This window comes from Rattus rattus, chromosome 8 (genome assembly GCF_011064425.1).
Source record: "Rattus rattus isolate New Zealand chromosome 8, Rrattus_CSIRO_v1, whole genome shotgun sequence".
In the NCBI taxonomy this organism is placed as follows: Eukaryota; Metazoa; Chordata; class Mammalia; order Rodentia; family Muridae; genus Rattus; species Rattus rattus.
Window position 1 is genome coordinate 11,322,273 of NC_046161.1, and position 72,089 is coordinate 11,394,361.

The window sequence follows — 72,089 nt, forward strand, 5'->3', positions numbered from 1 at the left end:
GCTGCTGATGCTGGGCTTCCCCATGGCGGGCATGGACGAGAACAGCCTTTTCTCCAGTGAGCTCTCCTATCGGGCACTTTATCACAGTGACTTACCTTGTGGTCTCTATCATGACGCCACACACTGTCTGTCAGACTGCTGCTCTCCACTTTCTGCACAGGATTCTGTGAGGTGCTCACAGTATCGTTGTCTTTGCTGTAAGTAGGCCTGTGCTTGGTAATTCTGCTCAGCTGCAGGATAAGGTAAGTGTGAGCATGTGTAAGAGAGGTGTGGCTAAGCGTGCATGGTTGGAAGGCTAAGCCTATCGCCTGCATTGTCACCTTGGGCGATCTTGAACTTCCGGAGAGTCAGGATATAACTACCATGTTTAACAAATTGAGGGACAGCTGAACTGTCATCTTGAAACTAGGCACACTCCTCTTTTGTGACTTCATAGTTTTCAGTTTTTAAAGATCCTATCATTTCTTTACCTTTCTATTTAATCTTTAGAATGATCTTGCTCCTGTCGACAAGAACTCTTGCTGGGATTTTGAGAGAAATTGTGTTGATATATTATCAATTTGGGGAAATTGAACCCTTTGCTCAGTCTTTTGCTGTGCCGTCTTCCAATCCATACTGCGGCTCCTGCCACTCTTCCTGTCAAAAAAGAAAAATTCTCCATTTCTGTGATCTCAGCTTTCAACCGTTTTATTGAATGCAACGTCTGTTGTAAAATTAAATTCAGGCTGTCTTTTACCCCCTCTAGGTCCGGCACCACAGTGCCCCGAGATATCTGCTAGATATCTTAGTTTCAGTCAGCAAAGCGTCTCACCAGCTCTGCTCCATCCCATATCACACTGCTGATGGCTTCTCTCTGAGCCTGGCAGCCATCTCTACCCACCTGGTTCCCAAGGCAGGTTTCCAGGCCAGAAACACACGTCCCAACTCCGTGGCGTCCCACAAACTCTCCCAAATTCAATTCTCCACAAGAAAGAACACACAACACAATAACCTCTGATCCAATTGATAAGATATAATTGCCCACCTAAACATACGAAGCCCTGTACACATCCATCCCTTATGTTATCATTCATAACAACCTGTAAATACACAGAGTGGAATCTTAACGTCAGCCTCCATGTTCTCCCCCGGCGGCAACTTCTCTGCCGTCTCCCCCTCTCTTCTGTTCCTTTCTCCTCCTCTTCCTTCAAATGTTTCTCCCACCCATCCTTCCTTCTCGTCCAATGACAGGCCTCATTCTATCCTGTACCTGCCTCACCTGTATGATGATGTCATCCCATAAACGTCTACACGTATTTGTTAGAATTCTAGTAGGCCCTCACTGGTGTGACCGAAAGAGGAATGTTTTTATGTCACTATACACATTCATTATGGCTATATAAAGAAACAGTCAAGTTTTGTGTGGTCATCTTGTATCCTGAAGGCTTACCCCAAGGACTTATTAGTACTAAGATTTCAAAAATAGACCCCTTGTGACTTCCTATTAGGAAATCATACAATCTCAGATAGGAAGAGTTTCATTTTCTTTCTTTCTGTCTGTCACACTCCCCTCTTATATGACTTTTTAAAAAATAACCCACTGGGTTTGATTAGGGTTGCTCCCCTGTGCTCGAGCATGGGGTTACTTACTGTAATGGGCCACTGATCAGTGGCTACACTCCTCCCCCAGCTGCCATTAACTGACACAAGTATGTCACCTCAGAATGGGACCTTGCACACCTCTCCCCCACCAGGCTGTAGGTCTCACTTGTGTAGATAGCCACAACCACTGCAAGCTGAATACACCAGGCCAGCCAACACCAGGAAGCCAGTGTTTCACAGAACTCCTTTTCTTTCTAGCATGTCTCCTGGGATATCCTCGAGCCTGTGGAGGGTAGGCAGCATGTCCCATTTAAGGATGAGCCCTCAGCAGTCGCTCGCTCTCAGCACTTTGACCAGTCTGAGCATTTGCATTAACGCTGCCCATGCAGGAAGAGGCTACTCTGACTCATAGAGCAGCACTGACCTATGGGTATGAACCAGCAATTCTCAACCTGTGGGCTGTGACCTTCTAGGGTCACTGTGGTGGCCAAAGGCCATGTGCATAACAGATTTATATTACGATTCTTGGAAGTAGTCAAATTTCAGTTATGAAATAGCAAAGAAAATAATTTTATGGTTGGGGGTCACCACAAAGTGAGGAACTGTACTAAGGGGTTGCAGCATGAGGAAGGTTGAGAACCACTGGTATAAACATACATATTTTAGAAGCAGTTTGACAATATGTCCATACAGCAAAATAACAACGGTAGCCTCCTCTCTAGAGCCTAGGGTCTTCTCCAACCATGAGCTTTAGGCCCCGTTTATAGTACCAGGCATGAATTGAGCAGGATCGAAATCTACTTATAACATTGTTGGTTATCTTTTTAATAGCTGTGCCACTGTTGGACCAGTGGGCACATCTTGCCTGCTTGTCAGTATTGTAGCATGTGGAGTCCACTGCTGAGTAAGGCCATTGATGACTTTTCTCTCAGTGTATAGGACACCTGATGGCACAGTGGGAGCTAGCCAGCATGGATGGAATTTTCAGGTCAATTCTAGGCTGATTGATTCTGGTCTTGCAACCCAAGTGTGTGATATCTTCAGGCCTTACCACCTAGTTGGGGTGGCCACATGAATAAGGGCAGTGGCCTATATTGTTTTGAGGCCCTCTGGAGCCTCCCTGAGCGGCAGATGTGAGGGAAGACACAATGGGGTCTTCACCTAATACCAAGAGAGTCTAGGAGCAGCGGCATCTGCCCACGGAGAGGACCTCTGTTCAAACCTCCATTCAGACTCCCCCCTTTTAAAAGTTATATTTCTAATTAGCTTACAAAGTGTGAGTTTCTGAAAGGCTTTTCTTACTGATTTATGTTTTTGCTTTAAGGACAGCGTGGTACATTTCACGTTGGTTTTCTGATAACAATTGTGTCTGTAGCTGCACTGTTCTCGTGTTGGTAATTTATACCTGTCTTCTTTCTTCTTCTTTTTTGTTGCCTTGCTATAGATGAGTCAATTTTATTGATTTATTTTTCAGAGACAGCTTTCTGATTTTTCTCTACATTCTTGACTCATTGTTCCTACAAGTTTGGCAGCTCTCCTCCTCCTCCTCCTCCTCCTCCTCCTCCTCCTCCTCCTCCCCCCCTCCTCCTCCTCCTCCCCCTCCTCCTCCTCCTCCGACTTTATGCTCCTAGATCCTGGAGAGATTTGACTATTTTCCTATTTGCTAATGCATTTAGTTACCAAGTTTCCCTCTTAGCCCTGCTTAAGCCTGCTTTTGAAGAAGTCCTTAGTGCTGAGCCGAGCTGTATGTCCTGACTCTTCATCGTGGATGGCCTATCAAAGCCTCAGCTGCTGTGATTTCTGCCTGGATTAGTGTTTTCTTCTTTTCCTGGAGAGAGAGTGATTTTGCCTAGGCTTTTTGGTTTGCTACTTTGACTGCTTTTCCAGATCTTGATATGGGAGGGCCTTTAGTTGCTGGAACCATCCTAACAGCGTCTCACAGAGCGGTGGCTCAGACAGCTGGAATACACTGTGCTGTGGGTCTGGAGGCTGAAAGTCTGAAATCAAGGTGTTGACCGGGCTCCTACTGCGTGGTGTGAAGAAGAGTCTGGGGTCTGGCGTCCTTCCTAGTGGCCTGTGGTTTGCTGTCAATCTTTGGCATTCCTTGCTGAGAAACAGAACCTTATCTCTCCCCTCAACTCCTCCTAACAGTCCCCCAGCGCCTCTGTGCCTCTAGGGCTGTGAACAGCAGACTACTGTTTACAAGTCATCTGAGCTGAGGTATTTTGCTACAGTGGCATAAATAGACTAAGACAGCAGGTCCTCACACTTGAAAATACCACAAATTGACTGGAGGAGTGAGAAGCTTAATTTTTTTTTTAAAGAAGTATCTCTTGTCTGTGTGTGCATACAGGTTTGCACATGTCACAGCTTGCCTGTGGAGGTCAGAGGACGCCATCGTGGAGTCTGCTCGCTCCATCCACCTTCTGTGGTTCGAGGAATTAAATTCTGGCTGTCAGACTTGTGCAGAAAATACTCTAACTGCTGAGCCATCTTGCCAGCCCCATCAATTATTTTATTACCTTTTTTCCTCTTCCTAAGAAAAAGCAACAAACTGGAAACTGAAAGCTGATATCAGGTGGAGTGCTGAAGGGGCAACTTAAAGCAAGTCTGCTCATGAATTGATAAGCTCGTCCATGAAGGCAGCTGGTCCTTAGGACACACTCTTCCCTGTCCTTCCTCTAAGGTCTAAGAATGCTGTATCCTAGGACCTTGATCTCGGCCAACAAGGTTCATCTATGAGGACCCTTGTAGAGACTCAAGTAGTCCAGGGCTTAGGAAACAGTGAATTCTAACCATTTCTATTGGTTTTGGGATGTATGTACAAGGTGTAGATGAGATCTGACAGGTTTGGGGTGGTCTAGCCATAGGCCACATTGCTAAAGAAACACTTTCTTCCATCTTCTAAGGGAAACACAAGCTTTTTTCTCTATTTGCTTGGGATTTCAGCCTTTCTTTTTTAAAATGTATTTATTTACTTATATGAGTGCTCTATTTGCATGTGCCTGCTTGATATAAGAGGGCATCATAAGCCACCACATGGTTGCTGGGGATTTAGCTCAGGACCTTTGGAAGGGCAGCCAGTGCTCTTAAGTCCTGAGTCCTCTCTCCAGTCGTCGGAGTTTCAGTCTTTTCTATTTTCATGCTGCAGTGCAGTGTTGCTGTAGTTAAGTAATCCACTGTACTCTCCCTGGCAGCGTGCATGTTCCTTGTTACCCACCCCAGTGCTCTGGATTCTTAATCACACACACACACACACACACACACACACACACACACACACACACACGCACACACAGAGCCTTCTATTTTTAACACAAACAACTCAATGGCTGGTCTTCTCTCAAACTTCCACATTGCTAGCACCTCTCCTATGGTATTCCTGAATTACTAAAATCTGTATTCCATTTTTGCTACCTTGGATCTAGGCCTATAGCCTTCCTGGGCTCTGAGCCCTGACTCTTATGGGTTGGCAGTCTCTCTGTCTCCCTGGCCTACACTTCTTAGGCCTGGAAGCCCCCACCCCCACTTACCCACCACCAACCCCATGCATGGTGCCTTCCTCCTCCTCCTCTGTTTCTTGCCTGGGAATCCTAAAAGTCCTGCCTCTGTCTACTGCCCAGCCATTGGCTGCCAGCAACTTTATTTACCAATCAAAGCCCAACTGGGGACAATGACCCTCAGCATCCGGCAGGCAGACATGTGAATTTCCGTGTAATTTCAGAAACCTAATTAACATAATACAAGCAGTAAAACAAATTCACCGCAGTGCAGGATCAACCTCAAGGCTTCAAGTGGGCTTTTATTTTCATTGTTTCCCTCCTAGAAACTAGTCCACAGCATAAGATACCACAAAGTCCTATGGTTTTCCTCACAAGGGGCTTTTGTGGGGACATCGGCAACATGGAATTCTTCTGATGGTTTGAATATACCTTTATCGATCATCTGCCTGCTTACAGGAAGTGCTGTTGTAATGAGAGCCAAGAGTCAGAAATCCAGGTGTTACCTTGTATCCTGCTTACTACATGATACTTTTATTTTTTACTGGTTCTGAAATGTGTGCAATTGAATGTGTGCTTACCTGTGGGTACATGCAGAGGCCAGAGAGTGACATCCTGCTCCGTCGCTCTTCACATTCCTTCCTTGAGACGGGCTCTCTCTTTGAAGCTGAAGCTAGGTCAGCAGTCAGCAAGCCCCACTGGTTTCCCCATCTCTGCCCCACATAGCGTGAGGCCTACAGTTATGTATGGCCATGTCCTGTCTCTTCACATGCTTGCCTGGATCTGAACTCAGGTCCTCATGATTGCACAGCAAGCCCTCCTTTTCACTGAGGCACCATGCCAACCCCTAAGATATTGGTTTTGCTGATATCAAATGCTTAAGTGTCAATGGTGCTGGTATGTGGAGTGTATGTGGCGGGGGTCATATGTGCACACTATAGCATGTGTCTGTGTCCATCTTTAAAGACAGGGGTATCAGATCACCATCCTGTGTATCTGTAATGTGAATCTCATTGTTCATTTTCTCGATATGACTTCTGCAGACACTGGACACTTGCAAAGCAGTTGAATTTTGCATTATTTATTGTATTACAAACAGTGGTGATTACAAGGGGACAGAGGCAGCATGGTGCCCGGCACTTGTCAGTGACAGCATGGCTCTCTGGCACAGTGACTTTTACTGTGCACACTGCACATTCGAAGTCTTTGGTATTAGGACAGCGTACTACAAAAGAGAATGTAAAAGTGGCAAAGGCATATCCTATCCGTTTGCTTCGGAAACAACTCTTAGGTGTCTGCGTCGCCCTTTCACCTTAGAAGCCCCTGCGTCTGTGCCCAGCCAGTGCCTGCACTCAGCTTCCTCACATTTGGAGTTGAGCACTTGCCCCTCTTGCTGCCTGTTACACAGGAAATGGGGCCTTAGCATACATGATTAAAGTCAGAAGTAATTCAATTTTAATCCCAAAGCATTCCTTAGACAGGAAAGAACCCCTTCCGGGCGAGTCATGCTTATTCTATCCTAACAGAACAATTAGTGTGTGAAATGCAGAAACGGAAGCAGCTTGGTGGAACAAAACCCTATTTTATAGTGGCCTCACAGAAGTGATTTACGTGGAGACTAAACTAGGTTGCTTGGTTCTATGGGTCCGCTTTGCAAGGGTTTCTCGGAAGCTTTTTTTTTTCCTCATGGAGAGGAAGCAAACAGAAGAGGTGCACAGCTCATATGTGTCTACTCTGTTTGAGTTTGGTGTATTTGTTAAGCGTGAACTCGGTGTGTCTCTGGAGCTCATCGATGTGTGTGTTGAGCAGCTTCTCAAGCTCCTTGGCCCGCTTCTCTTCTTCCATGAGGAAGTGCTGCGCAGCTAGGGAAGCCCGGAAGGATATATCTGGTGGAGACTGGAGAGAGGAGGGAGAGTGAGGCTGGACCGCTGCAGAGGCTTTACAACCGAGGACATGCACCTCTCTGACAATCAACTCTGCGGCCCAGTGAAACACTGGGTTTTGGGCAGAGCCGCCCTCCTCTTGTAACCTCGTCCTTGCTAATGAAACCCTCAAGGATTTGAGACATCTCAGCACCAACCCATTAGAGAGCCCTAGAGAGGAAACTGCAGTGACAGCTGCTGTTCCAGGGTGGATGTAAGTACCAGGGATCCTGAGCAGAACACACTCTGTTGACTCACAAGCCAGTAATCAGCTCAGTGAGGTGAAGATCAGGCAGATCGCACAAAGGTGGCTCGTGCGGAAATGGAAATCAGGCTAGGCTGGGTGAGAGGGCTGAACGCCTAGGGGAGTTGCAGTGGTTTAGGGAGGAGGCTGAGGATATCCTGGTGAGGTGGCTGCCTGCCTCTGTGTGTGTGTGTGTGTGTGTGTGTGTGTGTGTGTGTGTGTGTGGTGTGTAAGGGTGTATGTGTGTGTGGTGGTGTGTGGGGTGTGTGTCTAGGGGGTGTGTAGTGGTGTGTAAGGGTGTGTGTGTGTAGGGATGTGTAGGGTGTGTAGTGGTGTGTAAGGGTGTGTGTGTGTGTGTGTGTGTGTGTCTGTGTGTGTCTGTGTGTGTGTGTATAGGACTGATCTTTGGTCCGCCCTTACAAGCCAGGCTTAGAGGAAGAAATCTGAGTGATGTCCATTATACCTGGCTGGGAGATGTGGGACATTTCACAGCTTGTGATGTGTTTGGTGTATATTTAAATAAGAGGGAAAATGTTATGGAATAAAAGACAATGTTAGTTTTATTAAAAAATAGAAAATTATTTTAAAATTATATTTTAAGTTCCCAGTTCTTTTATCTATCCTTCTTCCTCTTCACTAATCTTTGAGGCAGTGTTTTATGTAGCCCAGGCTTGCCATGTAGCAGAGGATGACCTTGAGTTCCTGGTCATCCTGGTTTTACCCTAATAGTGCTAGCTAGTTTGCAGGCATGCACAACTGCACCGGGCTGCTTTTACTATCCCTTGCTTTTGTTTGTTAGGAAGAAGGAAGCTTTATGGAAGTGAACCTGGTTAGAAGGCTTAGTTCAGCAATACATAAAAACTTGTGATCAGAGCAGGCGACGCAGAGTCCTGAACTTTTATCCAAGTGTTAAATCCCAACCTCTGGGTTGTACCTCTGCAATGGGTGCAGCCTCCCCACCCAAATCTGAACAAACAGCCTGAAACAAGCAGTGTCTGCAAACACCCTGAGCAGGGCAAACAGAGGGCAAACGCACTCTGTCCAGGGCAAAGACCATCCCTGTGGAATAACATCAGGTTAGTGAAGCCCATGAATCCAAGGCTTGACAATATGCACATTCCAGAGAGTGAAACAGAGCCCCACAAAGACCCAGGGGCTTGGCATGTTCTTAGGTTGGGTGGGGCAGACAGGGATATACATGTTGAGTACAAGTTGGCATGCACCAAAGTTCTGTGTTATTGAACACAAAACAACATGCTGCTATCACTGGGCAGCACAGAAGTCTGAACAAAGGGGGTTCCATAGTGGGTTCAGGATAGGTTAGAAATTTTGCCACTGAGGAGAGGTGAGTGTTAAAACCTGTTCTAGAAAAATCTTCATTGGACAGAATGCCTTGTACATTTTATAAGCCTCAGGGGGAAGGCCGTGTTGCAGAAATTTAAGACCAGAACGTGGTTGTGCCCCCTGTAGCAGAAGCCTGCACGCTCTGCAAAGGTTATTCCGTCCCTTGCTGCTGAGCCCAGGACGACACAGAGCATCTTGCGTGATGTTACATGTCCCATCTTAAGTCCTTGGCAACCACAGAGGATATTACATATGGATGCAATAGCAGAGTGGCTCTCAAACTGAGAGCTCTTTAGGAAGTGTCTGTTGATTCTCAGGTCACCTGAGCCCAGATGTGCCACCCCTGAAAAACACAAAGCAGTCTCCCTGTGCCTTCTAGACCTCACAGGGTCCCTCACGCTGTGGAGAGGGAGGGTTTTCTCTGCACTGAAAGTGGCCTACATTCCTGGCTAACCCCTCCTGTGGGATGATGTCATACAGGTGAGGTGGGTACAAGATAGGAGGAGGCCTGTCATTGGACGAGAAGGAAGGATGGGCGGGAGAAAAGTTTGAGGGAAGAGGGGAGACTGGAATGGAAAGGATGGGAGAATGGAGGAGGGAGGGGAAGCCACCGAGAGAACATGGAGGCGGATGTTAAGATTCCACGCTGTACCTTCACAGGTTGTTATGAATATTCTTTTTTTTTTCTTTTCTTTTTTTTGGAGCTGGGGACTGAACCCAGGGCCTTGTGCTTGCTAGGCAAGCGCTCTACCACTGAGCTAAATCCCCAACCCCTGTTATGAATATTCTTGAGGGATGGATGTGCACAGGGCTTTGTATATTAGGTGGGCAATTATATCTCATCAATTGGATCAGAGGTTACTGTGTTGTGTGTTCTTCCTTGTGGCGATTTGACTTTGGGAGAGTGTGTGGCGGCAGAGACGCTGGGCCGCCACGGAGTTGGGATGTGTGTTTCTGGCAAGATATCTATCAGATATCATGGGGCACTGCGGTGCTGGATCGAATTGGGGGGGGGGGGAAAGACAGCCATTTTTATAATGTTACAACAACACTCTCCAACCTCAGAGGATTAGGAGTTACTTTGCTGCTCTGTGGATGACCTACATGCTACTCTATGGGTTTGCTGCCTCATTCCTGTCACCCGAACACTTGAGAACCTGACTTGGGAGGACTGCTTCAGTTTAAAGCGAGCCTGTGCTACATGCTGAATTCTAGTCTCAGCTAGAGTGAGATCCTGTCTCTAAAAACTAAAAACAAACAAAAACCTAAAAGGCATAGTCACTGATTCATGATGGGGCATCAGATCCTCCTTCCGTTTGAGATGGGTGTGGTCAAATGATCTGTAGTCTTAGGTCAGAAATGGTGCTGCACCTCTAATGCCAGCACGCTAGAGGCAGAGGCAAGCGGATCTCTCAGATGGGCCTGGTCTAGATCGAGAGTTGTGAGAGGACTACATGAGACCCTGCCTCAAAACAGCTACAACCAAAACAAAAGGAAGTGACATTTTAATCTAGCTGTCCTTCTCTATATTAGACTCAGTATTAAATAATCCACCTTTAAAGAGAAAATCAGCTTCTAGGGACTCACCAGAGGGAGGACTTCATTGTCACCAGCCAATGGACTTGTCATTTCTTTGGTCTGAAATGGCAAAGGCGACAAGGGTGTTGGGCTTCTGTTCATCTCACAGTCTTCGCTAATTCTAAAAGAGATCAAATGGATATCAGTGTCCTTCCCGAGTATATCTTAGTTCCCCCTTCCCCCACTGTGGTGATAAAACACCATGACCAAGACAACTTGTAAAAGAAAGTATTTAATTTTGCTTATGGTTTCAAAGGGTTAGCGTTCAAAGGGTTCATAAGAATGGAGCAAAAGAGCAGCTGAGGGCTCACATCTTGTCTACAACCATAAAACAGAAAGCTAACTGGGAATGAATGGCATAAGTCTATCGAAGCCTCAAAGCCCTCCCCCAGGGACACACATACATCCTCCAGCAAGGCCACACCTCCAAATCCTTTCCAAATAGTTCCACCAACTGGGGACCAAGTATTCCAATATAAAAGGCAGTGGGAGCCACTCTCATTCAAACTACCAGAGTGGGTACCAGAGGCTATTGTAGCTGAAAGTTTTGATTTCTCTGATGTTCAACTAGGGAGAACCAATCAAATGGTTGAGTTTGTCTGGGTATTTCTTTGAAAATAAATAGTCTTTCTGAATAATCTCAAATTTACTTTAAAAACTTGGAATGAAGAGTGAAGAGGCAGAAAACACAATGGTTGCTAGGTAGCCTCAGCCTTCCTAATTCTGTGTGGTGATTTTGTGTTTCCAGGCCATTTAAATAACTGAGGCACATTTGACAGAAACTTTAGAAGACAGAGCAGTGCTGCCGAGGGCAGTCCCAAGATACTTTAAGGTTCTCTGCTGTGCTTACAGGTGTGCTTTGTGGATGGGGAACTGTGTGACTGTATTAGCTGGCTCCTCTGGATTCACTAACTTACACCCAATTCCCATTCATGCCCTTCCAGACTTCTCACGAACAATCTGTTGGAGCTCTCTGCCTTCCTCTCGTGCTTTTGGAAGGGGTTCTCAGGACAGGTGCAGGATCTGTGCATGTAAAACACCTAGAACATGGTGCCTGCTGCCGGTTATACACCCAGTAAGGATAAAGTGTCATCTTGATTCCCGAAGAATCTAAGATGTGAAGTTAAATTAGTTACCCAATCATTTACATCCTTTTTCTTTCTGGTACTGTGCAATCGAGCCCAGGTTTTTGCAAAGAATGCTGGTGAAGTACCTTTCCCTGGGCTACACCCTACCTCTATTTGTGTCATTTATTAGAGGCAGGGTCCCCCCAGACTGTCCTTGAACTGGAAGTCCTGTTGTCCTAGTGCCTCTGCCTTCCCCTGACACCCAAGCCTTACTGAATGTGCGATTTTATGCCTTTGGCTCACTAGGCCCACGTCAATCATTTATTTTATGAATTTTTTTTTTACTTTTGAGATTACAAAATAACTACATCATTTCCTTCTTTTCTTTTCTCTCCCCAAACTCTCCTATGCACCCCTCCTTACTCGCTTTCAAATTCATGGCCTCATTTTTCATTAATTGCTACATGCAGGTATGTATATATTTATATATTCCTAAATAAACTACAGTCTGTCTAATGTTACTTTAGATTCCAAACAGGCGACAGCTTTACACAGCTCTGACACCTGTGAACCACATCACCAAGTCGAACGGCACCGTAAGCCTAGATGTGCAGCAGTGGCACACATGCCTTGGTGATGACAGCTCTCTAATTGGACTTAAGGTCCACTCAACAGGGGGGTAATCATGCCTGGTGCTAGAAACCCAGCCAACTCCCCAGGGCAAGTAAAGTCATGGATCTTGGAGGAGAACCTACAATCTTACTAAACCATCATAGTTCCTATCTATCTATCTATCTATCTATCTATCTATCTATCTATCTATCTATCTATCTATCTATCTATCTCTATCTATCTATCATCTATGTATCTATCTATCTATCTATCTATCTATCTATCTATCTATCTATCTATCTATCTATCTATGTATGACACTCCTCACCCCCCAGGAAGGACACTTCTGTTTGCAACAGTCAAAAGTCATCACAGAAAATCATACCTAATCAAAACGTAGAGTTGTGGAGCCCGTTCCCAGTGGATATATCTACAATAGAGCTGGTGTATTTAAGGCTCAGGGAACACTGCAGAAGACAGAACAGAAAGACTGGGAGAGCCAGAGGATGGCATTTGCTGTGAGACTGACTGTCTCCCAGGAATGTCAGAAATCATACCCATATGGTCTCCCCAACATGACTGCCAATCGTGAACAGAACAACAGACACACCAATGGACATGCCAGAGTGAATGGGGAAAGGCCATGGTGTCTCAACTCTATGCAAGGGACTACAGGCAACCAAGGTAGCCCGAGAGGGAGAGGTAACCTTCCAGGAACACCAAATGCTCACCATACCAAGTGCTCAGCCCCGGAAACAGTTATTTACTTTAGAAGTGAGAATAGATAGCTAGGAACTGGTAACTTTGAATTCAAGCTCAAGTTTTCCGGAAGTTGAAAGCGACAATAAGGATGAAAAAACACTATGGAGTTTGTCAGTTATGCTAAATTGTTGGGCAGGAAATGTACGTTTAAAAACAAAAACAAAACGAAACACTGGGAAGCTAAGCAAATAATGAAATAAAACAACATCCCTTAAAACTGGACCAAAGACCACCCTGCCCAGCCTGTTTGGCTAAATGTCTTTCAGGAAAGTGGGACTTAAAATCATCAAAGACCCTGAAAACACAAAAATCTGTTTGAAAGCACTTTATCCTTACTAATATACCCACGTTTCCCACAGGTGTCAACCATTTTCAAAGCTGCGTTTTGAAACAACTGAAACCCCCACACTGTGGTTTTCTGTTCGCCTCCAAAGCCCGGTCCACACAGACTTGCTTCTTATGCAGACAAATGACATGAAGCACCGTGCTAGGCCTCTGCAGTCAGCTCAGACAAACAAACAAAACGTGTTTCTTGGTTTTACTTATCTTGAAATAAATCTTTCCCCTCCATTATCCCACACCATAATTACCATGGAAACAGAACAGCAAATTAAATGGAAATAGCATGGTTTATGATATGAACAATAGATGAAACATCTCATGGTTCAAACTGCGCAGTAACAATTGCATAATGCACTCTCACAGACTGGCCTGTGTCTAGGGTCTACACTTCAGGGTGGAAAAACAAGATAATTATAGAGATGATCTGAGAAACATTATATGTATGTGTGTATGTGTGTGTAATCTTAACTATGCAGAAATTTTATGAAAGTACTATTTGTTCTAAATTATCTAAATAATTATCCCAATTATCCATTTTGCTGTGGATGCAGAGATGGCTTTATGGCAATAATTACTAGGATTTATGTAGGAATATTTTTTATATTATAAGATCAATAAAATATTGAGATTGAAGGAAAGGACTACATTATGAAGTAAAGTACTTTGGCTTAAATCATCTTTATAGTTGAGAGCTCTTCTAAAACATAGCTATTCAAATACTTCATAAAACCACCTTGCACAGAATGCTGCACGTATCAATTTAAAGTGGGCTTAAAAATGACTGCAGAGGGCTTTTAATATCCACTCACAGGTTGAACAGTTCAATTAGCTGTCCCTAGGCCCTGCTCTGTACTGCAGGCTCACTGCTGGGAGGGGAGGCACAACTCACGGAGTGTGGGGTCTTGACTGCAGTTGTCAAGGTCTCTCACCTGTGGCCCCGCCTCTTCTCCAGCTCCTTCTCCTGGTCTACGGGATGATGTCCCAGCTAGGGATGAGACTCTATCCGTTATCACTGAGCTCCTCCTAGCCTTGTCCCCTCACTCCCCAGAAGCTCCCTATTCTATGACCTGTACTGTCTCCTGTCCTGGAACCTTTGCTGCTCCTTCTTGGCTAATAACACAGTATAGATTTTTCACAACCTATTTTTGGCGTCTAGATTCAAACCTTGAGAAGGGACCTGGCAAGGAGTAATGACAAACCTGCTAATTTTGTGGGGTTTTCCTATTAAACAATGTATTACTTAGATATGACTCCATCTTAGTGATTAATGTTCCGATTACTAATCTGTTCTCAGTTCATGATATAAGAATTTAAACCATGGGTTTACTATATGTGTGTGCACCTGGGTGGGCTAATGTGTCCCAACTGCGTGCAGGTGCTGGTGGAGGTCAGAGGGAGTCAAGTCCCCTGAACTGGAGTTAAAGGAGATTGTGAGTCAACTGATTTGGGCGCTGGCAGCCAAGCTCAGGTCCTCAGGAAGAACAGTAAGTGCTCTTAACCACCGAGCCATCTCTCCAGCCCTTGTGGCTTCACTCTTAAGTGTGTATTCTCATATAAAGACAAGCTCCATTTATTACAAAATGGGTTTGTCATTAAAATTAGTTATACATTAATAGTTCTGGGCCCCAGTACTCTAAATCAGCTTGTAAATTATCCTGCAACTTCAAAACACTATCTTTTAAGAACACTATTCAGAGCGTCATAACCAAATTCCATTATGTCTCATAAAAATTTTAGAGTGATGAGTATATTATTATTCTAGAAACTAAATGCTTTGAATCACCTAGAAGTGCTTCAGATTTCAAGTGAGTGAACATTAAAATATCACTTCAGAAAGGGCTGAAAGACAACAGAAGTCAGGAGTGAATAACAGGTTGTTTAAATCACTGACTGCTTGAATCTTCCTCCATGACAAGGGCTAATTCCTTAGACTGTGACCTTGAAGTTTTGTGGAGCCATTTTGTTTTTCCTTCTCCAAATAGTTTAACCCACTGATATGTAAAGATGATGGGTATTTTCTGGTTAACTTATGCCTGACAAATATCTGGCTATACCCTACATGCACAGACCCACAACATAATATACATGTATAAACAATATATATATATTATATGTGCATATATGCACACAGATATAGACACATACATGCTCACATATACACATATACATATATAATCAAAACACACACATACCATACAAATGCATATACTCATATATACCACACATATTTATACATACATATACATACATGTGTGCATACATGCATACTGAATGCACACACATGCATATGCACATACAACTTTTGCTACTTGACTCCCTGAGGCAGGCCGTAAACGAGACTTCCTCTCCCACTGCTGGCAGCAGCAGGGAGCTACCTGTCCTCTACCTTTTCACTGCTGAACTCAAATGTCCCCACATTGCAACAACTTTTCCCCATTGAGGGTTTTACATGGCAATAATTTATTCAGGACATTTGAAATGCTGTTTCTTTTCAAAACCAGGTCACTGAAAAACACTGAAATCAGACAAAGCATTAAAACAAATTTAATGGAACTTTCAGCCAACGGAACTGGCAGCGGGAGCAGTTTTCTAGGTTGCTCATTAAGGTAATCTCCTGCTGAGCCCTCTGCCTCTTCCTGCCTCTGTCCCCCACTGTCTTGTTTTTGTTGGGCACTTTTAATACATGCTATACTGCCTGACAAAGGAAGGTGAAGGGCCAAGAAAAATATTTCTGAAATAAGTAACTGCAGAGTAATGGCTACCAGAGGTGCTCCAGGGAGTGAGGGGAGAGGCAGAGCCCAGAGCCTCAGTGACTCAGCCTGCAGCCACACAACCCAATCTGGCATCTTCAGGGCTGTGCTTTGCTCTGGGAGACTGAAAGGAGTGAAGAACTTTGTGGGGTTCCTGTTCCGGATTAGAAAATGACCTCTTAGAGTGGGTTTCCAGCTCTACTGAGAGTGAGCGACGTGTTCCGCCATCAGACAGCTTTGGCTGTGGCCAGGGCCGCCTCATTTCCCCACACTGTGTCCATTGAAGCCTCCAGGTACCCCACCACAGCACCTCCACGATGATGGCTCTCCAAGCAGGAGACTCCCACTATGACACCTGCACCACGTCGCTACCACCATGGTGGAGTCTCTGCCATGGCACCCACGCCATGACAAACACACATTACTCTCACCATGGCGCTTTCCTCATGGCAACCCTACTCGGACACTAGACATTCCTGTCACCATGGCACTCCCAGCTACAACACCAGTACCACAGCATGCCCACCATGGCCCTCCACTATGGCACCCCACCACAACATGCCCACCATGGCACCCCACCACGGCACCCCACCATGACGCCCCACCACAGCACCCACATCAGGGCACCCTCATTGTAGTACCACCACTATGACACCCTAACCAAGGTTTCCCCACCATAGTACCTTGACCTTCCCTCATTCTCTTTCTCCCCTTTCTACAGAGGGGTCAATTTAGCACTTTGGAGAGACTCAGGGCTAGTTTCAAAAAGCAATTGTTAGAATCCATCTTTGGAATTGGAGAGGTGGCTCCAGTTTCTAGAAACACTTGCTGCTCTAGCAGAAGACCAGGGTTTGGTTCCCAGCACCTGGGTAGTACTTCACGGCCATCTGGAACTCTAGTGTCAGGGGATCCATCCCTGACTCCTGGCCTCTGTGGACACCCAGCATACACATGGGGCACGTACTGACACGCAGACAAAACATACATAAATACATAAAAATAAACCTAAAACTGAAAAGAATCCATCCTAGTATCCATAGGCTTGAGACAGTGAAGGGAGAACACTGCTCTAAAGTCTTAAGAATGTTGAACAGAAGGTGCTGGAGAGATGGCTCAGTGGTTAAGAGCACTGACTGCTCTTTCAGAGGTCCTGAGTTCAATTCCCAGCAACCACAGGGTGGTTCACAACCATCTGTAATGGAATCTGATGCCCTCTTCTGATGTGTCTGATGACAGTGACAGTGCACTCACATGAAATAAATAAATCTTTAAAGAAAAGAATGTTGAGCAGACTCCCTGTCCCCTATTTTGGTTGGTTCCATAGACTTTGCTTAGCTACCAAGAAAAGCCCTGGCATCACCTTCAAGCTTCAGGTTTAGCTATTAGCTTGGTCACCAAAATATACATTTTAGCCACCATGAATTATCACTAAGGTATTAATATTGCAAATACAAATTACTAATAATATTAGTGATGGTGATGAACACACATGCAACTACACATACTACATGGATCCCCTCATACAATCTCCACTAACACCCTACAGACAGGAAACCGTGACAACACAGCTAGGTGTTCATGCTGTCAGGTTTCTGAGGTCAGGTTAAGTTGCAGTGAATGTGGACCTTCTGAATCAGCATGAAAGATGAAAAAGCCCATGTCAGACAGGTGTGAGGAAGCCAGCATACCATAGCCCTTCCCACAAACCCACAATAAACCAGCGTCTCCATGGCCCTGAGAAGTGCTATGGGAAAAGAGTTGCTGTGCCAAGCATCTTGTAGGCTTGAGGAAGCAGTGGTCTGCCTCCAGAGACCTTTAGTTAAAACTGAGTTCGCTAGCGCGGCTCCTTGTTAACACATCCACTCGGGATGTGAGCTGACCCATTTTAGAGATCGTGGGAGTAAAGTGGAGAGCACTCACTGTTCTTCCATGCACTGCTCTCACTGCCGTGACCAGCTCTAACACCACAAATGACAACCCCAAGGACCTGCATCATGGGAGGACAGGAAGAAGTGACACCTCCCCATGTTCTCTGTTTTGCTTTAACGTCAGATTTAACAGAGTAAATTCTAGCTTTCCCCACAATCATGCGGTTAAAAAAGTAGTAATACTACAAATAGTTACTTGTGGAGCACGTCTTCTCCCACAAAGGTTCAGTACTTTTTACACAGGACATCCAGGCTCCTGTGCTGTCACTACCTCATAGGCTACACACGCCTGCGGAGGTCGTCACTTTACATTACGTATACATTTCCCCCAAGGGATTTCTAAATGTCTCTTCTTTATGGCCAAGCCAGCATACCTGTCTCCACCGGTCTCCGTTTTCAGCTGGCTCTGGTAGATGTATGCCCCTGCTCCATCATAGCTGCTCTGATTGGACCACGCTGCCTTTCCATTGATGTGGAGCTTGGCGAGATCGCTTCGGAGCCTCTCGTTCTCGTACTCAAGCTTGTTAATTGATGTGTGCCTCGAATGCTCCTTGTTACTAAAGTTCACAGTCTGGGGAGTAAAATAGACCCCCACTGAGTGGACGGACATGGGACACTCGTTTTCCACGTCTAGACTCCTAGATTGGCAAGGCCCTTTCATTTGAGCTGGGCGATGTGTTTTTTGTGAACTCTGTTCCCCCTAAAGATTTTAGAGATAAATTAAATTACTGGTATTAATAAATTAATTGAGATACATTTTAAAAGACTTTTAATGGCTGCATTAAAGAGGTGTTCAGTTTATTTAATCAGTCCTATTCTTGAGAATAGAGTCTTGTTTCAAAGTCATCAATAGAGCTGAGAGTTCCTCACACACAGACCTTCACTGGCAGTCCTTTAGAACATTAGGACAAACTGAATGAAGGCCTTTGGGGACCTCAATGGCAATGCTACTCCTGTGCCACATTGCTCTCGTGCATTCAGGGCTGGAGAGATGGGGCAGAGGACCAGAGCTCAGTTCCCAGCGCCCTCACTGGGCGTCTCACAACTACATGGAATGCCAACTCCAGGGGCTCTGACACCCTTTTCTGGCCTCCAAGGGCATATGAACATAACATACACACAAATAAAAATGAAAATAAATCCTGAAAAGAATCTCATCAGTTACCACCAATAGTGACCTAAAGGTCTTGTTTTAATCCACTCACAATTCAATACCGCTATTCGTCGGATTTTAATCCACTCACAATTCAATACTGCTATTCGTCGGGTTTGCCAATGGCTGAGAAGCAGCAACCTTGGTTGCTGAAGTTGCGTGCGTATCCATGGTCTTTTTTCACTCTATGTGGTCTCGGCTGCTTCTTGTATTCTTTGGCTGTTTTCCCACTTAGGAGTTGCTGGTTACTAATATCAGAATGCGTTTTAACACTAGGAGAGAGATCCTGAGTTTCTCTGCTTGGTTGAAAGTATGGGTTTTTTTTTCGTGATTTTAAAAGGTATTTTAAAGTTTTAATTGTGGTATAAGCCATGCTTCTCTGGAAAGGGACTTCTTTGCTGTAATTTAGTAAAATGCCGCCTTTCCTTTGCCTGCTCCTCTTTGCCTCTTTTATAAGAACTATTAAGCATTTACTTTCACTTTCTTCTATGTGTTTTATGATTTCATTATTTCACATTTAATTCTTTACCTCATTTTGAGTTCGTTTTGCTATAAAGCTAGAGAAGGCAGTAAAAATAATAAATTATCCAATTATTCAAATCGCATATTGATTAAAACATTCATCCCCACTGCTGGTGATGTAACAAATTACATGGTGGACTATTGTGGAGCGGGGTCGAGCTCTGGGCCGTTTTGCTGCATTGATCTTACAGTTGAGACAGAGCCAGCACTGTACATCGGGAGCATGGTCGATTATAGTGCAGTTCTGCTGCCCGATATATTAATGCCCCACTCTGAGGCTGTGAAATGAAATATATTTAAATCCCCAAAATGAATAGTTTAAGCAAGAGGCTTGGAGATTTCTCAGGCTGTTTTAATTAGACACTGCAGGAAGTTTTCAGGGCAGGTGTGTTGTGTGTGTGTGTGTGTGTGTGTGTGTGTGTGTGTGTGTTCACTCCGTGAATGCTTGCTTGCTTGTATGTGCATACGTGCACATGTGTGTGTGTTCCTCTCATAAAGCTTTGTAAAACAGACTCTATCCTCACACAGCCAGTCCTAGGAAAGCTGTGTTCAGCGCTCTCTTGTCCTCTCCGTCCTCCCAGTCCTGTGTATTGAACATCCCAAGCTGCACTGGGGCTGACGGTACAGCAGTTCTCTGAGATCAGAAGGGCAATACCTTAGCATAAAATGCTTGACTCAAGCGACTCGTCACCTTTGAAGCTCCAAACAGTTGAGGTTTGAGGCCTAGAAAACTAAATCCTTGGAGCTTAGACATTTCTTTTTTCTTACAAGCGTTGAGAAGCACTGACATAGAATAATACTCACAATCACTCCAAACTCCTCACATTGTCAATAACTGCTCACTGGTAATCATTCATGCCGCCACATTGATATGGCCGACTATGGCAGCTTAGGAATGCAGAGGACGGTCTGGCTTCTGGGGGAATACTCTAAGCATCTCCCTGACACCTGGAGAGACTTAGCCACCCATCCTGTGACTGACCCGGCCAATCTTTTCACTGCTAGAGGGAGCTGCCCGCAGAGCGGGTTTCTCACCACTGCACGGGCATCTTCGGCCAACTTTCTTTTCCAGGGAAGGAAGCAGAGACCTTCAGAGTTAGACAGCCAGAAACATTCTCAAAGCTGCGTTTGCTTAGATAGGACCAATTTCAAGCAGTGGGGCTGCTGGAGCGATGGCTCACTGGGTAAGAGTGCTTGCCGCTCTCGCAGAGGCCCCCAGCTCTGAGCAACCGGTACCTATCCTAACTCCAGCTGCAGGGAGTTAGCTCCCGGTCTCTGCGAGCGATGTACGCGTGCGGCTTTCAGACACACATTACCCCACCCAACAAAACGGGAAAGGAAAACCAACTGCTATTTTAATATTATCCAAATATCACAAATGTTAGAAGGCTGAAAATGACGCATATAGCTTTGTTTCTTTCTGCCTAGGGCGAAGTTTAAGTTTATATTTATCTAACTGTTGCTGAAGTAATCTGATTGTGGATTTTTATACTTACAGAATTTAAATACACATGAATAATAGTCTTTTTTTCATAAAATTTGAATAATGTAACAAAGTAAAATAAACCAGCAATTGGAAACCGATAAACTCCAATAATAAATAAAATAGGGGGCTGGAGAGCGGTCTCAGTTGTGAGAGGCCTGGCTGGTTTTCCAGAGGACTCAGCTTTTCCCAGCACCCATAGTCACAGTCACCTGCAATTCCAGTCCCAGGGTGTCTGATGTTCTATTCTGGCCTGCACAGGAACCACACACTTGTGCTACATAGACACAGATAGATGCAAACCATCATACAAACAAAATAAAAATAAAGGTTCAAATTTATTCAAGTAATAGAACCCTCAAAGCCCTTACCTTTACGTGCTAGTAAGCTGAATGTGTGAGTCACAGCCAAAACAAATGGAAGAGAGTGTGTTCAATTATCCAAGACCAAGAGACAGAAAGAAAACTAAGACCAGAATTGGGTATGACCGTTCATGTCTGGAACCCTAACACACAGGAGGCTGAGACAGGAGTTCAAGGCCAGCCTGGGACAAGTAACGAGACCCTATCTCAAACAGGAAAACCTAACAACAGAATTTGGGTATGCAGTTGTAGGCTCTAACTGACCTCAGTAGTAAGGAAATAAACTGAAGCAGACACATTTTCTAAAAAGATACAGATTATCCAAGTGACCTTAGGGGGAAAAATAAAGAGATTTGAATGAACGGAGACAGAAAGGTAAAGGCTGATCTCAGTTAAGTTTTGCAGTAGACATCCCATAGCCAGACACCTCCTGCGTGTTTAAAAACAGTGTAACTTTGAAACCACTGCAACGAGCTGTGGCCAAACCTTACTTTCAATATCATCACATCCAAGCCAGTACTGTGCTAAAACTGACCGAGCGTGACGACTATGGGCCGAACTGTGGCTCCCTACAAAGCTGTTGAAGTCCTAACCCTGGTCCCTCAGAATATGACCTTATTTTAAAACAAGGGCTTCCCAGAAGTCCTGAATTGAATTCCCCAGGCAAAAGGGAAAATTTGACTCATGAGGACCGTGGGACAATTCAGACGTGGGACCACAGCACACTGAGATAGAAGAGGGAGGGATCCAGCACACAGACATCAGAGGAGTGTGGTCCTGAGGGCATCTGTTTGGGACTAATGGCCTCCTCCTGGTGTCCTCTGTGAGTTATTATGTCCTGCTGTTTTTAAGCAAACACACTGTGGCATCAAGCTAATTTAGGACTGGGAAGATTTATCTCAGGAACCTCATTTGGACAAAATCAGGAAATATGTCAACTATGTTCCCTAACACATCAATAAAAGAACGGGGAGACTCACTCAGGGTCATCTGTTGAAAAGGCTCAGAGAGACACTAGCAGCTGCATTTCACAGTACAGCAGAAAGAACAACACAGGGTCATGAATGGAAAACAAATTTACATCCCTCAAAACTCCCAAAATGTGACATTTATAGTCAGAAACTGGAAAACTTTCCAGTAAGTACTGTCATGGCTCAAGATTTCCCCAGAGGTCTCGTCGGAGGCAGTGGAACAAGAACAGATGTGTGTGTATGGGGGGTGGGGTGGGCACTACACTCGCTCAGTGTCCTGCAGAAGGCATAGAATAAGTTGGACTTTCTTCAATATTATCAATTAGCTGCTTAATGTGCTAAAAGCAAAACAGTCCATTTATAACAGTGACAAGAACTGTAAATAACTTGGGAAATAATTTTAAAGGAAGAAAACACGAATTGGTCCAAGAAAAATTACATTATTGGGAAACGTGTTATAAGGAAATGGGAAGTCATGCTATATCTTACTATAATAAAAACATTAAGTCTTCAAAGTTAATACAAAAATGAATTCAATTTCAGATAGAACCCGCAGGAAATTACGAGGAGAAACCTGGTACATCGAGCTTGGTCTGTGTGAACATTTTAACTGTGCTCTTACATAGTGCGTTTCAAAGTACAATTTAAATGGATCGAGCAATTGGTTGTAAAAGATAAAACCTCTGAAAAAAAATACAAAACCTTGTATGTGCATGTGGAGAGCCCTGCTACCAAAGAAGGGAGCTCCCAAGACACCAGTCGAGAGACGGTGGCCTTTGACAAGCCAAATTTAAAACTTCTCCTGGGTGAAAACAAACTTATAGAAAGCTGCTCCAGACAGGCATGCCGGGATGTTTTTAGGACATATTTATTCAGGTGAAAATATGACAAATTTTCGAATACACTAGGGGTAAAATAGTTTTTGGTGGGGTTGGGGATTTAGCTCAGCGGTAGAGCGCTTGCCTAGGAAGCGCAAGGCCCTGGGTTCGGTCCCCAGCTCCGAAAAAAAGAACCAAAAAAAAAAAAAATAGTTTTTGGTATAACCACACCATGGAATATTATAAAACTGTCACGAAGGGCAAACATGCTTGAGCCGGTTGGTATAGAGAGGCACTTTGGAGCAAACAAAATAAGACACACAGAAGTCTATCTGTGTATGTGAGCCTAGTTAAAAAATATCTGTGTGTGTGTGTGTGTGTGTGTGTGTGTGTGTATGTGTGTCTGTGTGTGCGAGTGAGTATGTGTACGTGCACACTTTCACACACCTTGCACCTTTCGTATACAGGAGCCTGAAGGAATCAGAAGCCGGTGTCAGATCTCCTGCAAGTGGACTTGGCAGGGAGCGGCCGAGCGGGAGTGGGGAACTGAATCGAGTCCTATCCAAGAACAAATGTTCTTAAATGCTGAGCCATCACTTATCCCCGTGGCCTTCAGTTTTTAATGATAAAACCCCCAGATAAGCACATATGTGTGCTTATGTAGGTGTGTAAATACACGAAGTGATGCTGCAAACAGAATAGTTGCTGTCTACTGCCTGGCACTTGGAACAAGATGTGGAAGAGCAGGGGTGGAGAGGCTGAAGCAGGGACCGTGCTGTGAAGTCACCTGCCTGCACACATTGGCTTAATTCAGTTATGTACAGAGGGTGAGTATAAGCTTCCCTAGCACTGGACCTCAGTCCACACACAGCTGGGGGTAGCTCTGGGCAAAGCTCGAGTTACTCATCTAATTGGTGGAGACTATCACCCTACCTTAGCTGTGCACATGGTGTGCGTGTGTGTGTGTGTGTGTGTGTGTGTGTGTGTGTGTGTGTGTGTGTAGCAACAGGAGCCACCGCTTGCTTGTTATTGTTAGCACAGCCCCCTCTGCTGTTGGGGAGTCGGCGGGGTGGGTGTGGGCGATTAGCAGCTGCTTTTCTATCTTTGTGTGTTTGACTCCTTTAAAAAGCAGATGATACAGAGGGACAAAGCCAAAAGCCTCCAGGAGCAAAGTGAAGCCCCTCAGCTGGACTATGGTGACCTGGGATATATACAAACACTTGGATTGAACTGATGTACATATGTATGCATATGTAATATATATCTATGTATGTGTACACACATATGTATATATGTCACTTCAATATATGTGTATATATTCAAATATATGCAATATACACATAGATGTGTATGCATGTGTGTATGTATTTGTGTATGTATATGTACAAATATATCTATCTCCATGGAGCGGGGGTTCGTTTTTGTGTCCCACGATAAGGAAGGAGAAGGCAGAGGTGACGGGTAGGTTTTTAATGTAGCACACAGGGAGACCAGCAAGCTTCCCTTTTATCCATCTGTGCTCCAATCACAGGATCCACAGCCATGCTCAAGGAAGAAGGGAGAGTGCTTCCAGATGCTTCTACTGTCTTGATGCTGGAATACGGACTCATGTGAGAACAGGTGCACAACACGACAGACATAGAACATTGGCTTCGGAAGGGGCTGGCCAAGCCTCGACCTGCTTCTCATTATTACGCTAAAGGAACAGGCTAGCTGAAGCAGCCATGGTGCCCATTTTTTTTATATTACCTTTCTGTTCCTTGAACAGTTAAAAAAAATAATGGCAGGACTTTTCTCTAAGTGAATGAAAGAAAATATAACAAATAATGCTAATATTTCCATTTTCTACCAACAAGAGTTCTTCTACAAAAATCCAACCATCGACTGCTAGACAATGGAGGTGAGAGGCTTGGAGCCATATAAGTTGTTTATGAGAAGAGGTAGAGTCAGGGTCTAATTCATATATTCGGTTAACAAACACTGGTGGCTTGCTCTATCCTGAGCTGTTGGTCATGCCAACTTCCTGATTGTCATCAAGTTGAAAGAGACAAGCCACAAAACAAGTCAGCCAAATATAAATCAAACAAGAACGGAACAAATCATTCTGATTCGGATTTGAGGGGAGGGTTTCTCTGAGCATAAGGTTGGCACCCAATTCCGGCTGTCGAGGATATAGGGTTTCAAGCAATTGCAGGATTAAAAGCTAGGAAACTGCATGCTTTGCATGTTTGAGAAATGATCAGAAATGAGCCCAAACCAGGGGTCCAAGCCTGGGCAAGCCACTGCGGTAGGCAGTGCAGTAGGCAGTGCGCAGCTCGGCGCTCCTGGCGCGCATGCTCAGTGACCACACTGATGATCCGCCCTGACCAGCCTAGCTACCTCCTGTTCAGTTTGGGGGAATGAATTCAGCGCATTACCAAGTACCGTGCAGGGTCTAAGTCTCCCATCATGCCCTTCAGGTGCGTGTTTTCTGTTCTGACAGCTTTGTATCTTCTGTCTGAGATCTGAAAGATTAGCAGATAAAAGGCATGTGTAAAACTCGCGGTGGAAGCTCGTCATCTTCATTAACTCTGTCCTGGTGGGTGCAAATCCTTTCTGTGGCGTGGAGGAAAACATCCACCCTCCCACCTCTTGGGTTCTCTTCCTCCCCCACCAACTTCCTGTTTGAGCAGTGCTAAATCTGAAACACTTAAATATTTACTTTTCCCTACCAAGTCTGAAATTCCATTTCTCACATACAGGAATTATAATCACAATGAAGAAAACTTCTCGAAAATCCTCTTGTCCGTTGCACTTCTTCAATGCCCAGTTAACGTTTACAGTAAGCGTACATGGCTTTAATCCGCTCCTTCTGGCGTTCTGGCTTGCTCCCTTGTGTGCCTATGACTTGCTTCTGTAGCTCTTTCTTCTTTCCCTGGTGTCATCTACCTGAATGTTGGGATGACAGATTCGTGCCCCCATACCTGACTCATTACTATATGAAACCCTTGCTTTAAACATATTTACGATTGTGACTTAGAAGATACATGCTCACTGACAAAGTCCGGGAAAGATGGCAGTATGAAAACGAAAGGGGTCGTTCTTGCAGCTGCCCCTGACTGCAAGGCGCCCTGAGGTGCGCGCAGTGCCCTGTGCAGGCTTTCCATGTGTGGTACAAACTGGTCAGTCTGCGGCCCATGACGTGATGAAGGCCCAATCTTTTCTGTTTTTGTACATACACGAGATTGAACTGCTCTTATGGAAATTGTCTCGATTCATGTTTTGTGCTCTGAAATCACCTACATTTAGGGTGAAAGGGCTGTAAAGCCTGTGCTGTCAAAGCAGGCTAACATTAGAGAGCAAGGAAACAGAAGGATAGGGAGGAAGGCAGGAGCGAGCATCCCTTGCAGGGTTTTAACGTGGAACTCAAGATCTCTGCTACATGCTGAGTGGATGTTGAGTGATTTTTATGTTGTTTTCTCCGTGTTTAAAACACGACAATGTATTAAATGGAGAGAGGGGCAGGATCTTCGAGCAACCTGGAATTGCTCTCTAAAAAACAGTTTAATGGAAAGGTCCTATAGCAAATGACTGAGGAAGGAACAGGGCAGTGCGATGTGCGAAGACAGCTGCAGGAGAACCTCGGCAAGCAATCGATCACTCATGTGTGCGCTGTCTGCTAGGTCCCTAGTGTTTCTTTGATGGTACTTTTTGTCCACGGCTCGGTTTTATGGGGCGAGTCGCCAAGGCTTTTGACAGACCTAGGGCGAGGCTAGGATGAACATGGGCAGGAGCCAGCCCCGGAGAGTGCTCTCCCGTACGTATACATACCTGTTGCTTTGCTAACATTTTTTCTTTTATTTCTAATTCTATCTTTAGCTGTCTTTCCAGAAGGGCAGCTTTCTTCATGACGGTTGCTATAGTGACCTCCTTCTGGTGAAGTTCCTGGGTGAGTTCGGAGATCTCGTTCCTCATCCGTTCCTGTTCGGAGCACAGGTCTTCCTCCTGATAGAGCTGGCTTCTCATCTGGTGAGAGCGAGCAGAGAGAGCAGAGACGTGAGCAGCCCCTCCCTCACAGCGCAGCTGCAGCTTGTGCTGGGCTCCCAAGAATGCCCGCGGCCCATGACGGCCTACTTCTGATCATTGCTAACCGACAAGGGGCACCCTAAGTTAGTTTCCTTCCAACCCCAGATACCTTACCATCTCATTGTCATGTGCAGTGTCCCTACTGACTCAGCCTTCTGACAGACTTGACAGAAATTGCTACTTAGTGATTTATTGTGTTTTGAGGCAGGGTCTACGTGCACACCCAGACTGGGCTATCTTTGGATCCTCATGCTCTGGCCTCTGAGGTTCTGGGCTCATGGGTGTACAGCACAAAGTCTGGTCATCATCTATGGAGAAACAGCACCTAAGGAGGGTAAGCAGCCTGCTGGAGTCATAGGAAGAGAAAGTGCCAGATTCTAACCGAAACTCACGGTCCTTGGCTATATTTAAGTATTTTTTAAACAATAAAAGAAGCTTAAATTCTGCTGTGGCAGCAGTGACTCCACACTATGTCTCAGAACCATATTGTAACACACGAAGCTTAATGTGGTGGTAGGAATGTCTTACTGGCCTCTTGTAACCCCTTGGAGTCTCTCATCATCTTTGCTAGTTTTCTCATAGCACAAACTTTTGGACCTGGGCTCCTTACCACCCTCACCTTTCCAAATGCAGCCGGCAGCAGCCCAGGGCAACCCCTCAGGCCCTCTGCTCTCTATCCCCATTGCTCACTGCTCACCCCCCCACCCCGCATCGTTTTAAAGACACGACCACTACTTCTCCCTTAGAAAAATGAACATATTTATATCACAGGGTTGTAGTTGCGTTTGAGGGATGTCCTGGAGGGTGCCTAACCCAGCTGGTTTGGGGGTGTGATTTGTATCAGGCTGGTCTTCCCAGAGGAGAGGTTATCACACAAAATACTGAGGAGAAGATGGAAGCCAGCCAGGATGCAGCCAAGGGTAGGGACCAGAGAGCCATGTGCACTGAGGGAGCTTGGTGTGTTCTGATCAACTGTGCCCTAAGAAATAAGGCCAGAGAGGGAAGCCAAGAAAATCCACAAAGAGACTTCTATGAATGTATTCAGAAACTTAAAAGGTGACAGGAGACTGTATTTTCTCTTTAAAAGCCCAGTGTACATGTCTAAAGGAATAAGGGTCTCACCCCTCCTTTCTGTCTTTCCTCTTTCTTCCCAGAACCCATGCTAGCATCTTAATGACTAGTTCTTCCATATCACCAAAAAATTTCAGGCAGAATTCAGATGTGAAATTGTCCCAAATCTCTAGTGCTCAAGTCTATAAAGCTGGATTAGGATCTCGCCATGCCAGCTCCCTTTCTATCCACTCTTTGTATCTGTTTGGTCTTTTCCTTTAATCTCTAGTTACAGTCCTCACGAAAGGCAGTCACTTTCTAGAACCTGCGCCCCATCCATCTTGGGTTATATCCTGGGACAGCCAGGTTCAGGATTGGCACCCGAGGAAAGGTGACCTAATGCCGAGTAGCTGCATTCAGAGGCCAATCTGCGGCATCCCAGGCTGGGTCCCATCCACTCCTTCTCTGTTCCTGCCCTAATTGTTAAGGCTAGAAATGTGTCTTAGACGCCACATGGTCTTGACTTTGCCACTCAGCAAACAGGAACCAGGAGCCAGTTTCTAGCTCCCCAAATCAAGAGTCTCAGAGAGGGGCGCTAACCCCAGTATCTGTTATGGGTCTCTTTAAATTGCATGTGTTTATATGTGCACGTGCACGCCACGGCACATGTGTGCAGGTTCGGAGAACTCACAGGCGTTGGGTCCTTCCTCTACCTTGAGTCTTGGGGATGGGACTCAGGTTATCAGGCTTAGCTGCAAGCCCCTCTATCTTCTGGCCGCCTTGCTCACTCCCTCGGAATCTCTTTGATCCCCACTCCCCTCCATTTTTCCCTCCTGGCAGTTTCTTTGGTGAACCAGCCATATCATTCCACAGTTTGACAGTCTGGATTTTATGGTTCATGTCCCTGTGGTAAACTTCAACACCAGCCTCTTAAGGATGAAACTGGGAAAATTAAGAAAATAAATATGCTATTCTGAAAGAGGATTAAATTTTTATTAGTTTACAGTGGTTAGATATTGAAACAATATGCTCTTCCACAGAACATGTTTCTTAGTGAGATTTATTTATCTGTGCTTCCAATGACGTGGCTTTTTTTAAATGTGAATTTTATCACAAAATAAGTGAGTAAAAACAGCTCTGTACCCACAAAAGAAAAGCCACTCCCAAGGTTCATAGCACATGGCCCTCGATAGTGTTAGCACAGTGGAGTGGAAATGTTCTTTGCAGATACTTCTGGGAGCTGCAGCCAGCTAGCCCAGCCGTCCACCACCACCCTGCAAAGGGCAGTGCCTCTCCTTCACCTTGGTCTCACTCACACAGGATTCCTGACTTTACTCTGTAGTTCTGACATTGTCAGAAGCCTTGGAGGTCTAGAAGCGTGTAGTCATATTTGGCATTAGACACTCCCCTTTACTGTGACTCAGTCTCAAGGAATGTCAGCAAAAAGCAGCTTTTGAAAGTTTATATATTTGTTTTTTGAGACAGGGTTTCTCTGTGTAGCCCTGGCTGTCCTGGAACTCACTTTGTAGAGCAGGCTGACCTCATATTCATAGAGATCTGCCTACTTCTGGCTCCCAAATACTTGAATTAGAGGCATGGGCCACCACTGTTCAGCTGAAAGTCACATTTTTAAAACAGCAAAATCAGTGGGATTCTGTGGTATCAGTGTTCGAAAGGGGGAGGAAGTGACAATTGCTCTATAACACATTTCTTAGGCTGGACTGCATTCATTCTCAGATACCCATCTCTGCCAGGATCTGCCTTTAAGGGGATGAAGGGTAGAGTCAGGGTCTTGCTATGTAGCCTAGGATGGTTTCAGACTTGTGGCAATCCTCCTGCCTCAACCCCTACAAGTATTAGGATTGTTTGTGTGAATTACTACACCTAGTTAAGATCTTTCTTTCCAATGTATTCCTATTGAGACTGATAACATAATTACCAGGGAGGTATATTGGTTATAGAAGAATGAAGAACGCAGGGCTCTGTAAGAACCAAGCCCAGACCCTCCTCACCTCCTCATCCTAGGTTTTTAGCTCCTGGCAAAGTGCTTGGCCTTTGCTAGGCTCTTAGTTAGAAATGTAGGTGTGGCCCAAACCATCAGTAGCTCACATCTGTGAGGTGATCCTCTAAGTCGGGTCCTGTTCTCAGTATGTAATTTGCATTAGCTCATGAATTTCAACAGAGGTAGTCTCTGGGGTGACAGAGCCTACATTCAAAACTAGTGTCTACCAATTATTATCTGTGCAAAGTTGAATCTCTTCAGCTTCTCTGTGTCTTAGTTTTTTAAAGGCGAAAAGAGGATGCTATAGGATCTACTTTGTGAGATGTTAAATCCTTGGGGCAGTGTCCCTGGCGCATGAGAGTGTCAGCAGGCATCAGCTCATTTCACACCTGTCATCACCCCAGGGCGGTGGAAGTTGTATATTTCCTCTGAGTTGAATCGTCCCCTCTTGTACAGAATGCAGGGCTCATAAGGCCCAGGAAAATAACAGCACATTGGAAGGGAAGGCTCGAGAAACCCACGCACTATGTAAGCAGTCAACGGTTGCTGAGACCAGGGACTGCAGTGAGCGGCTGCCAGGAGCCCGAGGATCGGTTTCTGTGATGTGTGACTCTTCCTTCATGGGCTTTTCAGTAATGCAGCTACCTTTGAATCACACATGATGCTGTAAGCACACACACACACACACACACACACACACACACACCCTCCTTCTGACAGTGGGAAACTCAGTGGTTTACCAAATGAGCCTTGAGTAGAATTCTTCTTTGGCCTATAGTCAGTGCTCCATTTGGAGTGACAGACATTTGTTCATGCTTCCCTAGGATGAGCCATCCAAACAGTACTAACCACATCCTAGATGAGGTCCCTTAGGCAGGTCAGTCCCCCAAGGTCACCCAGGCACTGAGCAGCAGCCTGGGCTCTCTCACAAGGGCACACCCCCACACTGGATTCTCCCATGGTGGAATAACTGGAGACGTGCTCACACAGAGTATCAGAATTAACCACTTGGCCGATTACGGCTTCTGGAGGAAATACAGCAGGCAAAAGAGAGGAGGATGGAGGAGAGCTTGGGGCCATTTTATGCAGAGACATCAGAGCTGGGAGAATGGATCTTGTGGTATTCCCTACCTTGTTTAATTCCTTTTCATGATTGGGTTGATCCGAGACCACTGAGAACAGCTCCTTTCTTTTCCTGTCTGGCTCTTTAGTAGAAGGGGAATATGATGACTCAACTCTACAAATTACAAATAAAGCAGGTAATACTTCAGCATAACTTGGTGAATTGGTAATTGTATTGTTAGTACCGATCATGGACGCTGAAGAGATATATTGTTATATGGTTGACAACACTGCTAGCTATAAAAATTGTGAATCCTAATAATTCCAGCCTTGGGAGTAGTTCTGTCTCTGAGCGAGTACAGTTTTAATGGGAGGAAAGGGAGCGGTTAATAGGCCTTTCAACCATGTATTAAAATGAGCATAAACATCTAGCTCTCCAGAGACGGTCTGAGGGTGTTCCCAATATCCAAAGCATAAACTACACAGAAGCAAACCACAGCTCCAAATCTCAAAATGGTGGAGAGAGAATTAGTTTAAAGATTGGAAATGAAAGAGCTCTCAAAAGGCGTAGATTCATGGCGATCCCCTCGAGGTACAGGGATTTCCACGCCAGATTGGTCTGTCTGGCCATCTCGGTTGTCATTCTCCTCATACCCAACCCCAGCCCCAACGCCCCTCCCACAGTCCAGCTTCCTTAGGCCAGCAGTGCAGTTGCCATCAGCCAGTGCTCCTGGCTGCTTCAGCTTGGTAAACCATAGGGAAGGGGCAGAGTCCAAACAAAAGAAGCCCAGACAACGGAGCAGACAGGCAGCAGCCACAGGACCCAGACTAGGAGGGCATGAAAAGTGCAGCAGGAGAGACGAAGGCCAGGGAGTCTGACACGGTAGAGCGCAGTGACCTTCAACGCACGTCATCTCAGAACGAGACATCTGAGGGAGTCCCTCCCAACGAGAAAGACACAGCTTGGAGACTAAAATGGTCATGCAGTTTGACAGAAGACAGGGAAGAGTTTGGATTGAACAGATATGTGGGGACCGTGTTCTGAAACACAGATGGCTCTGTTTGGATTGAACATTATTTTGTCCTTTTGTAGCACGCGGCTAGACTGCAACTCACTGTGTAGACCAGGCTGGGCTAGAACTATCTGCCTGCCTCTGCCCCCCCAGAATTCAGATTTAAAGCCTGCACTACCTCTCCTGGCCTGACTTTGGCTTTGTTGTTTTGAGATTTATTATTCTTTTATGTATACGGAATTCTGCCTGCATGCATGTCTGTGCACCATGAGTGCGTACAGTGCCAGCATAGGTCGGAAGAGGACACTGGACTCTGTGACTAGAGCTACAGGGGGCTCTGCGCTGCCACATGCGTTCTGGAAGTTGAACCCTGGTCCTTTGGAAGACCTGTCTTTGCTCTAACTACTGAGCCAGCTCTCCATGCTAACATGTCCAACTTTGAAGAAATCATTGCTGCCTGAAAAAATTAGCAATTATCTTTAAGAAAAATAGATCGCTTAGCTATTGAGATGTTTAGAAATCATATGATTTGTTTCATTAGCTTTCTGATTCTCAGGAGAGAGTTCCATACCAGTGAATTGTTAAAAAAATTAGACTATCTCTTCAAAACCTCAAATACTGAGAATTCTCAGAAGACCCACTTTAATTTTTTGTGGCTATGCCTATTTTTAAGGAGGGAAGAACCAGTGTTAGCTGTAACTTTTAAGGGAAGTTTATTTTATTTTCAGTTACGTGTATGTATCTATGCCTGTGTGCATGAGTGCAGATGCCCTCAGAAGGCAGAGGCATCAGGTCCCCTGGAAGTGCAGTTGCAGATGGTCGTGAGCCACCTAACATGGGTTTTGGGGACTGAAAGGCAGGGTCCTCTGGAAGAGCAAGATCTCGTAACCACTGAGCCATCCATCTAGGACAAGCAGCTACAGGTCATGAGTGCAGAGGCATAGTTACCATGACATCAGCAAGTGAAGACGTTAACATCAGGCTTATAGGCAAAAGAAGTAGAAGCAGTTAGAATGAGTAATAAGGGGTTGGGGATTTAGCTCAGCGGTAGAGCGCTTGCCTAGGGAGCGCAAGGCCCTGGGTTCGGTCCCCAGCTCCGAAAAAAAAAAGAAGGAAAAAAAAAAAGAAATCTCTCAGAATGAGTAATAAATCCAATTTCTCTGCAAATCTACAAACAACAGATCTATACTGTTGTTTCTATTGAAACACACTTTTCTATAAAGAATGCATCTGAATTAAACTTTATTCTAGCTCAAATGTGAAGGCCTTGGATGTACAGATACATCCTGCACACACATACACATTCTGTACATGCACATCCTGCACACGTATATCCTACATACACATACACATTCTGTACATGCACATCCTACACATACACATCCAGCACACATACATCCTGTGCATACACACATCCTGTATACATACACATCCATTATAATACACATCCTGCACACACACATCCTGCGCATACACATCCTGCACACACACATCCTGCACATGTACATCCTGCACATACACATCCTGCACACACGCATCCTGCACACACACATCCTGCACACGTACATCCTGCACACACATACACATTCTGTACATGCACATCCTACATATACACATCCTGCACATATACATCCTGTGCATGCACACATCCTGTATACATACACATCCATTATAATACACAACCTGCACATACACATCCTGCACACACATCCTGCACACACACATCCTGCACACACACATCCTGCACACATACATCCTATATACACGCACATCCTGCACATGTACATCCTGCACACACACATCCTGCACACACACATCCTGCACACACACATCCTGCACACATACATCCTATATACACACACATCCTGCACATCCCACACACACACAATGCACACACATCCTGCACACACACATCCTGCACATACACATCCTGCACACACACATCCTGCACACACACACATCCTGCACACACACATCCTGCACATGTACATCCTGCACACACACATCCTGTACATGCATATCCTGCATACGCACATCCTGCACATACACATCCTGTACATGCATATCCTGCACACACACACACACACATCCTGCACACACACATCCTGCACACGCACATCCTGCACACACACATCCTGCACACACACATCCTGCACATATACATCCTGCACACACACATCCTGTACATGCATATCCTGCATACGCACATCCTGCACATACACATCCTGTACATGCATATCCTGCACACACACACACACATCCTGTACATGCATATCCTGCTACGCACATTCTGCACACACATCCTGCACACACATCCTGCATGCACATCCTGCACACACATCCTGCACATATACATCCTGCACACACATCCTGCACATGCACATCCTGCACACACACACATCCTATGCACACCCTGCACACACACATCCTGCACATATACATCCTGCACATATACATCCTGCACACACACATCCTGCACACATATTTCCTGCACACACACATCCTGCACACATACTGTCTTGAGAGGTACCTGGGCTATCATCCAGTGTGAGAACTGTACCTTTTTCTGTTATCTTGAACAGTCTGCAGTTCTCCCATTTTCAGCAGTTCCCTATGCAAGTGCAGTCTTTCCATTTCTATTATCCTCAGGAGATCATCACGTGATTGTAACTCATTCTTCACCTCTGACAGTCCTGCTTCCATGGCCTGCATTAATAATTTTTTGATGTTCACTTTAGAATTATGATGCACAATACATTAAAAAAACACTTAACATCCAGCCCTTAAAACAAGAGGCCATTGCCGTTGCTCTTGGTTGCCCACTAGATCCTACTGCTGAAGTGTGTACTTTGATTGCAAGACACAGGGAAATCAAACTTCCTCCCTGCTGGATAGCTTTCACGGCATCAGAATGTGCTATTCAGGCTGCCATGGGAGACAAATCATCAACGATATTACCCAGTGGACGACCCTGAATGCCACCCGCATGCCAAGCGCCATGAGCCTGCTGGTGCAACAGTGGCATGAACGCTATGGAGAGAGCCAACCACATGGCGATTGGCTTTGAGGCTTGCTCCACGCGAAGGAGTTTGTACCTGGGATTGTAAACCTAGTAAAAAGTCCATGGGTGGTGGGGAGATCATAAATGCTAGGGAAGCAGTTGCTACTCCTACTTTGCTAAACAGACACATTGTTAAACTGCCTTCTAAATGTTTGTTCATATCCGTAAGCTAGTAGTAGTGCTCTCAGAGGAGAGAAGCTTCGTTTCGCAGAGGGCAGTGCTTGTTCAGAGACCTGTTACTGCTCAGAATGCTGAAGATCAGACACAGTGGGTGTTCAGCCTTGAATGGGACATTATGCCACCCACCCCCTTAGGCTCAGGAAACACTAGAAGGGAGGAGTGTCAGAGCTAGAGGCTAAGGAAGAGTCCCTGGGCATGATGTCTGAGTGGCCTTGGCATCACCCATGATGTCTGAGTGGGCATGGCATCACTCATGATATCTGAGTGGCCTTGGCATCACCCATGATGTCTGAGTGGGCATGGCATCACCCATGATGTCTGAGTGGCCTTGGCATCACCGCTGCACTCATGCACTCACAGCAGCTGTGGTTATCTGTGAAGACAGGGCCATCGACATTCCATTCTACCTGAGAGAAAGCCCTTGAGGCCTCACTAGTCCTTGAGACGCTACTGGTTACTAATGGCTACTGGGGAAGGGGAAGTCATTTTCTCCCATGGTGTAGCTACAGGCAAGGTGCCTGCTCTGATAAATTAGTTCACACTCAAGCTCACTCAAGTAATCCTAATGAGGTCATATTCTCTCTCTCTCTTTGTCTGTCTCTGTCTGTCTGTTTGTCTGTCTCTGTCTCTCTCTCCCTCTCTCTCTCTCTCTCTCACACACACACACATTTTTCTCTCTCACACATTTCTCTCTCTCACACACATACACACACACACACATTTTCTCTCTCTCACACACAAACTCATATATACTCCCCCACTCCTCTTACTCATACACACCACTCCCTTCCCCTTACACATACACACACATACTCACATACACACATTTCACACACACAAACACACTCTCATATAAACTTACAGACATGACACACATACTACATACACTCATGCACACACTGACACACGCTCATATGCACACACACTGTCATACACACACAATCACACCTATATTTATACACAAACATTGCAGTCACACACACCCCAACACAGTCACACACACAACACACACACAGACATGAAAGCAGGAAGGGGGAGCGGGAGGGGCCTGAGAGAGGGTAATGGTGGGTGAAAATGACCAAAATTCACTATATACGTGCATGGAAGTGTCAAAGGACTTAAAAATTAAAAACGCTTACCACCTTTAACTCAAGCGGTGTGCTTATTTTAAGTAAAGCATATCTACTCTTTTTCCTTCCTCAGTCTTAAGAATTTCACCTCACCTTTCATCCAGGGACAAACCTTCTCTGAGCTCCTACCGTGTGCTCTGGAGCACAGATACTAATTGCCCTCAGAGTGTTCACCACTCAGGATAAAGACAAGGAGCAAATGACCAAGCCACCCTCAGCAATGTGGTCGCAGTGTGTGTGAACCTAAGGTAGCAGAGTTTGAATAAAGTACAAGGTGTGGTCTCTAGTCAATGCCGGTCCTTTCGGATTAATACAGTAGTAACTAAATGACAGATAATCTTGTGACCAAAGCCATCAGTGCACTTTCCTGACACAGCTGCCAGCAGGATACATCAGGAGCCTTTCCCCCTCCTGCTCCATGGTAGGGGAGCTATGGTGAAACAACTAGGAATACCAGTGACCCAGCGGGTCCACAAGAGGCTCGAGCAGTTCAGAGTGAAGGGGAGGCTCTGGACAGGAAGAAAGGGTGTAGCAGTAGGCGGGGCTCCTTAAACGGGGGTGGGGGTGGGGATGGGGTGGGGTGGGGGTGGGGATGGGAGATGGAGGAATCCAAAGCGCAGTGAGACACCTGCAATGAGACCAGTCTCCTCCCCTCCCCTCCCTGAGGGAAGGAGGTGAGTTCTGCATTGGATAAGGGGAGCTCGGAGCCTGGCTGTCTGCTGTGGGATGGAGGAGGGGTCAGCAGTGGAGTTAGGGACATGCACACTGGCATCCCTTGACAGTGCTGTGGACCCATTCAGGCTCATGACATGGCCTGTGGGACCGTCTGCTGCAGCAGTAGATCCCTAGGAATTAAAACTGTGCACAGCTCCCGTAGCTGGGTTCTTCCCCTCAGTAGGCTCCCAGGGCTCATCCAGGTCACATTACATCTCCTGTTTATGGCTGAATTCCATCCCGTTACGTGGCTGTACCACAGTCTGTTCTATTCAGCAGTTGGTAGGCATCGAGGGGTTGCTTCTGCTTTTGTCAATCATGAGCAACGACTCCATTTAAATGAGGGTAGTTCTCAGGAACTTTTCTTAAAACAAAAACCTTCAATTATGCACCTTCCCAAGGGCCTTTCAGCCTGGGTTTGGGAAGGGGCAGATTACTATACTTTCAGACATAAGTATGATGTTTTCTGAGACTAGTTTAGATGTTCTCTGTTTTGAACAGCAGGGATTTTTCAGATAGAGTTAAAATTTCAAAAACCAGAGAGACATGAAACAAATTATACAGAAGAAATGCAGTTTACCCTATGAAACAATAAGTTGTTGTTTAAAAATCAGTGTTCCTTATTGTAAATGTCACCTGTTATGCCATGCAGGGGAAGAAGGAACAGCCTGGGCGTTAACAGGCAGCAGCAGGCAGAAAGTGGGTGTGTCTGTTCTGAGGGGGAGGAGCAGGGAGGCCCTAACTCCAGGCTGGGGACCTGTAGTGTCAGGTTGACAGAGTGGCCTGTCCTCTGTTACTAGAAAACATCTGTCCGTAGTGATGAGCATCCACAAGGAAAAACACGCTGTTTAATGATCCAGCGACACAGGTGTGAGGATGTAAGTTAAGACGGAAACATCTCATTATAGAGATTGGTAATAATGATTGGACAGATAAATAGGTAAATTAGATTGCAGTTGACAGCATTCTGTAAATTAGCTGCAAAAACATAAGAACAATTAGTAGGATTTGTTGATATTGATAAATCAAGAATTATCTTCTTTGGACTCAATAAGCCCGAATTGACATGAAAATTAGTGGATTTTTAAAACTAGGATGTAGTCTTGAAATTGGTACAATTTTTCATGAGAGTCCAATCAATTATTTGCAACGTGTCAAATATCTGGTAAATTGATTTTCTTATTAGGACATTCTCAAGCATTCCTGGAACAATTTAAGTACCAAAAGCTCCCTTAATCATGATAGTTTATGAAATCTAAATATAGATTAGGCATTTAGCACTGAAATGTAGGTATGCTGTAGGCCTTACGTACACAGATTTCTGATGACTTGATACAAAGACCAAGATATCTGGATAATTTTTACATCTTCATTACATTTCAGATGACAATGTTTTGATACACACTTACATTGGTTTGCATAAATATGTGACTTAGGATAAATTCTCTCATTTCTCCGAGGTTCTTTAATGTGCTACAAGAAGATTTTAAATCAAGTTTGACTACAGACCTCAGTTGACACCGAGCTTTATCTAGCATGCACGAAGCCTTGGGTTCTATCTTTCATTCTGTGGAAACCAAATATGGTGGTGTGTACCCCAAATCCCAGTCCAGGGAGTGGAGGATGAAAAGTTCAAAGTCACCTGAGACTCTACAGGGCATTTGAGGGCAGCCTGGGCTAAATCTTAAAAATGAAAACAATGAAACAAGCGAGAAACCAGTAACACAGACTCCCGAACTTCGATCAGAGCTGTGGCTGCACTGCGCATTTCTTGGGCAGCTCTGCTCTCGTTCTTAGCGATATATTAACCAGCAAATGATGTTAACTTTCCCAGCACAGATGTCTGAAAGACGCAGAGCCATTTATTTTCGTCATTAATCTCTAGTGGGGAATTCTGCACACTTAGAAGCACGAGGGGCATGCAGCATAGTAAATGAACGCGAGCACTGGGCTGTGTGCTGGCACATTCCAGGGTTGTGGGAAGACAAACGTCGCGCCTGCCTCCACAAGATGCAGGCACAGCTGCCATCAAAGTGCACTGCAACATATTACATGGCAGCCGTTTAAATAGGAATAGCTGTCTTGCTTCCCTATGAGCGATGTGGAGCATTCTGTCAGGTGCCTAAAAGGAGACTGCTTTTCCTTTTTTTCAAATGTATATTCTGGTTGCAAGATTATTTACTTCTAGTTATCCTTATTTGGTAAAATGCAAATTTTGAAAAAACAAATCTAAGGCCCATCTGTTAGGTAGGAACATGTCTGATACACTGAAAGGAGCAGTGATTTTTAACCCTTCAAATGAACTGACAAAGAGTGGACTCTCAACATTTGTGGAAAGCACAAGAACAGGTCATGAGTGCGCCAGGACATGACCCAGGGACGAGTGAAGAAGCAGGGTGCTTGGTGCTTTTTCCAAAGAGAAATCCTTACTTACTTTTCAAAAATACTTTTATTAGGACAACAGATACTTTTTTCTCTCAAGCATGTTCCACAATAATTTACTTTGCTTTTTAATATGTATAATCTGTGTGTCCAGGTGTGTGTGTGTGTGTGTGTGTGTGTGTGTGTGTGTGTGTGTGTGCGTGCGTGCCTTGGCATGGCAGTGCACATGTGTACACAGGGAGGCCAGGGGTGGACCCTGGGTAACTTCTCGTGCTCCCCACCTTTATTTTATGGAGACAGTGAGACAGGGTCTTTTGCTGGACCTGGAGCTCACTCTTCAGCAAGACAATCTGGCTAGCAAAACTCTGTGTGTCCTCTTGTCTGTCCCTTCTGGCTCAGCAAGCCAGGCAGGGAAAGGACTTGGAGGGACCTGAGCTAAAAAGACCCCAAGAAGAGAGAAAACACAAAGCCCTTCAGTTCATACAGCTTGAACTGAAGCCCAGGGCAGAGTATTTTGGAGGGACCTAGAAAAATAATCACTTATTCATTTGTGTGGTCCTGGGGCAGGCTCCATCAATGAAGATAGCAATGAAATGTATGCTTAAATTGTCTTCAGACAGGAGCTAGGACCTGTTCCATCTCAGAGACGGAGAGGATTCTGCTGGACCCAACAGTTGTGCAAACAGCTCTTATAGGCAGGTGGGTCACCAGCAACCGAATACTAGGACACCAACCTCTAGGAAGGGCAGGACCAATCTTAGACGGTGGTAGACCCAGGGAAGATGGCACACGCATGACCTGTGTCTGGGGGATGCCTGGCCTCTTCTCTGTCTAGCATTTTCAGTGTACTCTGGTTTGTTCATTTGCATCTCTAGTCTAGTTGTTAGAATAATGTCTTTCTCCAGAAAGAGCTGGGGTTCAGGATGGGGGAGATACAGGTCTCTTAGAAATGCCACTGGAAGAGAAGGTGGAAACGTTGTGATCTGTGCCCTCCTAGACTCGGGGGAAGAGCAGGTGCTGATGCAGATGTTCCAGGACAGCCCTGCAGGTGACACTGCAGTGTGGGAAGGGGAGGCTGGCCCAGGACTAGGAAATGATCCTGGGAGTTGTAGAGCAGAAGCCACAGGGCAGAATATCTCAGAGAGTCTGCCCAGGCAGTGTGCTTTGGGGCGTGGGGTGGGGTAATGAAAGGAGTTGGGAGATGGGTGAAGCGAATGGAGAAAAGTGGTAGAAGGACACCTGGAGGTGGGCAAGCTGGAGTGGAAGCGGAGAAAGGCTGTGGGGCTGTCTCAAGTGTCTGAATGCACGCAGGCAAGACCTGAGGATGGGCTCGGCAATGGATGGTTTTGAAGGGTGCTGGTCCCAAACGCTTCTCTGTTAATTGCAAAAAGTAGAAAGAAAATTCTAAAAAGCTGGCTTAAGGAAGACAAAGCTGGAAAACACCTGTCAGCCTATCAATCTGATGTTGACCTTCAGTTCTAGAAGACTGCTCAGCAGATACTGTGACCATATCTGGTGATCAGATGGTGGCCCAAAGGCTGTGCGCTACGGTCCAAAGAGTCTCGACAGGACAGGTGGTTGGGCCTTTGGGAGATGGGGACCCCGCTGGACCTCCTTCCCCTTTGCTTGTGGGACATGAGGTTTTAGTCTACCCCACTCTCCTGCCATGACACTCCACCCTACCACAGTCTTGACATAACCAGGTCCCTCCCAAACCACGAGCCTAAAGGAACCTTCAATCTTCATGGATTACCTCAAGTGTTTTGTTACAGTGATGGGAAGTAGACTAACATGGAGCAAGTGCTGATAAATCAGAAAGAGTAGATCCGTGCCAGTCCCCAGTCCCCAAGGTCTAAACTTGCCAATAAGATAGGCGGGGGAAGGGTAGTGGCTGGGTACTGCAGTGTGGGATTTAGGCACAAAGGTTTGCGACTGCCTTTCCAGTGACAATGTTCCACACTGTCATAGTGCTGTTACAAGACTCCAGAGGCTAAGACAGCCACTGGATTACTGGATTTACCTGGGTGACAGCCGCTTAGAGAGGAGGTCTGACAGAGCTGACAGTGCATCGGAAGAGCGTCCTGTAGCTGTCCCGCTCCCTGTCAAGCCTGCGTGTGTGCAGCCCACCAACAATGGCTGGAGAAGAAGCTGGTCGTGCAGACCCTCACCTGGCACTGCCTCTGGTACATCTTCAGTTCCTGCAGGAGCTTCTGGTTCTCGTCCTGTAACTTGTTCCTGCTCAGCGCTATTTCGCTCACCGCCGACTTTAACTTTTCGATAATGAACTCATCTCTTTGCGTGGCTTCACAGCCAGGACTGGACTCACACACCAGGCGAGGGGTCTCAGGGCTGCTGTCCTCTGGCCGCTGCTGTTTCCCGTTTAGCTGAGTTTGGTAATTTTGTGCCTGTTTCTGAGAAACATGACAAGCAGGGAAATGGCGTGAAGAATATCATATTTAAGCTTCCACAGGGGCAAAGGATAATGGAGTTAGTAAAGATCTTTAGTGTGAAGTTGGGCTTGTACAGTCCAGTGTTATACTTGTTCCTGATCTCAACTTCAGATGATGTGAAGAGAAAAGGTATCTGTGTAACTCTGGAGCAAAGCTATGGAGAAGGGAAGGGATCTGGAGGAGGAGAGGTCTTATTCAATGAAAATCTAGAAGCTATATATAGAGAAAAAATACTAATTCAATTACATACTAGTCGGAAAATGCCTCTTATGCAGTGCAGGCTGGCCTCAAACTCATGACCCTCCTGCCTGTGACCCCCACAAGTGTAGGGCTTATAGGTGTCTGCCCGACCTGCCTAAACACGAGTGTCGCCTGAAGATGTAACTGCACCCGAGCAGACCCGGACGCTAAGGTCATGGTCCCAAAGGACTCATGTGACTGTGCTGTCACCAGACTCCCCATGGCTACTGTCCCTCTTAGTTCACACTTCCATGAGTAAGTGGACGCCACACTGAATGGCAAGGATGGCACTAATTAAGATCTGGTGCTGCTTTTTAATCTAGGCACAGTGACAGTTTACCTGAAATTGATTGCACTTTTCAGAGAGTAACTTTTGCTGAGCGTCCAGCGACACCAGGTGGGTCTGGTAGAGAATCTCCTGCTTGTCCCACTCCCGCGACTTTGCTCTGAACTCCTTGTAAAGTAGGAGGCAGGGAGCAAACAGGAAGCTATTAGTCACTAAAAGTTCAATAAAGTCTCTTCTTTCATTACAAGAAAACGTAAGTCTATTCTCTATCTGCTAGGGAAACAAGAAATTGATGGAGTTGCACCTTGATTAATTACTGCAGCCTTAGCGTCTGGCATTTGAACCACTGGGCACCAGGGGGTTGCACCTCAGATTTTGGATTAGTTGCACATTCACAATAAGATGGCATCCAAGTTTAACACCCACTCATCTGCTGCAGACACCCTGTGGGCACTCCTCCAAAAAGTGACCGTAAGTGTCGTGTTTGATACACCCGCACTGAGGCCCCCCTCACTGAGGCCTCCCACGCTGTGGCCTCCGTATTATTTGTGGCATTATGTCACTGCTCAAAAAGTCTGGAATTTGGGAACATTTGGGAATTGCAAATTTTCAGAATAGGTATGCCTAACCTGTGTATTCCAATTTTTTAGGAAATTATAGAATTTTTAACATGCATAAAAATACTACACATTATTCAAAGCATAGATTGTTTTCATGGCAAGGGCGAGAAGAACAAGAGAGAGTCAAATAACCTTTGGCACCAGCTGGTACCTCCTGCCTATGCCTTGGATAATTTCCCCCTCTCTCATTCTCTACACTTTAAGGGGGGGGGGCATGTAGGAAGAAATGAGAAAGACACCTATTCTGACTCTGGTTCTACACGTGCAGGTGTCCTCATGAACACATACACCACCCCAACAAAAGACGAGAGAACGCCTTCTCACTTCCCCCTTTCCTGCTACAGAGCCAGCAGGCAGCCCTCATGAACCCAGAGGAGGCTCTCCTCAGAATCTCGCCTGTTGGCTCCTTGTCTAAGCTACCCGACCTCTGAGTGCTGCTTCAGAAGCCTGAGCTAAGATGCTGACTTTATTGGCCTCTGGCTTTCAAAGCCATCATGTATAGGGTGAAGCTAAAATCAGCTCACTTGGGAACAAGTGTCAGCTGGGGAGGGAAATGTGGGACTGGCTGGAGTCAGCATGCCCAGCCTCTCATGTGCCCTTTCAGGTAATGAGGTGTAGAGCGTGGCTGTCCACTCACAAGGGAACAGTAAGAGCAAAGGACATGGCTTTGCAGATGCCAGAGAGGATGTCCCTGCATTGCCCTTCTCCATGGGCTGGCCTCTGCAGTGTGCCTTTCTGTCCAGGCTTACGGAAACGCGCCCAGAGGACTACATGCTCACGCTGTGCTTAAGTGCCTGGTGACCCATTTATGACTAACCCTGACCCACTCTTACAGAGCAGCGTGCACGCGTAAGCAAGCTATTTACAGTACTTAAGTACAGCACGACTGTCACATAAAAGCCACGGGGATATTTTTCCTTCCATGTTATTTTGGAATGTGGTGTGTTCTGCTGGAGTGTTTTAAAAATGGCTGCAGGCATTGGCTGGGATTTGTGTTGGTTCTGAGAATGCAAACTGTATCTTGCTTAGAATGAGAAAAACAGCACTTTTCATATTTCCTACACCGAAATGATTTTGAAGAATACTTGGAGAAGCTTACTTTCTTCTTTTAATAAAATCAAGTCCTAATCAATGACGGAAGTCTGTAAGTGAGGAAGACTTTATAGTAATTAAAGCAATGTGAAATTAAGTGGTGGCAACATCACCGAGGAAATGTGTGTACACACCTCCCCGTCTACACGTACAAAAATCCCTATGGCAGACTCCATTAGGGTAGTGGAGACAGTCCGCTTAGTGTCATGGACTGATTCTGACACTCAAGGATGCAAGCAGTAAGTAGCAAAGGGGACAATGACACATTTACACAATTATACTCCAAACAGATGCTGCGTAACGTTTAATGATGGATGTAAGTTAGAGTTCAAGAATTTGATTTTATCGTTTATGATGATGCTATGAGGAAACCCATTAGTTTCTATGCTAGCTTTAGGAATTAAAACTTTTTAATTAAAAAAGAAGTCTTTGGGGGGAAATAGCAAAAAATGGAATAAGGTTGACTTTAACAGTAATTATGTTTTGTTTTTGTTTGGTTTGGTTTTGTTTCAGGTTGGGTCTCAGTGTTCAGTCCAAGCTCTTAAACCCAACACCCTTCAGCCTTAGCCTCCCTAGTACTGAGATTAGAGATAGGACCCACGTGCCCAGGTTAGAAGCTGTCTTTTATGTGGTAAATATACTTATCATCACCTACTCAACAACTGCAAATAATCTTAAAATAAACACCACCCCTACCCTCGGCATGCTTTAGGGAAGGCAGCAACATTAACCTTCGCTCGTAGGAGCTGAAACAGGTATAGCTGAGGGCCAGGATGGCTGGGCTACCACACATGTACTGGCTCCTGGGTGACCAGAGGCACGGCTTTGAAGCTTAGGCAGCCAGCATGCGTATTCAGGATGGGAGGTTTGCATGGAGGATACAGACATCAGCTCTGTGGGGTCACCCAGACCCCAGACCTCCAGTGGGGTTTTTATGGTGACAAAGTCTTCTCTGAATGACTTAGGTTGAGAGGGTCATGGCCACTAAAGGGAGTGTTTCTGGTGGTAACCAGAGAATTCAATCTTTGAAAAAAGAGCCTTTCTTCTAAACACTGGGAAATGGTGTTTAGTGATGTGTCAGTGACTCTAGAAATCACAAAATGATCTTAACTTTTCATTAGGAATGTTTTATACTTACGTAAAAGTACAGAGTAACCCAAACCACATGATCGTCACTCAGTTTAACTGTCATTAACCGTCTAGTTTCTCACTCTTATTTGTGAAGTATTTTAAGAGAACTTTCTGCACTCATGCATTTTCATTCCTAAATGTAGTTTATCTAGTTATATACCCGTATCTATCTCTGTCTATATACGTCTCCCTACACACACACACACACACACACACACACACACACACACACACACACGCATACACATGTGTGCCTGCACACTTGTGTGTGCACACATATATACGGTGTCTTCTGGTGTGTGTGTGTGTGTGTGTGTGTGTGTGTGTGTGTGTGTGTGTGTGTGTGTGTATTGGAAGACCGAAGGGCAGGCCAGCCTCAGGTGTCATTCCTCAAAGCTGTCCACCTTGGTTCTTAGACAGCATGTGTCACTTGGCCCAGAACTTAGTGACTAGGTTAGGCTGGCCGGCCAGTGTGATCAGGCAGCCATCCATTTCAGTCTCCTTTGTGCTGGGAATTACAAGTGTGTACCCATGCCCAGCTTTTACACTTAGAATCTGGAGCTTGAGACCAGGTCCTCATACTTTTGAGAAAAGCACTTTATGAGTGGAACTGTCCCCTGGCCCCATCAGCACAATTTACTGAAGGAAAACACCACCTAAGTGTCACAGAGTGAATAAAAGAGAGGTGTAGTGGGTGCTCTGTGATATAAGCCATGGTGCTCCCTACTGCATGCACACGGTGTCCCCAGTGATAGTACTATAGCTTGTCCCAAAGGACAACATGCTACATGTCCTGAAACAAGGACAGTTAATCTCTTACATGCTATTTTCAGATGGTTGTACGAAAGACAGCCATGAAGGATGCTTTATAATTATTCAGGTTACACTGCGTTTACTTAAAAGGCTTTCGCATGAATATAAACACATCCATGAGGACGTGCACGGCAGAGACATGTTCACAAATCTGGTCCCCTCCAGAGCTCACAGAGAACCAAGCAGATGAGCAGTAGTGTTCTGATGTTCCTGCACTGAGCATCCCTGCAAGGCCAGTCATACCCCTGGAGAGGCTAGGAGTGGGTATCAGGGTTTCCTTTAGTGACTGGGTGGCAGCGACTTTATACCTGCAGAAATGTATGTACCTAGAAAGACATAGAATCCGGGGCTTTGGAAGGTGAGACCTAGGCTTTCTACCAAACTGGCTAGTTCCATGGCTGCCGTCTCCACCTGAGGCGATGCTGCTGGTCTGTCAGTTAGGTATCTAAGCTGCCTCTCTTGTGTATTTTGGAACAGGAGTGAGAAAAAGAGCAGACAGAATAAGGTGGTTGTGTGGAGACGAAGAGATAAGAATGGGAGGCAAGGGCAGGCCAGCTGGAGAGTGATGATGAGAAAGGCTGGCGATCCCTAAACTGTCTCTGACCTTGGTCACTGGGAGGCACAGGGTCCAACTGAGCTCAAGAGGAGGAGAAAATGAAACTGCTGGCTGGGTCCGGGTCACTGGCCTGAGGCCCTGAGAAGAATGCAAGAAGCAGAATTGGGTGACACAAAGGTTAAGGAGAAAGTGACTTCAAAAGGCACTAGAGTCCAGCAAGCCAATGTCAGGGGCTCACAGAGACGCTGCCCCTTCAGGATTCTCCACAGGACTTCTGAAGAGCGCAGGGAGGAAGCTAGCTGCTCTGTGTTTTCTAAAGTTATGAAGTTGAAAGGCTGAGAAGAACAACCGTGGCAACAAACTGAACCTTTGCAGAGACGAACTTTAGAAGTTCTTGGGGACATGGGACAACTTGAATGGACAGACACTGTGCCTTTAAAGAGACAAAACCAAATCAAACCAAACCAGACCTGGGATTCCCAGCTCTGCTCTGGAAACACTTAGCAGCTTGGGATTTAGTACCTGACAGTTAAATGGACAGTAAAGGATTTATGAGGTATTCAGTTTAACCCTTCATTTTCTCTCAACAGCTGAGAAGTCTTTGTACATTTTTTAGCTCTCTCAATATATTTAATACATAAGATATAATATAAATCAGCTATTTTTGAATTTGCTAAGTGCCTGAAGCAGAACATGCACTGAGTCCATACTGAGTGCTGTGTACCTGGAACCAAGCCCACATCTGCACAGCTGTAGTTTGTAGTTTTTTCCTCATGTTCCACCTTAGGAGCCTGAGAAACCGGGCTGTGCACTCACCTCTATCTTCTGGTTCAAACTGCTCAGTTCAAAAGGCGTTTCATCTTTGTTGGAGGCTTCTTTCCGGTGACTTTGGTTTTGCTTCATCTGATGTAATCTTAGCTTTTCGAAGTTATTGGTTAGCTTAGAAAACTGCAGAGGCGGGGATAGTAACAGTGACGTAAAACCGACTTTCATGGCGTTTCCTTGTCACATAGCTCGTCGAGAACTTAAGTCATGATTAGAAAGCGCAATGACACTTAAATATCCCATTACTGAGGGTCCTTCAATATCCCATTACTGAGGGTGGGACCTGTTATTGAAACTCAGTCACTGAGGCTGAACATGGCTCTTGTGTGTCTGCCAACCGGGGCCTTGGCTGCCTGCAGTGACTCACTTGATGTTTGTTTTAACTGTGCAGGCAGCAAAGCTAACAGTTTTTTATTTTAAAGCACACATGAAATTTCCTTACTTTTACTTAATGCCATCTTGTGTGGATAATTTTAATCTCAATAAGACAATTGCTCTAACAGTAGCTCACACTTTCACGGATGCCTATAGCATCGGATCGTAGCGTCTGAGGAGCGTCTGTTTATTGTTTCTACTCAGTCTTTCTGTGTTGAAATAAGAGAGGAGGCTGCTGAGCGGCTGCTGCCAGACCCTAAGTCCATCTCGCCGGCTTCTCCAGGCATTCCCTAGCCGTCCCTGGGTGCTGGCTGCCGGCTTCTCCAGGCATTCCCTAGCCGTCCCTGGCTGCTGGCTGAAGCGCTCACCCGTTCTATCGAATCATCTTGGCAACACATCTGCCTTAAGTTTTTAAATACTGTGCTCTTGTCTTTCCTTTTACCTCCAACTGCCCTATATAATCACTTCAGATTTAGGTTGCCATCTTTGTAGGGGGATGGGGGAGGGGTGGTGAGATGGCAGGGGGCGCCAAGTTTGGTGGCCATAGGTCTTAGATGATCTGGTCTCAGCTCAGAAATTTTGTAATACAAGCTGCCTTCTAGCGTCACATGCCTGAATTGCAGGCAAAATGAAGACAGTTTTGTAAGATCTTATCAGTTAAGGAAGGGGCTTCATATGTTTCCTAGTCTATTCTTAATCGGTGAATCCCCTTTCTAGAAAAGGTGCTTACAGAGGAGCGCTGACTGCTCCGGGCTCCTTTAACTAGCTTGCTACATATGAAATCTTTGCTCTCCAAGGAAAGCTGGTGGTGAGAGTTCACAATCAAATCACCTCTCCTGCTGATGCATTTACTACGCTAAACCCCGGCAGCTTCTGGGCCTGCAGTGCCGAGTGATTCCTGCCCTATGGGGCATCTGTGGTAGGAGACGAGACTTTGAGGAGAGCCTCGTAGGGCTGCAGTGATGGGTGACAAGGTAATTGGCGCCCCTCTCCTGGCATATGCACAGGCATTGGCATTGACGAACAACCAACCTAGCAGTAGCAAGGTCAGCTTGGTTCTTCCAGCTACTGACTTCACAGCAGCAAACGTCTGTATCTCAGGTTGCTGTGGAAGCAAGCCTACCCCTAGTAGGAAATAACCACAGGTTTTTGTTCTCATAATTGATAATTATAAGAAATTGCCTCTAGAGAAACAAAGTTATTTGTCTAGTACCCTGCCATACTAGTGAGGGCAGTGCAGATGGCATCTAAGGTGACAGGCCATTAAGAGAGACGAATCAGGACCATGAGATAATGCAAGTCAGATAAGCATGCAAGGAAGACTTGGGAACATTTGCTTGTATATAAAACAATGTTGAAAATTAGCACAATGTTATAGCTTAAAATATGTATCAAAACATACAAAGCCACATTTAACGATTCTCTTACTTGCGCTTTTAGGGTCTGTAGCTGTCCTTCATAGTTCTGAGTCATTACTAGATTACATTTTTCTAGACTGTCCAGCTTCTGTCGAAGTAACCCCACCTGCATTAAAAACAAACTTTACATTAGCTCTTTCTGAATTTGATCTTAAAGAAAATCAGAAAAGGTGCAAAGGAGAAGTGCCATCCACGGAAAAGCGCTGTGTGGAGCCAAGAGAGCCAATGTTTGCCCTGTAGTTCCTAGCTAGGGCCAGTAACCGAGTTCACGGAAGCCGGACAGTGCCAGCCCTTCCACTGGCTGTGCATTAGGATAGCATGGAAGTGTGTTTAACAAGATCCTTGGCACTGCTGCGTTTTAAATGAAGATTTAGAATTTGCTTCATATCATCTGTCTGGGAGCCTGTGCCATTGTTCCTTGTGTAAAACGTCTGCTAATGTAACTCAAAAGATTTCCTGTTGGTTAGGCTCCTTTCCTTACCATTTTAGTGGCTCTGTGGATAAATGCCATAATTTAAAGAACTAACATATTAATGAGAGAATAAAAACGTTTAGGAGTACTTGTTAAGAATTTCAATTATTTTCTTTAACTGCCGACAAGGCACTTACTTACAACACTGTGCCATTGTAGGTCCTTGCCAGGACCAGTGGACCTGCCTTCCCTGCAGAGAGAAACAGGAACAACAGCCACATCCACCCACAAGTACTGACCCCTCAGCTTTGCCAAAATCAGGTTCCATCCAGAGGTTAACAGAGCCTGAGGCTTGCTGATGAACGCCTCTGTAATGATGTGGTCCCTGGCTGGACAGCTTTCTCCTCTTATGCCTCTCCCAGAAGAGTTGGACATGTATGTTGCATGTGCTTTTCCTCAAGCAAGCCCAAGGCCTGTGCACCCCCCCATTCTCCTGTGAGGACCCGGTCAGCACGGAGCTGCCATGGGAGGAGAAGGAAACTTCCTAAGTGGGCAGCGCAGGCACGCGCACCCGCACATCCATGGATGCGCCCAGGCACACGCACACTTTCACCCACGTACTCTCCTTTGGCAATTTACTCTCAACATAGCTTTTTTGTTTGTTTGTTTGATTTTACAAAATATTTTCTAGCAGACCAGGAGCAGCGAATGCTCCTAAACTCTGCTGAATGAAGACAGCTTTTGGCCACCAAAAGCCAAAGCATTTTTACGCTTGTTTCCAAACAATGTTATTTTGCATGTATCTTAAATGTCAGATTACACTGTTGGCAGTGCCGATGTGATTAAGTCTGTTTCCATCAGTAAATGCCTGATTCAGTTTAGTCTCTGCACCTATTTGAAAGCATACACTTAACACTATATTTGCCGACGGAATTATGACAAGTGAGTTTGGTGCGTGGGCACTGTACTGACGTGTGTGCTCGGTACCTCCTGGCCTTTCTGGTCCAAGCAGGTCTGTGCATTGGCCAACTCTTGATCCCGAAGGTCTAAGCGTGTCTCTAAAGCCCGCATCTTCCTTTCCCAGTCCAGCTTCTTGTTGCTTACCATGATGTCGATTTGTTCCATCAGTTCCTGAAGCTCAGCTTCACAAGGAGAAGCTCTGGGAAAAGCAGCAAAAAGACCCGGTTTCATAAGAGAGAGGCGGGGCAGGACGCATTCCTGTGTTACCCCGGGCCGCTTCAATACTTCCTTAACTGGATCAATTGGTTAAGTAGGAAGAAGCCCCAAAGCTACTGACTAATCACTTACATAAAAAAAGATAATTTCAGAGCTGATAGTACTGGTCTCAGGAGTCTGTTTCGGTGATGACCAAAAAGCAAGTTGGGGAGGAAAGGGTGTATTTGGCTGATACTTCCACATTGCTGTTTGTCATTCAATGTAGTCAGGACAGAAACCCAAGCAAGGCAGGAACCTGGAGGCAGGAGCTGATGCCGAGGCTGCGGAGAGTGGTTCTTTCTGCCTTGCTTCCCATGGCTTGCCTAGCCTGCTTTCTAATAGAGAAAGGACTGCCAGCCTAGGAACGGAACCACCCATAATGGACTGGGCCCTCTCCGATCAGTCACTAATTAAGAAAATGCCCTATAGCTGGATTTTATTTTCTCTATTGAGGTTCCCTTCTTTTGGATGACTCTAGGTTGTGTCAAGTTGACATAAGTCTGGCCAACACATATATACTTATCTTTTTAAAAAAAATCTTGTCACCAACCTATAATCAACAGGATTGCCCAGGTGGCCAGCCAGGACTATATAGTGAGTTCCAGACGCTTAGCTCAACAAAACAAAACAAAACAAAACAAAACAAAACAAAACAAAACAAAAAAACCAGAATTGAAACCAAACCAAATCTGACAAGCAAACACCATCTTCTAAGAATATGTTGTTAATCATAGAGGATTTGTTAATTCTGAAAAATGCTAAGCATAGACATAGACACCCGTCATACTTCAAGGAGCCTTGACAGGCACAGTGAGACGTCAGGTCCAAGGTCTCATGCTCATCTGTAGAAGGGCAGACCTAGCCTCAGCTTCCTAGCTGTGAAGTCCGATATGCAGGTCCTTCCTTTTGACAAGAACTGGCTTAAAATCTATGGTACTGACCACAATAGCCTCCTAAGTCCTGCGTTTCCAGAATTACCCAGACTGAGCAATACTGTCTCTTCAGTTTATTCATAAGACCTGACATTAGAAAGTGACATGTACCAAGTGTCATTTGGAAGCATCTCATGGTAGTCCTGGACTAAGGCTCAAAGGTTTTTTCAATTTTTGTTTAAAACTTAAACCCAAGGAAAGGAAGTATGTAAATTCTTTCATAGAGACCATGACTAATTTTTAGCTGGAGTCATGATGTTGAGAAGAATAGAACCACGGCCTTGCATTTTTCATGCTGTTTTTTTCATAACTACTCTTTAGTGTAAAGATTTGTTAGTGTGGGCTCTGAGAAAAAGAGCTGTTAGTCTTGTTCATCACTATCTCACCATCACCAAGTGCAATGCTCCAGCACAGAGGAAGTGCTGTAGCATGTGGTGAGTGCTCCAGCATGTGGTGAGTGCTCCAGCATGTGGCGAGTGCTCCAGAGTGTGGAGAGTGCTCCAGAGTGTGGTGAGTGCTCCAGCGTGTGGCGAGTGCTCCAGAGTGTGGTGAGTGCTCCAGCGTGTGGTGAGTGCTCCAGAGTGTGGTGAGTGCTCCAGAGTGTGGTGAGTGCTCCAGAGTGTGGTGAGTGCTCCAGAGTGTGGTGAGTGCTCCAGAGTGTGGTGAGTGCTCCAGAGTGTGGTGAGTGCTCCAGAGTGTGGTGAGTGCTCCAGAGTGTGGTGAGTGCTCCAGAGTGTGGTGAGTGCTCCAGCGTGTGGTGAGTGCTCCAGAGTGTGGCGAGTGCTCCAGAGTGTGGTGAGTGCTCCAGAGTGTGGCGAGTGCTCCAGAGTGTGGTGAGTGCTCCAGAGTGTGGCGAGTGCTCCAGTGCTCCAGAGTGTGGTGAGTGCTCCAGAGTGTGGTGAGTGCTCCAGAGTGTGGTGAGTGCTCCAGCGTGTGGTGAGTGCTCCAGAGTGTGGTGAGTGCTCCAGAGTGTGGTGAGGTGGTCCAGAGTGTGGCGAGTGCGCCAGAGTGTGGTGAGTGCTCCAGAGTGTGGTGAGTGCTCCAGAGAGTGGCGGGTGCTCCAGAGCGTGGCGAGTGCTCCAGAGCGTGGCGGGTGCTCCAGAGTGTGGTGAGTGCTCCAGAGTGTGGTGAGTGCTCCAGAGTGTGGTGAGTGCTCCAGAGTGTGGTGAGTGCTCCAGAGTGGGGTGAGTGCTCCAGAGTGTGGTGAGTGCTCCAGCGTGTGGTGAGTGCTCCAGCGTGTGGTGAGTGCTCCAGAGTGTGGTGAGTGTTCCAGCATGTGGTGAGTGCTCAGTTCTTTGGCATGTGGGAATGCAACATGCTAGAGAAATTAAAAGTAGAGCTGAGCCCAAAGTAGAATATGGAATTATGGAATCTACTCATTGGTATTGTTAAATTACTAAATGAATGGCTTATGCCCTGTCTATGACTAAGGTATGCTAAGTTAGAACACAGACTCCCAGGGTGGAAGGACTCACACAGATCATCTCACTCCCTTCTTGGTGCAGAATATGCATTCTTTCCACATGAATTTCTTAAGAGAGTTGTCTTTCACACAGTGCTGATCAGATTGACAAGCTTTGGTTCAATAACAAATATCAAGTGATTCCTGCAGTTTGTCATCTACTTTGCAAAATCATCACAATAATGTCACATAGCCAAGGTCTGAGATTTCCCTGAACAGGCAACTGTCTCTCTCTGAGATGAAGTTGTTTCATCAGAAAGGGTCAGAGGTGCTGTTTTCCCAGTGACTTCTTTCCCACTCTCTAGTCCTACTGTGATCCTGAGGTCATCTGGGTTTCCAACATAGTATGACCACATAGTACTGAGTCATCATTGTGTGGGTGCAGTTCTGGTTGTGCTCTGCATCAGAACCTGGAGATTCAAGAGAATGGTGGCCAGACCTGGTGACACCAGACCCCGACCTGCATTGTCCTCACCAGTCAGTTCAGAAAACCAAATTTACAGTGTCATCCCCAGATGGTGGGACATGGCCACTGTGCTTTGATTTTTGCCTTTCCAGCTATGAAACTACAGAAGGTCAAATATGTTCCTCAAACCAATCCCTTGGGATGCCTCACTCTAGTTCTCCTTTCTCTAACTTCTCTATGATAAGAGCCCACAGTCACAGCAGACCCAAAGTCTAGCCTCTTCTGTTAAGCTTTTCCACAGGCTGCCCTGCCTCTCTGCCAATGCACGTGTGATGTTTGGTCTTCATTGTCAACATGACTAGACTTCCAATTCACCTAGAGACATGCTCTGCATGGATTTGTGTGTGTGTGTGCGTGCGTGCGTGCGTGCGTGCGTGCGTGTGTGTGTGTGAAGTTTAGCTGAAGAGGGATGATCTACCTTAAACTCAGGTCAGTTGACTGGATTGAGTAAAAGGGGAATTGGATCAAGGAAGCCCAGTGAGCACCGGCATTCATCTCTCTGTTTCCAGCTATATATGCAAGACACCAGCTACACTGCCCCATTGTGATGAACTGAATCCCTTCAAACCACGAAACCAAATCAACTTTCTTTGGTGGCTTGAATGAGAATGGCTTCCATAGGCTCACACGACTGGGCTGTGGTTGGCGGAGGTGTGTCACGAGGGCAGGCTTGAGGAATCTGAAGCTTCCTCCTATCCCTACTTAAGTCTGTCCTTGTAGATCAAGATGTAATCTCCCAGATGTTCCTCTCACCATGGACTCTAAGCCTCTGAAACCATAAGCCCAGTTAAACTTTACTTTATAACGTGTCCCAGTGTTGTCATAGCAATAGAGAAGTAACTAAGACACTCCCTTAGGCTGATTTTGACAGATGTTTTGTCATGGAAAGTAGAGAAGTAAATTATACAGAGAATTGCTACTGAGCAGTGAGGCCATTGCTGTGGCCCTCTGATCTTGTGGTTCACAGGTCTTTGGATCTGTTTCACAAAATGGAATTGCAGGCTAGCGGAGACCTGGGATGCTGTGAGCAGTTTAATGGGCCATTCTAAAGGGCCATTCTAGAGGAAGGACAGAATGACAGGAGACACACTGACAATGGAGGGCATGGCCTACAGCGGAGTTCTCAACCTCTGGGTCACAAGCCCTGCAGAGTCACACGTCAGATATGCTGCTCCTGTGTATCAGATATTTACATTATGATTCTTAACAGCAACAAAATTACAGTTCTGAAGTAACAACGAAATAACGGTATGGTTGGGGATCATCATGGCATGAGGAGCTGTATTAAAGGGTCGCAGCATCAAGAAGGTTGAAGACCACCATTGTAGAGGTTTCTCTTGACAACATGGCTAAGCTCTGTAAGGAAGTGGCCTCTATTCCATCCATGTCCTGAGAACTGCAGTGAGGTTGCGTTAAGGAGCAAGGGAGAACTGGAGTAAGGGCAAGGGACTGGCTTGTTGGAAAAAAATTCAGGACAGCATGGAACCCAGGCTGTGCCATGGCTACTGCTTGCTGCTGATACACAGAGAGGAGAGAAGGGGTAGGGGAGGTTGCACTGGAAGCAGAAAGGCAGGGAAACGTGCATTTAGTGAGAAAAGGAATGGGATTTTAAAAAGTGTAGTTTCATTGAACTTTAAAATAAGAGTAAAGAGTGATGGTCTAATTTCCTCGTAGCTCAGCACGACTGGTGTCCATAGCCTCATTCCTCCCTCAGCCATACCCAAGCCATGCTAGGTTAAGGGTTTTTCTTTGCTTCGTCTCATGGGTCCCCTAAGTAGGGGACATTACTATTAGACATTACTATGTCTCAAGTTTAGAAGAGTCGACTGAGGAGCCCAAAGAGAAGGAAAAGGGACTCTGAGAGTCATCAGACTGGGGACTGGGTGGGCCGTGTCTGCTTAAGGTGTGCAAGCTCAGTCTTTACCTTTGGGTTTATCTGTGGAAAGAATCACTAGAGTAGGCTCTGGGGTCAGGCTAGACCCTCCTGCATTACACCTTTGACCAGGAAAGACAAAAGAGAGACGGCACAAGGCCTGCATGATGACAGGATAGTCGGGACTAAACGTCAGGCTTAGACATGGAGAAAAGCAGAGAGAAGAGCACAGAAATCTGGTGATATCAGTGGTGGGGGAGCAGCAAAAACCAGCTGTGTGGAGGCCGCAGTGGGGAGGATGAGGCTGTGTTTAGACCTAAGGCATGGCCTCAGCCAGCTTTTCACCTGTATTGTTTGAGTTTTGATGTTACACAGCGTGAGTTTCTTGTGCATTCTGGGTATTAACCTCTTGTGAGAAAAGTAATTTCCAAATACATTTGCCTGTCCTGTTGGCTGTCGCCTTTGGTTTGCTAGCTGCCCGTATTTCTGTCTGTTGGTCTCTGTGTTCTGTTGACTGTGCCTGCCAGTTGCTAGGAAGAAACTCTTTAATTTGACAGAATCTCATCTGCTAATTTCTGTTTTCTGTGTTCAGGGTTCTATAAGAAAAATTCACTGCCAAGGTCAAGGTCCTTAAGTTTTTCTCCTATGTCTTTTTCTAGTAGTTTTCAAGGTTTTAGGCCCCGTATTTCAGACTTGAATCTACTTTGAGTTGCTGTTTTTATTTAGTGAGATGCAGGGTCTTTCTTTTACGTGGCTATCCAGCTTGTCCAGCTGTTCGTGGGAAGGATTATCCTTTCCCCTTGTTTCTATCGACTTGTAAAAATTCAGCTGGCTGTGAACCCACAGGGTTATTTCTGGACTTTGTTCCGCTTCAGTGGTCTGTGTGTCTGTCTGCATGCTGATGCCACGCATGACTGAGTCCCACTCTGTTCTGGGATATAACGACCTGAGCTGTTCTCTCTGCCCAGGACTGCTTTGTCTGCTTGGGTCTCACCACAGTGAGAACAGCTATTGTCAAAGGGAAAAGAGCGAGTGATGAGATGAGCATGAGGAAGGCTTGCATAGCATTGGTGGGAATAGCAATTAATGTAGCCACCGCAGACGTTCCTAAACACAGAGTGGAACTGCTATGTGATCCAGCAACCCCAATGCAGTTTTTACACCCAAGATGAAGTAAATTTACATGTGGAAAAGGCACCCACGACCCAAATTTATTACTGTTTACAAGAGCCAGGATATAGACTCAAACCAAATGTTTACCAGTAGGTGGCAAAGAGAAGGTGGCAAGAAGGCCCAGTGGAGTAATTTTCAGTAATAAAAACCTATGCAGTCCTGACACTTGTGACAGCACAGCTGGATCTGGAAGACATGAATGGAATTAGTCTTTACAGACAGACAGACAGACAGATGCCATCTATTTGTGTACCCTTGGAGCAGCTGCTCTCATAGACTTGACGGCATGACAACATCAGATTGCCAGATTGGAGGGAGAGAGGATGAGAAAGACACACGCACTGCAGACAGCAGAGTTCTGGTACCCTGTGGTGCAGCACCGTGAAGATCAACAGCACACGAGGACTGATTAATCAGCACATCCATCAGTGACAAAGGACAGAAGTCTAAGGTGACGAGCGGTGCCATTCACATCCACCCAGCTTTGACTCACTGTACCTGTGTGTACATGACTCAGTCCCTCAACTGTACCTCCCGAGTATATACAAGTGTCATTTGTGAACACAGAAATGAGAAATAAAAGTGGGGTTCATAGAAGACACATGGAAGCTGCTGGACTCGTCTCTCAAAGAGCTTTGAAACACAAGCTTCTGTTTGGGTTCCTTTGTGTTGTTATTGACAGCAACCCTTTTGCCTCAGTCTCCCAAATCCTGGGATTGAGCGACTACTTCTGTTTTCCTACTCTGGTTCTTCAAGAGAGAGCCCAGCTGTATGAGGCCAGCAGCTGTGTCAGCCTTCTGACGTTATCTAAACAAGGCAGCTCTGAAATCCAAGAACGCACATTAGTAGTTACAATAAAGCTGGACAGGGAGGAATGGACGTATGCCACCAAACACTGGTGTGGAGCTTGGAGAGAGAAAAGGCAGCTCGTCATGTGACTGAGGAGGCCATCATGGGAGGACAGGGGCAGGGAGAGAGTGTATTTCTTCAGGAGACATGGAAGCGTAGGAAAACAAATTCTCAAGGCTGGAGAGCAATCTCAGGAGACCTTACCTTTGTCGAAATCTCTTAAGAAAACTCATTCTGAAATAAATTACATACTCATTTGCCTGAGCTAAGAGGCATGCAATTCGACCTTTCAACGGTCGCTCACATCGGACACTGTGGCACATGAGACACGAATACAAGCAAAGGGCTGTGGAGGTGACCACGGCCCGTGAGCTCACGGCGGCCAGAGTGGCTCCTCGCAACAGGACTACAGAAACACTGTTCTTCCCAGTCCTGTAGGTCACAGCTTCATGGCCCCCTCACTCAAAACCAATTACTGAAGCGTGGCTGGGCTCTTCCTCAGGCACTTTCTCTCCTTCCAAATGGTTGTTTACCTTTGCCCTTCGTGTTTACTGAGTCAGCAGTAGTCAATGCCGATTCCCACACTGAGCGTGGCTGAGGCTCATATTCTGTCAGTTTTCCCTTCACGCTCCAGAAGCTTAATGGACGTGGACGTGTTATAAACCACCTTGTTCTGAAGGAGGGGTGCAGGAATGCATGAGCGAGGGCCTGTCCCTGGCCTTTGACCTGACGGTGAAAGACAGCCCTTAACAAGATGAACTGCTCTATGATATCTTAGTGTCCCCATTGACAGGAAAAGCTCAGGTATCACCTTTGCTTTTCTGATTGGGGAAGATATGCTACAATGCACACATCACAGATGGCCTCTGTGATGACTTTTCACACTGTGAGCAACCTTTAAATGAAGAGACAGGAGGACAGCAGACAGACAGGGATGGGAGCAGACAGACAGACAGGGAGGGGGAGCAGACAGAGAGAGAACAAACATATAGGGAGGGGAGCAGACAGACAGACAGACAGGGGAGCAAACAGACAGGGGAGGAGAGCAGACAGACAGGGAGGGGAGCAGACAGACAGAAAGGGAGGGGAGCAGACAGAAAGGGAGGAGAACAAACAGAAAGGAGGAGAGCAGACAGACAGGGAGGAGAACAGACAGACAGGAGGAGAGCAGACAGACAGACAGGGAGGGAGCAGACAGACAGGGAGGAGAGCAGACAGACAGGGAGGAGAACAGACAGACAGGAGGAGAGCAGACAGACAGACAGACAGGGAGGGGGGAGCAGACAGACAGGGAGGAGAGCAGACAGACAGACAGGGAGGGGAGCAGACAGACAGGGAGGAGAGCAGACAGACAGACAGGGAAGAGAGCAGACAGATAGGGAGGAGAGCAGACAGACAGACAGGGAGGGGAGCAGACAGACAGACAGGGAGGGGAGCAGACAGACAGGGAGGAGAGCAAACAGACAGGGAAGAGAGCAGACAGACAGACAGGGAGGAGAGCAGACAGACAGACAGGGAAGAGAGCAGACAGACAGACAGGGAGGAGAGCAGACAGACAGACAGGGAAGAGAGGAGGACAGGGGAGGAGAGCAGACAGACAGGGAGGAGACAGACAGGGAGGAGAGCAGACAGACAGACAGGGATGGGAGCAGACAGACAGACAGGGAGGAGAGCAGACAGACCGACAGGAAGGGTACATTGGAAGTTGCTCCCTCTTCAAGGGGAAACTTCATAGCTTTAAGAGAGCACTCCGACTTCCCTGTCCTCAGAAAGTGATCCATGTAAGTCTGAGGAAACTGATAATGGACGTTTATTCTCATATGCAGTGCCTGTGCTATGTGAGCCAGTCTCAGGACAACTGCCTCCATCCCTCAGTAGAAATGGGTTGGTCTGAGGAGATGCACGGCAGTGGTGTGAGGACAGCATTCTGCCTTTCCCCATGACACCAGGGCCAGCTGCTTCACCAGACCTCAACAGGAAGGGCCAGGCAAGCACGATATGATCTATATTTTTTTTAATACTAGACATTTAAAGAAATATAAATGTGTAAGGGACACTCTGCTTTCTGCATGTTTGAGATTTCCCACGAACCTTTCTTGCTAGCTTGTGCTGACTTCTAGAAGTTTCTGCAGCCTCAAACCCTGAATTTCAGGCATCTTCGTCCAGTGCTGTTCACAACTGGCAGTTTCACAGGACGTCATGGACCCTTAAAACGTCACATGTCCTGACCCTTGCTGCTCAAACCACTCCCTTCCCTTCTGTTCTGCACCTCTATGTGACACAACTGCTTCCAGTTGCCAGGAGTAAAATCTTTCTGATCAGAGAGTACCGCTGGTGTTAATTCCGCTCCACACCCTAAATTCTGACCTCTCATCACACCCAGTGATAAAACCCGACGAAGACATCATCATCTGCTGTCCACGGTTGGCTGTCAGCTGCTTTGTCTGGGTGCGGTTGGAGTGTGTCTCCTGAAGGTGAAGAAGTGTGTTTCCTCATATGCTGAAGCAGAGAGGTGGTAGGACCTTTAAGGTCTGGCCGTGTGGGAGACAATTTGGCATTGGTGGGACTGCCCACAGCAGAGACTTAGTTCTTGCAGGAGTCTTGTGGGGCCGGGTTTTGAAGAGAAGCCTGGCCCCTGGCTGTGCCCAGCCTCCTCCTGATCTGCACGCCAGCACCTGGTGTTATTAACGGAAACTGCCTGCTCCTGAGCTTTCAGTTTCCAAAACTGAGCTAAAAATGCCTCTGTTCCTTATAAACTCTCCAGCTTTGGGTATGTTGTTATAGCAACAGAGAAGGGACAATAACCTCCCCAAGTCCACACTTTGATTCTTACATATTAACAGTTTTTATGGTATTTGGAATGACGGTTCCTTAGCACATGGGGTCTTCAACTGAAGTGGGCTCTCAAAGTATCTCACCCAATTTTGAAATTCTAAGAGCAGGTGCATATCCTCTGCGACCGGCTTGAAGTGAGGTTTGGACACTCGTGGGCTGCTGATCAAGACCGCCACTCATGTCTCATCTTCTCCCTTGGTTCTCTTTTCCTTTGCAGTACCAGGGTTTGTACCCAGAGCTCTACAAGTGCAGGGCAAGTGCTCTTCCGCTGAGCCACACTCCGCAGCCCAGCTCATTTTCTGAGCTGTGTAGATACCAGCATTGTGGATAACCTGATCACCCGTCCTTTCCGAGTTGCTGGTTTTGTTCATTGGCCAATGATTTTCTGTTCTTGTCGCCTTCACAGGACCCCCAGGCTCTGGTCAGGAAGCTCCTGCTGGTGGATTCCTGCCCCGCACATTTCTGCTTGTCCCGGATTCCATCATTTTCCGCACCATCCTGCTTCTACCTAAGTTTGAACACTTAAGTTCCTCTCCTTTGGCCTTCTGCATATGGAGTTTCTGCTGTTCTGCCTGACTTTGACATCACTTCCGACAGTGTGCCTTCCCATGTGAGATGCCCTTCCAGTCATTGTGGCGTGACAAGAGATGCATGCTGCTGTCACTGGGTTAAGTTCAGCTCCTGTCGGTCTTTGGTCACCCTTGGTCTGCCCTTTCTTCTTTACTAGCTCTGTTATTAGCTCTGCTTCTTTCTGTTGACTTTGGTGGAAGGAGGACATGGCGTTGTCACCAGATGCTATCCAATGAGATCACTCCTTTCTTCAGAGGTGAGGACCCTGGAGGCTGTTCACATTATTAAGTGTCCTGTGCCAGGCACACTGACTAGAGGCTCTCAACTCTTCTAGGGGGTTTGAACATGTTGAAAAGCTAGGCCAGGTAGATGTGCCTGGTGCCTGAGTTTATGGTTAGGTCTGCATACCTCAGGCCTCTCCCTCTTTAATCTAATGAGTGGCCAATATACACAACAATGCCCTATAAAAAGTGCAGGCAAATGTGTTTTTGTGTGGTGGTACTTTTAATCTTTTCTCTTATATTGTTTCAAGGCATCTCCTTCCTCCCTCCCTCCTGAGTTTTCTCTGTCTTTTTGAAGTCGCTAATTCAGTCCCTGCAGTCAGCTCCATGCTAGCTTGGAGTCCACCTCCACCACTCTGCACACCAGGAATACTCTCCCTTCCCTATCTCTTTTCCCATTAGTTTTTCATTGAAGACAGAAGAACTTAGAGGGACTTGTTAAATGAGACTATTCTGGTGAGAATTGGATGTGGGGGGCAGTACTGAGCAGTATGGGGAGAGCTGGGGGAAGGTGTAATCTAGGCAAAGGGTGGTCTGGGCCAGTGAAAGTCACAAACAGCCAAGGCAGTCGAAAAGAATTTTTCAATCGCAGGAAGAGAACACTGTTATGGTCCTGCTGTAGGGGCTTAGATCAGAAAAATCAGAATTTCTTTTTATCAACTGCAAAATAAAACTGTATTTAACCCATGGCAAAATGATCAATGAAGCTGTGACTGTGTTTCTCAGGGAAGGACCCTTGAGGGTTAAAAAAAGGGGACTACCAGGAGTTGAAGCAGGAGTGAGAGGGTCGGCAGGGGAGTACCCTCATAGAGGCAGGGGGTGGGGAAGGGCATGGGGGGTTTGTGGAGGGAAAACTGAGAAGGGGATAACATTTGAAATGTAAATAAATAAAATAACCAATAACTGTGTGAAGAAAAGACCCAGAGGAAGCAGTGTTGGGGAAAGGCTTTCAGAACCAGGTGGGAAGCTGCTCTTTAATAAACAATCCATCTCAGTTCTCTGGAAGATGAGAAGAGTTTGGTGGCTTCCTGAGTCAGAAGCATCCTGAGTTTTAGAAACCATTTGACAAGATTCTATGTAAAAGATCAATGGCTCAGGTGTTAGTTACAGAATGCAAAGTATGACGACTCAGGATGGAAGGCAAAGTAGGAGAGTTAGCAGAGGAGAGCAAGGCTTTGGGCAAAGACAGATGAACCCACAAATGTGCCCCTTCCCAAGTTCTTACTAACATGAGGCAAATGGGTATTTTTTTGCCTGAAACATTAAACCCACAAAGGCTAAAATAGTGGGAGCCAAGTAGGACCTTGGGGTGGTCGATTCTAGGCTGCCACCTTTCAGGGTTTACAGTCACCTGGGAGACGTGCCTCTGGGCACGCCTGTGAGGTGGTTTCGAAGGGAAGACCCAGCCACATGTGGTGGCACCCACCATGGTAGATCCTGGACTGAATAAGAAGTGAGCGGGGGGCCCAAGGAAAGCAGCTCACAGGAAAAAAAAGATGGGCAGCTCCAAACAGATATTTGTAAGATACTGGAGGAAAAGGGAACTTCAAAGAAGTTTGTGACATCAGGATCACTAAGTCCAGGAGCGAAAAAATGCTGAGCAGGAAAGAAAAAATGATCCGTGTTAGACTCTGAGATGGACGCGACTTAGAAAGTTGTAAGACTATGGAGACTACCAAAATCATGTCATCATATTGGGGGATAGTGGAGGAAAAGTGTGTGTGTGTGTGTGTGTGTGTGTGTGTGTGTGTGAGAGAGACAGAGGAGGGGGGGAGAGGGAGGAGAGAGGGAGGGGGCAGAGGGGGAGGAAAGAGGAGAGGGAGATCCAGTGTAAAAGTCCATAGATAATGCCTAAAATTGAAAACTCAAAAGCGACAATAAAACACATTATTTGAAAATACTGAGTTAGACATCAAAAAGCCTTGGGAAAGGGTCCCTGCCAAAAGAATTACAGTGGCTGCCTTTGGGAGTAGAAAACTGGCTGGGCACCAACATAACTAGATTTTGCTTTCTATTGTTTTTGGTAATGCATAGAACCAAATACATTTTTATATTGTGTATACTACTTTTTTTTTCATATATATATATATATATGTATATATATATCTGTGTTTGTGGTTTTAGCACTACATAAGCTCACAGTAGGTGCTAAATATTCGTTGAAACAAGCTGCTTTGAGAAACATCAGAGGAACATGTTTATAAACTTTAACAAGTCCCTGGAGAACCATCTGAAATTTTACTGGCTTTTTAACACGAGAGTTGGTGGGGTCTGAGCTTTGGAGACCATGGTACAGAACATCTGGCCACAGAACATCTGGCCACATGCTCATTAGTCCTTCAGAGCACACTGTGGTGTGCTCATTAAAGCCTGAACTAACTGTAACTCTCTGTACCTGAACAAGACCAGCTCTCTCCACTAAGTTCTAAGTTCTTTAAGGACCAGTTCTGTTTCTAAATAACCTTGGCTCTTCAGGGCTTAACACTCAGTACAAGGTACTTTGTTTTCGAAGGAGGAATGCAGAGAACCAGCCGCAGCCTTTGCAGGGCTGAGACGATATGCTGCACAAGCACAAGCTTGAGTCTTCCAAATTGTCTTACTGTACCCCAGTGACACAGTCACTTTTAGGGCTGAACACACGCTTAGTCTGACCTCGCTGTGCTGTGAACTCTAATCAGGCTGCCCCTCTCACCTCCACGTGATCAATTTCCAGTGTAGAAAAATCCAGGCATTGGAGCCAGTTGTAAATTCCTCAATGCAACCCCTGCCTTCACTAATCACTGTTCTACCCCTGAAGTAAATTCTAGTTCTGGCCTCCACCTGTCTGAGGCTCAGTGGGGGAGAGTTGCAGAGATGCAGCAATGGTTACTCTCCACCCTTCACCTTTCAGTGGCGTTGGCTATGGCTGGACAGGGCCATTGCATATTGAAAAAACTAAAAGGTTGGAAATGCACTGAGTTAACCTAATGAGCCGGAGCGCCGACAGCTCAGCCCTCAGTGTCCTGTGGTGAAGGAGACCGTCCACCCTCCCAGTTCACTGCTGACTGTGAATTTGAGGTCACCAGCGTTGTCAGAGTGAATCTAACAGAAGACAGATTAGAGATTAGAAGATGGTTTCCACCATCCTCTTCAGAGCTTCACACAAGCTGCCAGGTGATTGGGCAAGTGCCAGAGCAGTCCTGAGTCCAGCCCCGACCATGTATGGAATTCTGAACTATAGCTAGGCATCTTCCAGCTGGAGAGCACATTTCTGAGCCCTTTTTCACGGAGATCTGTGTGACTGAGTTCTGGCCAATGTTAATGAACACAGAGGAGCCCTGACATCTCTAGGCAGACTTCAGGAAGGAAAGTCTTTCCTGCCCTTTGGTCTTTTCCTGCCCTTGTTTCCTCACTGACCAGGATGGAAAATGTCACAATGCTGGGAGTAGAACTGGAGCAAACCACCACCTGACACATAGAGATGGGTTTTCTATGTTTGTATACAGGCACTTAGTGTGTGGTAAAGTGCAGTGCAGCGCGGTGCATGCATGTGTGTGTGTGTTTGTGTGTGCCTGTGCATGTGTGTGTGCACGCATGTAAAAGTGCATGCGTAAAGTATGTGTGTGTGTGTGTGTGTGTGTGTGTGTGTGTGTGTGTGCCTGCATGTGTGTGTGTATTTCAGGGGTTTGGGCTCTACTGTAATGTATTCTGTTTTGTTGAGTATAAGGGCTATACAGGAGGTCGGACTTGAAAGGTAGTCTTAGTTACTCATGCTTCTCTCTCCTTTCCTTTACCCGATGTCAGACACAGGGGAGCAGAGTCACTGGAAGTGAGACCCTTAGAATTGTGATTGGGTCAAAAGCAGCCACACCCAGGACTGGGCTCTGATAGAGTGCCTCTGCTGCCCCAGGAGTTCCATGGTGCTGATGGAGGAGAGGAGGCAGGACAAATAATTGTGAAGCGGAATTTGGCCCATTTGAATGCTCTGTAAACCCCATTCTAAAATATCCACTTTGCATGGAAATATATGCATGAGCTAATATAAATGAGAAAATTTCTTATGTAGGAGCAGAGTACTTACCTCAGCAAGAAAGGCTAGGAAGGCTTGTTGAAGGGCTGAAGAAATGGGGTCTCAACATCTGACTTCGGGAAGTGTACTTCCAGGGTATGATATTTAATCAATAGAGACTTACAACTTACTTGAGAATTTCTGTCTATTTATTCCCCAATCAGCAATCCCTATTTCTTTAAAATTGCTTCAGAACACATCTCCAGGACTTCAAAAGGAATAAGCTAATTAAATAGAATATTTTACCCTGCCGTAGTATGGGCTTGGCCCCTCCGGAAATGCATCACTTCCATTGATATTTAATCTGTGAGGAGAGAAATTATTTAGAATTATAAAATGAAGTATTAATATAAGATATGATACAAGTGTTGGCAGCCACTGAAGTATACGTTTTGTGGCCCAGCTTGGGGGTGGGGTGGGTGGGGTGGTGAGGGGGTGGGTGGGTGGGTGGGGTGGGGGTGGGTGTGGGGAGGGGGGTGGGGTAGGAGGTGGGGAGGTTTCTTTTGACTTGAAGTTTCTACACAAGTAGGAATACTGGCTCAAAGCATTTGTTTGCAATATTTGGTACTGGCTTTTAAACCAGAAAGCATTCCTCCTTAACTCAAAGGCAGCTAGGTGTCAGTGGCCTTTTTCAGAGTGCTCAGTTTTAATTTTGCTCTGAGAAGTGTCTGTATGAAGCCCCTCGGAGTTTATATCTTAGCGGAGTCCCTACCTCTGCCTTTGACTATTTTTTTGTTATTTTTCTTGACCTTTAAAAGGAGTAGACAAAGCAGGAGATTTAGTACAAAGGTCTAAGAACAGGAGCCGGACAACTGGTCCAGCAGTCATTGAGCTTAGAGGCAGAGAGAGGACCCAGCACTGGTCGGGAGCCTGGGCAAAACCTAATGGCAACCCAGCTCCAGGGAACCAGATGCCCCTCCTGGCACTCTGTTTCCCTCCCAACCCTCCCCATGGTCATTTTCCTACACTTCCCTATACTCCCTCACACCACTCCTTCTACAACACAGACACACTGTTGTCCCATTAGTGATAAACTTATAAAAATGAACAAAAGTGGTAAATTGAACCTAACCTTACTAAGAAGTATGTGAACTTAATTGGCACTGAGAAAAGAGAAGGAGAGGGTAGGGAAGGAAAAGAGAAGGTGTTGAAGAGGATGAGGAGGAGGAGGGAGAGAGGAGAGGTAAAGGGGGAGAGAAGAAGAGAGGGAGAGGGGAGGTGAACAGGATGAATAGGAAGAAGGGGAAGGAAAGGAAGGAAAGGGAAAGGGGAAAGGGGAATTCCATCAGACCAACATGAAAGCACTCACAGAAATTGCAGCAGGGGGCAGACACTCGGAGGTGACAGGAGACAAAAAAGAGATCAAAAGTTCAGACAAAAGAGGGAAACTGAGGCACACTCCCAGGGTCTGCTGGAGCCAGTGGAAGCCAGCTGCTGCCCAGGGGAGGGACAGGTCCTGGGCTCAGGGAGTCAGCCGCCTGTTACCTGTACTGTCTGAGAGGTCTGCCCTGGCCTGGGCTGTGGGTCCTGCCCGCACCCCGCTGCCTGGCTTGCAACGTTGGCCTCTGGTCCCCAATGGGTTGCCATGGAGACGCGGCCTCCGCACTGGTCTGCTTCCCTCCAAAGGGAACTCCCAGTACTGGCGCGGTCAGTGCCCAGTCCAGTGCCTCCATCCGATCCGGCCCATCTGGGGGGTTGCGCCTGCTGCACCCAGGGGGCGAGAGAAGTGCGGGAGGACACTGCCCAATCAGAGATGGGGCTACCTCAGGAGCGCCACAGAGACTGGACATTTTAATCCTGGGCCTCAGCCCTCTTCCCAGAGGAAACCAGGGTGGAGGAAAGAACTCCAGGCAAAGACCCTTGAATTCACCCAGTTAATTTCCAGGCCAATTGCTAGGGCTCATCCTCTGTCACTGTACTGCAACTCATTTAAACCCCTTCCTCACAGTTCTGAGTCCTGGAAACTGCCAGTTAGGTGATTGATTTGCATTGGGGACAAGGAGAAGCTTCCTAGTGGGGGATCCAACCCTGATCCCTCGGCAACTGATTCCAAATTCTTCCTTTTTTCAGCCACATTCCAAACTATAATTGATGACAGAATCAGTCTGAACCTGTTGATTTCACTGAGAAAATGATGTTATATACCATATATATATATATGTATATGTATGTATATATACACACGCATACACACATATGTAAATAGAATACACATACAGTATAGAAAACAATACATGTACTATTTATGTTATATATAATATACATATGTGCATTTACTTGGCACAAATATGGATAATAAAGAAATTACACATGCATTGATACATGTTATTATATACATTATATAATTATATATTAATTTATTATATATTATATGTATTATATTACATATATGTATATATACTGTATATATATATATATACATTACACATTATATATTATATATTATATACACACACACACACACACAGGTGTGACAGCAAGCTAACGGAACTGGGGGGATGCTGTTGGGCCTACTTTTAGGAACATAACTGTTTTCAGTATTGTCAGCTGGATTGATTGCTAGTTCTTAAAGCCTGTCATTTGCATTCTTTGACACTAAGTGTCACTTTGCTACTTTTAATATGTACGCAATTTTTAATCCAGTTTACAGTCCTCCATCCAGGTCTGCCCGGTGCTCAGATGAACGGTGTGGAGTAACTCAGGAAGCTATTCTCTGCTTTAGTGCAAGTTCTGACAGCGACTGGGTGAAGTAATGGCTATCTCATCTTATCCTGAAACTTCATTATTCTGGGAATGTTAGTCAAACCCTTATTCTTGCTCTTAAGCTGAAATAACCATGTATTTTTCCGTCAAGAAATGCAAAATCCATCACTGTTTTTTATTATTTATTTGTTAAAAGTGTTTTTGTTTTTATTTTTTATTTATTTATTTTTGGAGACTGTTTTTGGTGAAGCTTGGTTATCATGGAACTCACTTGTATTCAGTCAGTCAAACTCTGAGACCTGCCCACCTTTTTAAGGTTTCTTGCCATTGTATGTGATTAAAGGTGGCGTTATCATGCCTGCTATTTACTTACTGGATTGTTGGTAATGTGAGTGTAAGGTTTACAACTGTTCACTGTAGGTGTCAGGAGGACAAAGTAGAGCTCTTGCCTTCCAGCTTTGGTTCTAGGCCATGCTGAGGATATCTGCGCCTGGTAGCTGCGTGCCATCACTAGAAGCTGTTTCACCAGATGAAAGTGGAGCAGGAAGAACAGAAAGTGAAGGCAGAAGAAAACTTCATGATGGTCTACATGTCTAAGACTGTACCCACTTAGCCTCCTCCCCAAGGCTAAGTTCTCAGGGACACCAGTGAGACACAGGAGAGTCAGAGCTGGAGGACATCAGCAAACCCAGACTTAAAATAAAGGATCTTGGCTTGGAGGATACATCTAGTTCAAGAACAACTGACACGTGACTTCAGCCTTCAGGGCAACCAAAATCTCCCAGAAAACAGGGTTAGGTTTCAGCTATCTAGGAAACCATATCTGTAGGGCGCTTAGTCTGCACAGGTGATGGCTGATTTATTTTCAGGTCGAATGATGGGAGGTTTCAAAGCCCAGGAGGACAGTCAATGGATTTAGGAAGTTGTATTGCAGTAGTGGATTATTCTGCTCTAATCTCCCTGCAGGTGAGCACAAGTTTCTGCTACTGGCCCCATGCCCTGAATTTCCAAATGAAAGACACACACACACACACACACACACACACACACACACCACACACACACACATACACACATACACACACACACACATACACATATACATACACACACATACACACACACACACACACACACACACCACACACAAACACACACCAAACACAACACACCCAAAAAAAAAAAAACCCAAAAACCCCACAAAAACCCACCACAAAACACACACACACACCACACAACACAATACAATATACTATATATAATATATAATATTAATAATACATACACATGACATACAACCAAGCATTTGAATTGGGGTATGCTGTTGGTATACTTTTAGAAACAGCAATTGTTTTCAGCTAGTCTGGTTGATTGATTGCTCTCAATTGCATTCTCCTTTTAACACACATGTCAGTGGGCAGAATGTAGATGAAATTAGCAATTTTGACCAACCTGGAGCAACCTCTATATGGAGGCGATGGAGGTCAATATTCTCTTTTGAAATGTAAAAGGACACTGTCAGGGAGCAGATATGTCTCTTTAGTCAAAAATCTAATAATAATGAAACACGATTTTATCGTTTCATTCTGGTGGATTTCTGATGCTTTGAAGACTTTATAGTGTACTTAATCATAAACCCTTGGACTACTCTTAGCTGCTTTATTTGAATAGTATTGAAAATGCTTTTTTATAATTAAATTAACTTGATTATAAATCTATGAGTTAAATATCTGGCCCTTTAACTTGCATTAGCTGCAGCAGCATCTGCATTGTGAAGTTGTGCCAGAAAGATTCAAGTCAAATTCTGATTCCATTATTGTATAGGCAGCAGTGTCACTAAGAGTAAATAATGGCTAAATTTATATCATTATGCAGCATTAAACAACAGAAAGCCTTTAAATCTGTGGTCACATATAAATTTGCAAACACAAGTGGAATTATAACTTCAATTTTGCATCAATTATAAAGATTTCTACCAATGTAAGGTTATGACTACACAATGCTCTGGTAAGAATAAATTCTAGTAATTCATCCAATATGTCTAATTTCTTTCTAACATTACTCTATCCTTTTCCCTTGTTCCATTTCTTTACCCAGGAAAGAAGATGGAGATAAGTTAAAAGAATCCAAGTCAAGTTCCCATTTAGTTTCTCCAGTTCTTAATTTCCTAATTCAACATCAGGAATAAAACCAAAGAGCTAGTAGCCCCACTCCCCAGCTGAAGAACTACTGGCAAATTGATGACTTGTTAAAGAGAAAAGAATCAGTTTCTTCAGTGGATGCAAGATATGAGGAGTGCCTCTGTGGTCCAGAGATGGTCCCACATCCATGACATATGCAGCATACCAAGTGATTCCGGGAAGTTTTTTAAAACACAGAGCATGAGCATTTGAGAGGCATGGTATATAGGAAAAGAATTGGAAGAGTCACAGATCGACTTGGGATAGCACCATGCCAAGGACACTAAAATTAACTCTATAACCAGCAAAATTCATCTGCATCCTGGGGTACTCAGCGTCAATGACCATATTCCACTTATACTTCAAAGTGGGGCCAGTTTGTGCTGCTCATCGGGTCAAGCCTGTGTGTCCTGGGCTGCACTCCTGCACATTATATCCTTCTCCAATTCATTAAAACACTGAGACCCCACCCTTAAATAGTAATAATTAATATTGTATTATGAACTTGTAACACATGGAAGTTACTGTGTTCCCTCATTCAGTAAATCCTCAGCAGGACATTTTACTCTGGTAAGATCTAGTTGTTATAACTAAACCAAACTGATTTTTGGGGAAAAGCCAACGAAACTGGTGTTTTACTTATAAATTCTTTTTTATACCCATGTTTATTGCTGCAGTCCACCCAGCACACAGGGCACATTTCACCTTCTCACCTCTCTTCATGCCTCTGACTGTCAGCTCCAGGGTTTTTGCTTGATGAGCTTGACTGTTTTGACAAACCATGATGAATGATTCATGAATTCCCCTTTGTAGAGTTTGCTTTTCCACTGGGGTGATCATGGAAGACGCCCGTCCCATGCACCACTCGTGAAGCAGCCATGTCACCGTGACTTGAGAGGAATCGAATGGTATAGTTTCACACATCTCATACTCAGCCTAGACCACAGTCACATGTATGGACTAGGACCTGAGGTATATTAAAGTCATGTTCAATCTAGTGGTGATACAGCATTCAGAAAGAAATGATGAATTCTTCATGGAAGCTGCTGTGTCTCTCCACTGCTTTTTTGTTTTTATTTTTTGCATTTTCAATTAGACATATTTCTTTTACTTACATTTCAAATGGTATTCCCTTTCCTGGTTTCCTGTCCATAAGCCCTCATCCTCCTGCTTCTTTACACGTGGTACTTTGCCATCACCCCTCCCATCTCACCTCTCATGTACCCCCTACTGGGGTCCAACTGGTGTACTCAAAGGCTAACCTTCCACTGGTGTCTCACCAATATTCTCTGGTCTGCAAGTAAAGTGGGAGCCCTGATCAGCCCCTTGGTAGTGTGTCCTGCCTGTTGGTTGGTATATTGTTATTCTTATGGGGTTGTAAGCTTCCTTCAAATTTTTCTTGTCCTTTTTCTACTCTTCCAACAGGGACCCTGTTATTATTCAGTGGCCATTGCTAGTACGAATTTGGCTGATAGCGTTTCCGGATGTGCTCTTCAGAGAATTTTATTCAGCAAACTTTTTAGTCAATGTCTTCAGTTTGCATATAGTCACATGGCCACCTGTGGGCAGGCTCTGAAATGGTTGAAGTCAGTCACTGCTTCCAAACTTTCTTCCATATCCCATCCGTGGATATTTTTTCCCTTTTAAGAAGGAGCGGGAGCACCCATTTGGCCATCCTCTTGTTGA

General features: G+C 45.6%; 1 protein-coding gene and 1 long non-coding RNA gene across 6 annotated transcripts; one reads left to right on the forward strand and one right to left on the reverse strand.

The window, feature by feature from the left end:
- Window positions 1–6,703: 6,703 nt before the first annotated feature.
- Deup1 (deuterosome assembly protein 1) lies at window positions 6,704–50,968 on the reverse strand. Of its 5 annotated transcripts, XM_032909886.1 has the most exons (12): window positions 50,804–50,968; window positions 49,415–49,510; window positions 47,603–47,734; window positions 42,629–42,742; window positions 41,767–42,009; window positions 34,692–34,837; window positions 31,188–31,293; window positions 26,750–26,944; window positions 25,357–25,443; window positions 18,005–18,201; window positions 10,179–10,290; window positions 6,704–6,977 (listed from the first exon to the last, which is right to left on the reverse strand). In XM_032909886.1, the coding sequence occupies exons 1-12, from the start codon at window positions 50,939–50,941 to the stop codon at window positions 6,801–6,803; spliced, it is 1,743 nt and encodes a 580-aa protein (XP_032765777.1). In that variant the 5' UTR covers window positions 50,942–50,968; the 3' UTR covers window positions 6,704–6,800. The 5 variants fall into 5 exon arrangements, with proteins under 5 accessions (XP_032765777.1, XP_032765778.1, XP_032765779.1 ...); XM_032909887.1 differs by lacking the exon at window positions 49,415–49,510; XM_032909888.1 differs by lacking the exon at window positions 26,750–26,944.
- LOC116906968 lies at window positions 23,414–25,494 on the forward strand. Its single transcript, XR_004388789.1, has 3 exons — window positions 23,414–23,766; window positions 24,471–24,839; window positions 25,422–25,494. It is a non-coding gene; the product is annotated as an uncharacterized LOC116906968 (long non-coding RNA).
- Window positions 50,969–72,089: the final 21,121 nt, after the last annotated feature.

Coding starts and splice junctions, on each gene's coding strand:
- Deup1 (XM_032909886.1), bottom strand. CDS start 50,941: ATGGAACAAATCGACATCATGGTAAGCAACAAGAAGCTGGACTGGGAA. Junction 47,735..49,414: donor TACAGACCCTAAAAGCGCAA/GTAAGAGAATCG, acceptor CCGCCTCTGCAG/TTTTCTAAGCTAACCAATAA. Junction 42,743..47,602: donor GTTTGAACCAGAAGATAGAG/GTGAGTGCACAG, acceptor CTACTTTACAAG/GAGTTCAGAGCAAAGTCGCG.